Below are 72,089 nucleotides of genomic sequence, written 5' to 3'. Positions count from 1 at the left end.
GGATACACACTGCATTGTATGTGTGTGGGTTAGCCGCTAACTGCCATAACTAGCATCTGGCTCAATCTGAACTTGGGCCTCAGTCAGTGACTCCTGAATTCTGTTAGACTCCTTTCCCCCAGGCGAGCTGGTGTTGGTGTTCCTGAATGAGGTGGTGCGACTGCAGTGTCCAGAGGCCTCGAGTCTGGCCCACCGCCACTGGGAGCGACCCAACGGCCGCCTCTCCCCGGAGCTCTACCTACAGCTGGAGGACGGAAGCCTGCACTTTCTGGCCACGCCCACAACCCTGGGCCACTACCTGTGTCTCTCCACAGAAAACGGCTTCCAGCAGAACCTGGCCATCTACCAGGTAAAGCAGAAAAGCAGCCCCACCACTCAGGCCACTGCCCCTGGCGTGATGCCCACCCTCCCCCAGAGCCCAGCTCTCCCCACAATCACCCAGGCCCTCCCCCGAACCACCCAGGCCAGCTCGGGAGGATGGCTCACACCGCCCTTGATGTGGCCCAAGCAGACCGAGCCGGAGCCCACCGCGCCGGCAAGTGAGACTCAGGCCACCACAAGGCGGACCAGCAGGAACTTTACCTTCTGGGTGGAGCAGTCGGAGGAGACTGAGGTGAAGTCGCTGGGAGGGGACAAGCTGCAGCTGGCACTGGGGCAAACCTACCTGAAGGAGCTGGTTGTGGTATCTGTACTGCTAGCATGCTGCATTAGCATCCTGCTAACCATTGCGCTGTACGGCATGAGGCAGCGCTGCCGCAGTAGGACGGCTCCCCAAACCAACGCCCCAGGGAGGGACTTGGAAAGGGGTGGCCGTCAGGAGCGGGAGGCCCTCCGGGGGGGTCAGTCACCGCACAGCAAAGGCAAGCGGAACGGGCAGGCGGCTCACAATGGCCAAGCCAACGGGGTTGTGCGTAACGGCACGCCAAAGGGCTCCAACGGGCATCTGCCCAACAACCCTATCTAAGCACAGTCGACCGTATTCACACCCTAACTATTGACAGTCTCATATCCACTCTTCCTGAGAGCAATGAAGCTTTTACATGGTCGCTCTGAGCCATGGGATTTTACATCAACACGGCTAACTGCAGCACTCTGAATTGTGTGGACTGTCATGGCGGGGAGAAAGACTGTTTGGCCTGATAGACTGTGGTAACTCAACTAAAAGGACACTGTTTTATTCTGGTACGATACCAGCCTGTGTGAATCAAATGGGCAGACTGATAAACATGACTCTCACTGCTCTTATGTAATATTGTGTATCATATTGTGCTGTATATACTTTGGATTTGAGGATCAATCGACTAGACTGTTTTTGTGTATTTAATGAAAGAGCCAAGAATGCCGATGTATCGAATGTACACGAAGGACTGTCACTGCCACCAAAAAAAACTGAATTGGTTCCTAAACAGATTTCTCTTCCACTAACTATTAACTAATGTGTCCACTCAAATCCCAGGCAGTGTGGATGCATATCGCGAAGAACACAAAAACAGCCTTTTCTGTTCGATCAGTGTTTTTTTTTTTGTATCATCAGGTCTACATTGCTAAACTACTTTGTTACTCTGCAGCTTCAGCGACGGTTACGGAGCACGTTGTATGGTACAAGGCTTTTTTTCCCACTCTTATTTATTTTTTCCCAGTTTATTTTTGTCATTCTATTGAATGTGCTGCCAATGACTTCAAGTGTTTCCAACTTGCTTTTCTTTTTCCCTCTCACCCAAACGCACATTTTTGGGAAATCCTGCGGTCTGTGAAGCCATGAGAACATGATGTTGATTTGACACTGTAGGCTGATCTCTTCCAGAACAAACAAGATTATTCTGGTGTTTAGAGACTTTTAGTTTTGTTCATGTGTTGTCAGTGTATTAACTGGACAGAAATCTGAAAATCACTTTTAAACCTGTGAAATTGCCAAAATTTGCATTTTGGATGAAAACAAACATGTTTTTTTGCTAGACAGCTATTCAGAGACTGAAAACAGATGAAAGATGTTTCATTTTAAGCTGCTTTAGATTATGATGATGATGAAGACTAATAGTTAAACAAATATGGTACTGATCAAACTACTTTTTTTAAATAAGTTGTCTTTATTTTTATACAATCGTATCTTACCGTTCTAATGTTGCAAATAAACAGTTCAATTTGTGCAAAACCAAAATCTGTCATTAGTGTTGAATTGAGGCCTACTGCAGAAAAGCTCATTATTTTAAAGCATTTGAACGCCTCACAGTATTATGTTATTAATGTAAGCTTCGTTGAGTAGGATTTAACAGAAAATGGCTCCAGGCTGTTCTCCATATAAATTGGCCATTGTGCTGTGTTGTGAAACACATTTTTTTTCTCACAAAGATATACTTGTGTCCCGTAAGTCTTCATAGTCAAAAGACCGACTGTGTATCAATCTGTGGACCTGTGTAAACGCTGCCTCAGTATCACATGCAAGAAGGTACTTAATGGGCTTGATAGATGGATGCGTGTTATGGCTTGCTATGAACTGATAAGATGACTGGACTCAACATGATCAGATTGATTTATCAGTAACTTGATGTAACAGACTTGTAATCTGTCAACTGAACTGGCTCCATATCCTGTAGGTAGATAATTTACAATGTTTTTAAAATGTCTCTTTAAAAAGTGCTCCCATTTGTCCACTGGGTGGCGACCACTACACGGAAACAGCCACTCAACTGACACCAGTTTAGCATTAGTCTTGCCATCTATCACAAAGTGATTCAAACTAGATGTATAGTAGGTAATCTCCAGTAATCTGCACTGACATTAACCATGTATTTTATCATGGAACACCATCAATAGATAGTCTAAGGATGCCAGGTAATAACTGTCTCTCACACACAAGATATCCTTAACTCTGTATACGGTTGTATTTTCACAGGGACACGAGACTGCTGTGAGCACTGGGGTGTTACAATCTATTGTCTAACATAATACCTGAAAATTGGTTGTGTAGATTTAGAGAGGAGAGACGATTCACTGTGACCTAAGTAGTTTCAAAAGGTTAATGATCAATTCTTCTATTTATTTGCAGCAAAGCATCGGCCCATCCAAGGCCACTAAGCAAGATGACTTTAGTCTAACCTGCAACAGGCATGCCTGCTGCTAGGCTCAAGGTGACAGAGGGTATCATCCCGATTTAGTGAGTGGAAAAATGTACGAGGTGTTGACCGAAGAAAGGCGAAACCATACCGTCTGGATTCTGTGTGGGGGGGCAAGTAGAGATTCTAAAATGGACTGTCCCAAAGAGGAGTATGAGCAGACGGGCTGTCCTCGGGGACTGTTCCCCCTGAAAATTCTGGAATATTTCTGGAGAGATGCATAGGGGACAAGCTCCGTGGATAAGAGCATAAACACCTAAAAGATATTACATTGTTTGCAGAATGTGCAGTAGAGGCCACAAACCACAAGTTCTCGATCCCAAACACTCGACTCTGGATCTTTACAGAGGAATCCGGTGACTCTTTTTATGCCAGGACCTGAAACAACTATTGGGAAGAACTAGTTCTCCTAAAACTTAAAGCATATATTTTGTTCATAAAACAATCTGGTTGTCTTGTGATCATTACAGCAAAAATAACTAACTAGTTCATTATGTCACAGTTTGTATTTTGATGGTTAAACATGGGACATGACATGAGGCTCGAGATGGTGAAGTCAGTTGGTAGGATATATTCAAATGTCAAACCAGCCAATTATCAAAGTATGAAATGAAGAGTCACAAACTGGGCAAATTGTGTGGAGACAGCTTCCAGTGCTGAATGGCTTCGACTGGACATCTGAATATCTAAATAACGTTAAACAAAAGGATCACAATGGAAATAACACTAGGCTTTGTGTTTCATTCATTATAATTCTAATGGATGTATTGTACACATGCCAGGACCTCTGCGGCTACGCTACATGTTTTTTATTTTGGGGGGGGGGGGGGGTGAGTTCACATTACACCTTTTTGGATTCATCATATGGCCATATCCATGCCAGACTTGAGTAACACACTTCATTCATTTAAATGAATGGAAACATTTAAAGTGTTCCTGTCATTCCATGAATGAGTTAAATGCACTACATAACCAAAAGAATGTGGACACCTGTTCGTCAAATGTCTCATTCCAAAATAATGGCCATTCATTTGGAGTTGGTCCCCCATTTGCTACTCTACCAGCCTCCACACTTCTGGGAAGGCTTTCCAATAGACGCTGGAACATTGCTGCGGAGACTTGCTTCCATTTAGCCACGAGCATTAGTGAGGTCGGGCATTGATGTTGGGCAACTAGGCCTGGCTCGCAGTCGGTGTTCGAATTCATCCCAATGGTGTTCGATGTGGTTGAAGACAGGGCTCTGTGCAGGCCAGTCAAGTTCTTCCACACCGATCTCGACAAACCATTTCTGTATGGACCTCGCTTTGTGCACGATGGCATTGTCATGCTGAAACAGGAAAAGGCCTTCCCCAAACTGTTGCCACAAAGTTGGAAGCACAGACTCGTCTAAAATGTAAACGAATGCTGTCGTGTTAAGATTGCCCTTCACTGGAACTAGCCCGAACCATGAAAAACATCCCCAGCCCATTCTTCCTCCTCCACCAAACTTTACAGTGGGCACTAAGCATTCGAGCAGGTAGCGTTGTCCTGGCGTCCGCCAAACCCAGATTCGTCCATCGGACCACCAGATGGTGAAGCGTGATTCATCATTCCAGAGAATTAGTTTCCACTGCTCCAGAGTCCAATGGCGGCGAGCTTTACACGACGCTTGGCATTGCGCATGGTGATCTTAAGCTTGTGTGCGGCTGCTCAGCCATGGAAACCCATTTCATGAAGCTCCCGACGAACAGTTATTGTGCTGACGTTGCAACCAGAGGCAGTTTGGAACTCGGTAGTGAGTGTTGCGGCCAAGAACAGCACTCTGCGGTCCCATTCTGTGAAAATGTAGCTGGACTCTTACAGTACCTGTATACATGGATGAATGCTTCACGGCAGATTGGAACCACTAACTAATTAAGGTGTCCTGTGTCTTTTCTGATCTTTGTCGATAACACGTCCTAAATTCAGGGCAGCAATGTTGTTGAGAGCAGTAGCAACACTTTTGCAGTTCTCCATGGCAGACCAATCCGATCTCATTTCTCGGCATATCCAGCCCATCCATTATTTCAGCCAATCATTGCTAGCAAGGAGATTTCTGTCCTTTTCCATGGCTAAACCAACTAGGCTCGTAGTTTTAAAATGTATTTGTATTTATAGATGACACACAATTGTTATTAAGGCACATGAAAGAAGGCATTTGTGCCCCAAAACGCATATGGATTTTTTTTTTAAATGCCTCTTCTGTGACGTATGACAATTGCCGAGCTTCTTTAAACGGTTCACATTTGTGTCAGTAAAAAAAAGTATGAAAATGCACACGTTTGTTCACACAGGGTATACTTCAAAAACGATGTTCAATGTTCAACTTTTCATCTTAGCAAAAAATGTGCTGATCAGCACATTTCATCTTATGCACCTAGCGAGCTAGGCCTATAAATCACTATCTTAGAGATCCTAATTCTGTGGTGACTATACTGTCAGGTTCATGTATGGGCATCCATAATTAGGCTTTTGAGTAGTAAATGTTGCAAGATCATCACTGTCATCATCAGTCTCCCTTTGATTTTTACAAGCCAATAAAGTAAAAATTGTCTGTTTTGAATTTTTTTGGCCAGGAAAATGCGGTTAACAGCCGTACTGTTTGGCTGCTAAGGCTGCCTTCCCTAAAGACTACCGCTACGGCACAAGTCGGCCTTGGACAATAGCATCCAAGAGATTGAACCCACCAGGCAAGAAGAGAAGAAATGCGTTCATAGAGCCCATAGATTATGAGGACTGGTCTGTTTTCACAGGGGACACAGTAAGTGGTCATGAGACAAAAGGACATTGAAGACCTTTAGGATGTATGATACAGAACACTGATATCGCAGCTATGTGGCTAATTCTTTTGCAGAGATACTAGACACCAAGACACAAAGAAACTGTTAACCATGGAGTTCCTTGCTATAAAATCAACACATGAAGGGTAATGATAATGAGATGAATGTAATGTAGGACTGAGAGGAGAGTCCCTGTCTAGTTTTATTCAGCCATTAGCCTAACATTTTTTATTTAACCTTTATTTAACTAGGCAAGTCAGTTAAGAACAAGTTCTTATTTTCAATAAGTGGGTTAACTGCCTGTTCAGGGGCAGAACAACAGATTTGTGCCTGCATTGGAAGTCCTACCTGATCTTTGTGGTTGAATCTGTGTTTGAAATTCACTGCTTGACTGAGGCCTGTTAAACACAGAGTCCATTCAACTTATGTGACTTTTAAAGCACATTTCTACTCCGGAATCTATTCAGGTTTGCTATAACAAAATGGTTGAATACTTATTGACTCAAACATTTCAAAAACATACTTCCACTTTGACATTATGCGGTATTGTGGGTAGGCCAGTAAAAAACAAATCTTAATTTGATACAATTTTAAATTCAGTCTGTAAAACAAAAAAATGTGAAATAAGTCGAGGGGGTGTGAATACTTTCTGAAGGCACTGTAGGTGAGTTGGGTCAGCTACATGCTTGTATACTACACACACACACACCCTTCCTTCTGAATTGACACCCCTAATTTTGGAATCCCTTTTTTTGATTGGTGTCTGCCATCCCAGACGGACACCAGTCCGGAGGACACACTGGAGAAGACTTACCCGCCCTCCCTCAAGACTGAAGGAGGAGGCGATGGAGAAGACTTACCCGCCCTCCCTCAAGACTCTGAAGGAGGAGGCGATGGAGAAGACTTACCCGCCCTCCCTCAAGACTCTGAAGGAGGAGGCGATGGAGAAGACTTACCCGCCCACCCTCAAGACTCTGAAGGAGGAGGTGATGGAGAAGACTTACCCGCCCTCCCTCAAGACCCTGAAGGAGGAGGCGATGGAGAAGACTTACCCGCCCTCCCTCAAGACCCTGAAGGAGGAGGCGATGGAGAAGACTTACCCGCCCACCCTCAAGACCCTCCCTCAAGACAATGCGATGGAGAAGCTGGGCATCGAAGAGCCCAAGAGGAACCGGAAGACTTACTGGTACTGAGGGGCGAGACCCTCTGGTGTCTGGGCCACACACACAGGTTGGGGAATTGCATCCATGGTCTCCCTCCCTCTTCTTATTTCCACATTGGTCACTGCGGGGGGTGGGGGGGGATAACTGACTGCTCTTTATGGACCTACTGTAGGCCTATAGATCTGTGTGTTAAAGGCATGTTACCAATTCCACATCGTTCAGTCTAGATGGATATCAGTGGAAACAGGTTGAGGGAGTACAGTAAGGTGATGGGAACCATCATGTGTGCACAGACATGAAACTGGATTACTGGTCCCATTTCAGGCAGAAATTCAGCAGAATTCAATATATTCATGATGCTTTCAGAGTTTGTCTTCCATGTTTTGATTTGTATTCATGTCATGAATACGTGTCTAAGCAATACACAATCCTGTTCTTGATTTGACTTGACGTTTTCCTAGATAATGGGACATCGAAAATGAACAACAGAAATAAGCCTCGTGTTTCTGTGCTACAAATTGAGGATGTACAACGCTGTCAATGCTACATCTGCACTTGTCGTAGAATTGGCTCATTTAGTTATCCATTCAGATGTTGAACAAGTGGTCTTGTCAAAGCATCCCTAGGTAAATCTACGGCTAAGACTTAGATGAACATGTGTAAAGCTGCAATGACGTCTCGTTGTTACCAAAACTGCACAATCAGCAACTAACTAAATCTTTTTAAACAGGGGTTTACTTTGCAGGGCAGAACTTGGCATTTGAGAGACAGATTGACTGATAGAGAGCTCGGAATTTGACAGACCGGTCTGAAATCAGAGTTAACAAAGATGTCAAGGCTCTAATGGTCGGAGCCAAAGCAAACGCAGTGGCAGTGAGGAAAAAAATAAGCTGCCAGCCTCTTGTAAAAGGGTCTGGGAGGCTGAAGCAGAAAATACCTGTCATTACACATCTTGGGAAAGCTCACAGCCACTTTGGCCATTTATTATATGTTAAAAATAGATATACTTCTGGGGCCAGGGTGTAATAATGCCCTTTAGCCATGTTAAGCTTTAAGACAAATATCTGTGTCTCTCTTTCCAATCCGTCTGGAGGAAAGAGGCAAAGGACCAAGTAATGAAGATACTCCAGAAGTAAATCCCGAGCTAGGGAGTGGCTTGGAGCGAGAAGTCTTCTCAATAGGCCCACCCTTGCCTCATTTGACTAGCAGGACTCTCCAACCCTGTTCCTGGAGAACTACTGTTCTGTAGGTTCACTCCAACCCCAATCTAGCACACCTGATTCAAATAATTAGCTGGTTTACAAGTTGAATTAGTTTAGTTACAACTGGGGTTGGATTGAAAACCTACAGCAGGGTAGCTCTCCAAGGAACAGGGTCGGAGAGCCCTGGACGAGGGTGTGTCGTTTTATATACGTCACCTCTATGGGATGTTGGATATGTGTGACGTTATTCAAACTCTTACCACAAGGTGGTGCACAAAACACTCCAAGTTTTAGATGATGGCCAAGAAGGGGAAAGCCCCCATAAAAAACAATAGTGATGTACTGAACTGTTGAAAATCCATGATTAACAATTGATTCCTTACTTGTTATTTTATAGAAGAGTAATGATATTCTGTCGGTCAATAGTGGAAAACCTACTGTTTTCCTTAGTCAACTGAAAAGCAGTCTTCATAAGTCCATTTCCATCCACAGTTTATGTGAATAAAGTCATACCATATAAAACAAGTCAGGACAGTTGTGATGGAAACAGGACGTTTCGGTACAATTTTATAAATGCCAACATATAATTTGTTGGTTTGATATGGTGGGATCTTTTTTGTGTTGGTAAAATTAATTATGCGATAAATGGCGGTGGAAATATGGATATAATAACCATCATATCAAAGATCATATGGAAGTATACTTGGGCGTCAGGCGATGACATAGTGTGTGGTGCTCCCAATAAGACTCAGAAACCATGCCGTTTATTAGGCTACATAGGAAATAAGTTATGATGCACTTCACAGGGTTGTGAAAGTGCAAGGTGATCTTGGTGCTGCTTTTCAATACATATCGAGGGTCTTATTCTGGTGACATGATGAACGATGCTTGACTGCCGTTTGACAAATAAAAATATGCTTGCTCTTTAATAACCTCATAATGAAGACCAACCTACCTGAATTGTATCTGCAAGCTATTGGCTAGAGCGTAGATGTCAAGACCAGAGTAGGCAGATTCGCAATTTAACTCAACTATCGGTTGAGTTGAAAATGTTATGGAAAACACATTGAACATTAGATTTTTAGGTTCATTAATTTTTTTTTTTTATGTACATTGTGTGCATTGCATCATCACACACAGATTTCCATTTGGTGGAAACACCATTGGTGGGAAAATATTTGCATATTTTCCAGATCTCACATTATAATTTGCATTGTACTCCCTCCCTTTTTGTCAAGTGGCTTTCTGTGTGTCTTCTTGGTTATTAAACTTGTCCATTTTCGGGTTGGCATGTGTGTGTGTGTGTCTTTGATTAAATGCCAAGCTTGTCTTTGCACGATGAACAAAGGAATACAGCACATGCAGACTGCACACACGCACACTTTTTTGTGCCACAGTTTGCTATGCTATCGGGTGGTCTGCCATGAACCCTCTTCTGTTTGACTCTCAGGATAAACCAGACGTGTGTGTGGCTATAAACCCTCATAACCCTAATGTATATTATTCCTCCAAACACCACCGCTGACATGTTATAGCCACTGGTTTCCATTTCCTCCCAGGGAAAAGTGCTTCCTAGGTTTCCAACTGCAGGAGAAACAATTATCGCCGCTAGCCGGCGAGACGAGAAATGATGTGTCACATGTCATATAAATACTTTATTACCTCATTCATGGTCATCCATATCCTCCCTTGGCCAATGAAATGCCATCATCTTCTGGGAGTATGACGAGCCAGAGTTTTGGCCAGAGCAGTCAGCTTCTTACTGTAAGTGAGACAAGCACAGTTATTTGCCCAGGTTTCTTCCCCAGTTATCCAGTTTTCCACCGCTATTTGCATCCAAGGAAAAAGAACAGCGAGTCAGCTAAACGTCTGGCTTTGTGGTTTCTTTAAAAGGGAAGGAATGAACGGGGAAAATGACTTAACAGCTGGCCTCGTCTCACTGTCGTGTGAGTGCGTTATGGATCGCAGCGTAGGAATATGGAGAGTCAGAGGAGGCCTATAGCAGACAGAACTCTTGCTCGCAATTGTATGCCTGTGTGTTGTGAGATCGCTGTCCCTCTTTCTGAATTTAATTGAAGAAGCTATATTGGCATGGATACTGCAAGAACTTACATTACCAAAGCAAATGTATTGGGAGGGACATATTGTACAGATGATGACAGAAACATTTCCCTATCTGCAATACTCAATATTTAATTGTCATTACAAATGAAAATACACTTCCCAACAACCCATCTTTGAGCTTGCACAGTAATGAGAAAAGTGACCTATAAAAATGCCACCCTGCATTTTCCTTTATGTGGTAAATAAGCAGGAACTGTAACAGTTAAATAAGACCGCCGAGAGTGACTCAGATGGGCTAAATTACAGACTTCGAATATACACAACTCGGTTCCTTCTAATTTAGGTGACATACTTTGGTAACCCTGCCTGTCCATGGAAAACAAATGCATCCCACCTGTAGGCATGGATTAAGTCAAATGTTTGTTTACCTACTGATTGTGGGTTATTTGTTTCAAGGAGTTCCAGCATATTTCTGAAGCAATGTTGAACCACATTTGAAATCACGCCCATGAGTCACTTAATGACCTGTGTGCTACCAGATGATGGTTTCTGTGTGTCTGTAGCACAGGAAGTTGGTGGGACCTTAATTGGGGAGCACGGGCTCGTCGTAATGGCTGGATCGGAATAGGTGGAATGGTATCAAACACATGGTTTCCATGTGTTTGATACCATTCCATTCGCTGTGTTCCAGCCATTATTATGAGCCGTCCTCCCCTCAGCAGCCTCCACTGGCTATGGTTACTTGCATGTCAGAAAATGTTTATATTATAACTGAGGAATGCATCTGGTTTTGTTTGGTCGGATCCATTTAACGTGGCTTCCCTCACCAAAGGGTATTCGATTATTATTGGTCACAAATTGAAACTGAATTAATTCACAGTGGCAGTTTTTTCTGGGCACCTTCATTGGGCCTCTTGTAAGCTAAGAAACTGTCCTTATTTCTTAACATAATAATTCTCAAAGCTTTTTCACTCTGAGACGTGGCACAAACAGTCTTGTGCTTTAGGACCACCAATCACCCTCGTTCAATCTGTATTTAGTCGTCCACCTGGATGCCTGAATAAACCAGCCAGGTCCTCAAAAGGAAAACGCCTCTGTCCTTATAACATCGGGCACACAGCCATGCAATCTCTATAGACAAACATTGGCAGTAGAATGGCCTTACTGAAGAGCTCAGTGACTTTCAACGTGGCACCATCATAGGACGAGTCAGATCGTTCCAACAAGTCAGATCGTCAAATTTCTGCCCTGTGAGAGCTGCCCCGGTCAACTGTAAGTGCTGTGAAGTGGAAACGTCTAGGAGAAACAACGGCTCTGCTGCGAAGTGGTAGGCCACACAAGCTCACAGAATGGGACCGCCGAGTGCTTAAGCATGCAGCGCGTAAAAAATTATTGCATCACATGTGCAGTGCACTATTCCAACACATGTACAGCTGATTCTCAAGATCTTGCACACTAATGAGATGCTATTGAGCCCACACTACTACACTGTCTGAGCCAAGGACTACATGCTTTCTGGTAAGTTTTGATTACAATACTGGGTGGGGTGAATATATTTTATATGACATACATGATAGGCTAACTAGTAAATTGTAGCCTACAGAGAAGTGTGTTTAAATAATTTGTAATAACTTGTTAACAATGTTAACAATTTCTGCTAGTAAGTTTTTGCTACCATGTGGGTTTTAGCTTGCTTGAGCCTGCTAACTGAGGAGTGTTAATTCACCTGTTTCCATACGTTTCATTTTAAAACATTTATTTTACAAAGGAGTTGTTTAATCTAACTGCTTAACTATTCATCTGTACATGGAATTGTATTTTGTTGTTTTTTTTACAACAAAAAAATCTAATCTTTTCAGGAAAATGCCATGGGCACTATCTGATGTGTGGAGACATTTCACTGCAGCTAATGTAGAAGGAAAAGCTGTGTACATTTGCAAATACTGTGCCAAATCATTTGTGAAGAATGCAACAAAGATGCAGAATCATACAAGTACAGTCGTGGCCAAAAGTTTTGAGAATGACACAAATATTAATTTCCACAAAGTTTGCTGCTTCCGTGTCTTTAGATATATTTGTCAGATGTTACTATGGAATACTGAAGTATAATTACAAGCATTTCGTAAGGGTCAAAGGCTTTTATTGACAATTACATGAAGTTGATGCAAATAGTCAATATTTGCAGTGTTGACCCTTCAAGACCTCTGCAATCCGCCCTGGCATGCTGTCAATTAACTTCTGGGCCACATCATGACTGATGGCAGCCCATTCTTGCATAATCAATGCCTGGAGTTTGTCAGAATTTGTGGGTTTTTGTTTGTCCACTCGCCTCTTGAGGATTGACCACAAGTTCTCAATGGGATTAAGGTCTGGGGAGTTTCCTGGCCATGGACCCAAAATATCGATGTTTTGTTCCCCAAGCCACTTAGTTATCACTTTTGCCTTATGGCAAGGTGCTCCATCATGCTGGAAAAGGCATTGTTCGTCACCAAACTGTTTCTGGATGGGGCGGCAGGGTAGCCTAGTGGTTAGGGTGTTGGACTAGTAACCGAAAGGTTGCAAGTTCAAATCCCCGAGCTGACAAGGTCTGTCGTTCTGCCCCTGAACAGGCAGTTAACCCACTGTTCCTAGGCTGTCATTGAAAATAAGAATTTGTTCTTAACTGACTTGCCTAGTTAAATAAAGAAAAAAAAAAAAAAAGGAGAAGTTGCTCTCAGAGGATGTGTTGGTACCTTTTGCAGAATATCAGTCTGTACCCGGTGTTTTTCCTGAAGAGAAGAGGCTTCTTTGCTGCCCTTCTTGACCTCAGGCCATCCTCCAAAAGTCTTTGCCTCACTGTGTGTGCCAATGCACTCACACTTGCCTGCTGCCATTCCTGAGCAAGCTCTGTACTGGTGGTGCCCCATCCCGCAGCTGAATCAACTTTAGGAGACAGTCCTGGCGCTTGCAGGACTTTCTTGGGCACCCTGAAGCCTTCTTCACAACAATTGAACCGCTCTCCTTGAAGTTCTTGATGATCCGATAAATGGTTGATTTAGGTGCAATCTTACTGGCAGCAGTATCCTTGCCTGTGAAGCCCTTTTTGTGCAAAGCAATTATGACGGCACGTGTTTCCTTGCAGGTAACCATGGTCGACAGAGGAAGAACAATGATTTCAAGCACCACCCTCCCTTTGAAGCTTCCAGTCTGTTATTCGAACTCAATCAGCATGACAGAGTGATCTCCAGCCTGGTCCTCGTCAACACTCACACCTGTGTTAACGAGAGAATCACTGACATGATGTCAGCTGGTCCTTTTGTGAAAGGGCTGAAATGCAGTGGAAATGTTTTTTGGGGGATTCAGTTCATTTGCATGGCAAAGAGGGACTTTGCAATTAATTGCAATTCACCTGATCACTCTTCATAACATTCTGGAGTATATGCAAATTTCCATCATACAAACTGAGGCAGCAAACTTTGTGAAAATTAATATTTGCGTCATTCTCAAAACTTTTGGCCATGACTGTACATAAAGTTGCCTCAGCGCTCACAACAAGCAACCTCTGACAAAAGTCCCTCTACTTTTATTCAAGGTGAAAATGATGAATTAGACACCTTGTCGATAGCAACAGCTCATGGTCCTCTTGGAATCAGAGTTTTTTGACTCAATGGAGGAAGGTAGTCAGAGAAATGCTGATGAATGTCTTGCTTGAGCTGTGAATTGGAAGAGATTTCTGAATGTTCTTCGCCCAGCATACACCCCTCCAACCAGACATGCTTTATCTACTAATTTGCTGGATGCAGAGTTCAACAGAGTTCAAGTGAAGTCAAGCAAATCATAGAGAAAGCAGACTGTATTGCAATCATCTCTGATGGGTGGTCGAATGTTGGTGGGCAAGGAATAATTAACTACATCTCCACCCCGCAATCAGTATTCTACAAGAGCATAGACACAAGGGACAACAGACACACCGGTCTCTACATTGCAGATGAGCTGAAGGCAGTCATCAATGACCTTGGACCACAGATGGTATTTGCACTGGTGACAGACAATGCCTTGAACATGATGGCTGCTTGGTCTAAAGTGGAGGAGTCCTGCCTTCACCTCACACCCATTGGCTGTACTGCGCATGCATTGAATCTGCTCCTCAAGGACATCATGGCACTGTAAACAATGGATACACTCTACAAGAGAGCCAAGGAAATGGTTAGGTATGTGAAGGGTCATCAAGTTATTGCAGCAATCTACCTCACCAAGCAAAGTGAGAAGAATCAGATCACCACATTGAAGCTGCTCAGCAACACCCATTGGGGTGGTGTTGTCATCATGTTTGACAGTCTTCTGGAGGGAAAGGAGTCTCTCCAAGAAATGGCCATATCACAGTCTGCCGATATGGACAGTCCCATCAAGAGGATCCTCCTGGATGATGTATTTTGGCAGAGAGTGGTAAGCAGCCTGAAACTCCTGAAACCTATAGCAGTAGCCTTTGCATGGATTGAGAGAGACTATACCATCCTGTCTGATGTTCAGACTCTGCTTGCAGATGTAAGAGAAGAAATCTGTACAGCCCTGCCCATTTCCATGTTGCTCCAAGCAGAGAAAACTGCAGTTCTGAAATACATCAAAAAGCGTAAAGACTTCTGCCTGAAGCTCATACATGCCGCAGTGTACATGTTGGACCCCAAGTATGCTGGCAAGAGCATCCTGTCTGGTGCAGAGATCAACTAGGCCTATGGTGTCATCACTACCATGTCTCGCCACCTTGGCCCGGATAAGGGCAAGGTACTTGGCAGTCTGGCTAGGTACACCTCCAAGCAAGGGCTTTGGGATGGAGATGCAATATGGCAGTCGTGCCAATATATCTCATTAGCCACCTGGTGGGAGGGACTTTGTGGATCTGAGGCTCTTTCCCCTGTTGCCTCCATCATCCTCCAAATCCCACCAACACCAGCCGCCTCAGAGCGCAACTGGTCCTTGTTTGTGAACATACACACCAATGCACTCAACAGGCTGACCAATACAAGGGTTGAAAAATTGGTGGCCATTCGACGAGCAGTTGTCCACATACTTTTGGTTATGTAGTGTCCATCAAAATGTATATTGTTACAAAGTACCACCCAAACAAATGATCTGAATAAATGACAAAATACTGGTGTCAAATAAAATACACAATATCTTGTATTTAAAATACAGAAAATACAAAAGTCGATTCCCATGTGGACCAAATTCACTGCATTATCCTTTCTCTGGAAGTGCATCCCTGTTTCAACTTTCTCTCAAGTTCCTCCACTCATCCACCAACACCTGTAATGGCCTCACAGGATACTGTCATAAGACAGGATCCTGTTACAAATCACATGGATTTTTTTGGCCTCTCAAATACAAATGATAAAATACTAAAAAGTAATGGAGATATGCATTTCAAATATATGCAACTAAAATATTACATATCTCTGACGGGAGGTAGGGAGGAGAGGTTCTATGTTTAGTTGCCTGTTCTGCACTAGCTATATTGCTTCACAGTTCGTTTTGTTGTTTTGTTTAGTTCTGTTCAGTGTTCTCTTTATTAAAGAGTTATGTTCGCTTACCACGCTGCACCTTAGTCTCCTCTTTATGACGACGTGACAACAGGCTCCAATGTGGGAATCTCAGGCATGGGAGAACTACAGTACCTGTGTATTTCGGACTTGCATCATTGGCACAATAAAGTTATTATATTCTACAATCCATAGGCTTCATTAATGCCATTCAGACTTGAAGTTGATACAACAACTATGATAGCTGAGGTTCATAAATTGGTATGAATATTAGTTCAGAACCTAACGTTTTAGGGTCCATACACAGATCGGCTACATACTGTAGATAGCTACAAATAGTTAGCTAGCTATGTTACTTCAGCTGCATTGCAAGGCAAGCTTGCACAATTGTACATTCAATTTGCAGTAAATGCTTTAGCTAGCTAGATTCTTTACATCCACTGTTTCACAAGACGACAGCCTGGTTTGCTGGATTTGTCAGGAGTCCCTAAAACATTAAACAACACGAATTACAAATTCATTCTCCTAACATTAGCTAGCTGGCTAATGTTAGCTCGTCAGATATTTACAAAAATAGCTATTTAACAAGTTAACATTATGACATAAAAATATTCCTTTGTCTCTACCTTTACTAACATATTCCTCTCAATTGTAAATGTTTTGCTTGACTCGTTATGACGTTATAACAACTTACATCTGGCTCCACCGTAATGTTTTGTCAGCCATCTTTGTTGAAGCACGCCATGAAGGCAAGGGTGGCTCGCATCAAAATTCATCATTGGAACCACTCGATATGATTGTTCATATAAAAACCTTGGGACCCAAATGCATAATGAGTGCTCTAACTCCCCCTTGTGGTGGTCTGGAGCAATGAAGCCGTGACGCTGGGTACCTCTAAGTCCCGCAGTGCAAGCTCCCAACTTTTAAAGGAGGAACCATTGTAGCTAGGTGAATCACCCAGCAGGTAACATTGATACCATCATTTTCTGGTTGTAAACAGCTTTTCTGGTTGAGAAGACATATTAAACGATTACAACCAATGGGTTAATTACAAGTAGGTAAATACTTATGGTGGGTGAGGAGGACCAAGGAAATGGTGGAGATGAAGCAGAAGGAGCCTATGTCTACCCAATAGGAGTGGATGTCGAGGTCCAACCGTTTATTGCCGCTTTGATCATACGGGGATTTGCAGACTAAGTCATGAGCATAAATAACTTGTCTGGCTATTGTTCTTCACCCACTGGATGAACCAAGCATTCCTGCAGTCGCAGCCCACTGTACACGCACTGGTTGAATCAATATTGTTTCCCATGTCATTTCTATTGAAATTACATCGAACCAACGTGGAATAGACGTTGAATTGACATCTGTGCCCAGTAGGAGGTAAAAGAGTTATCTTGCTTGTGTGGGGAAATCTAAAGACAGTAGTTGGCCATAGGTTAGGTGGAGCTGTGTTAGCATTGGAATTGGACGAAACAGCTCTGTAAGGAAGGCCTGATATAACTTCATAACTGATGTCAAGGTACACCGACTGAAGGGTCTTAATACCAAAACCTGCAATGAAAAATTATAATGATCTCCAAACTTCAAGAAAACATGTTTTTTTTGGTCAGCAGATGCTCCTATCCAGAGGAATTTACAGGAGCAATTAGGGTTAAGTACCTTGCTCACTGGCATATCGACAGATTTTTCACCTAGTCAGCTCTGGGATTCGAACCAGCAACTTTTCAGTTAATGGCCCAGGGCTCTTAAAGAACATGAATGTTGGGACCAACTATATCCAGACCTTGGGTAATACATTCAAGGAGGGTTTGCAGAAACTAGAGACATTGGACTTAAATCAATCTGAACAGAATACTTTAAAAGATTATGATCACTAAAGAATTTAAATTGATCTGGAAATCACATTTTCCATTTGAAACCTAGGACCTTTGAGGGACTTGGCCAACCTTCAAATCAAATTTTATTGGTCACATACACATGGTTTGCAGATGTTATTGCGAGTGTAGTGAAATGCTTATACTTCTAGATCCGACAGTGCAGCATTATCTAACAGGTAATATCTAACAATTCCACAACAAAACCTAATACACACAATCTAGTAAAGGAATGGGATAAGAAAAAATATATGGATGAGCAGTGACAGAGCGGCTAAGATCCAATAGATAGTAAAGAATAGATAGTGAAGGATACAGTATACATTATTTGAGATGAGTAATGCGAGATATGTAAACATTCTTAAAGTGGCATTATTAAAGTGACTAGTGTTCCATTTATTAAAGTGGCCAATGATATCAAGTCTGGTGGTGGCTGTTTAACAATCTGATGGCCTTGAGATAGATTGAAAAACAGATTCTCTCTGTCCCAGCTTTGATGCACCTGTATTGACCTGGTCTTCCGGATGGAAGCGGAGTGAACAGGCAGTGGCTCGGGTGGTTATTGTCCTTGATCTTTTTTGCCTTCCTGTGACATCTGTTGGTGTAGGTGTCCTGGAGGGCAGGTAGTTTGGCCCCAGTGATGCGTTGTGCAGACCAGAATACCCTCTGGAGAGCCTTGTGGTTGTGGGCGGTTCAGTTGCCATACTAAGCGTTGATACAACTCAACAGGATTGTACCTATAAATGTTTGTGAGGGTTTTCGCCTCCTGAGGTTGAAGAGGTGCTGTTGCGCCTTCTTCACCACAACGTCTGTGTGGGTAAACCATTTCAGTTTGTCGGTGCTATGGACACTGAGGAACTTAAAAACGTTCCATCTTCCCCACTGCGGTCCCGTCAATGTGAATAGGGGGGTGCTCCCTTTGCTGTTTCCTGAAGTCCACAATCATCTCTTTTGTTTTGCTGACATTGAGTGAGAGGTTATTTTCCTGACACCACACTCCGAGGGCCATCACCTCATCCCTGTAGGCTGTTTCGTCATTGTTGGTAATCAAGCCTACCACTATTGTGTCGTCTGCAAACTTGATGATTGAGTTGGAGGCGTGCGTGGCCACGCAGTCATGGGTGAACAGGGAGTACAGGAGGAGGCTGATTACACACCTTTGTGGGGCTCCAGTGTTAAGGAACAGCGGAGTGGAGGTGTTGTTTCCTACCTTCACCACCTGGGGGCGGCCCATCAGGAAGTCCAGGTTCCAGTTGCGCAGGGCAGGGTCGAGGCCCAGGGTCTCAAGCTTAACGATGAGTTTGGAGGGTACTAAGTCTATTTGCGGTGTGATGTTTCAGTAGGGTAAACCACATTTGAGGTATGTATTACTCAAAAACAACAACATATTTTGGCAGGCCGTAACCATTGATTAAAAGCGGGCTTCCAATAGGCTTGCCCATGCACAGAGTTCACCACCTCATTAAAGGAGTACAATATTTCCAAGCTAAACAAATAATGATAGGGAGAGACTCTCCTGTGTACACACACAATTAATAACTGGGGGGGCAGTCCTCCTGGGTCAGCAGTAAAGGATTCAGTTCTGCTGAATGCTGAGCTGTAGTCAATGAACAGCATTCTTACGTAGGTATCCCTCTTGTCCAGATAGGATTGTGCAGTGTGATGGCGATTGCATCATCTGGGAACCTATTGAGGCGGTAAGCAAATTGAAGTGGGTCTAGGGTGACAGGTAGGGTGGAGGTGATAGGATTATTGACTAGTCTCTCAAAGCACTTCATGATGACAGAAGTGAGTGCTACGGGGCGTTAGTTTAGATACCTTAGCTTTCTTGGGAACAGGAACCATGGTGGCCATCTTGAAGCATGTGGGGACAGCAGACTGGGATAGGGAGAGATTGAATATGTCCGTAAACACACCAGCCAGCTGGTCTGCGCATGCTCTGAGGACGCGGCTAGGGATGCCGTCTGGGCCAGCAGCCTTGCGAGGGTTAACACGTTTACATGTTTTACTCACGTCGGCCACGGAGAAGGAGAGCCCACAGTCTTTGGTAGCGGGCCGCGTCGGTGGCACTGTAATGTCCTCAAAGCGCTCAAAGAAGTTGTTTAATTTGTCTGGGAGCAAGACGTCGACGTCAGCGACGGGGCTGGTTTTCTTTTTGTAATTTGGGATTGTCTGTAAACCCTGCCACATACATCTTGTCTTACAATACTCCATCTGTCATCAAATCAATATTATATGCTACGTTCACAGGACTAGAAGCTTACAAAACGTTGATATATACGGTAATGCTTTCTTCTATGAAACAGATAAACCAATCACTCCACCGTTCTCTAACATGTCATCTCTAGATTACCTGATGATTGACAATCATGGTCCCCGGAGAGTACCTTGTAGTTTACTGCTTATTTTTGTAGGTAACCTAGTGGTTAATCAGCTGTGGTTGGCAAAGGATGGGGGAAAAGTGTGACTCCACTCAGGATAATGCTGGGTTGGGCAGGTTGTGTGATTAAAAGTGAGAGAGGCTGAAATTTAACCACGGAAATGGAACCTTCTTCTGAGCTAAAATACATAGCCAGCAAAACAGCCTAAAATATTTTGCAATGTTTCTTAGTGGACAATTCCAGGTATTCTCTCCCTGTTTCAGTCTGTTTTCTTCTGTTTGAAGCATAATGAACAGGACCTAGCCCTTTCTGCTTTGCCATTTCCCGCCTAAACAGTCCCAGCAATGTCTCATCAGTGTCAAATTCCTCTGGGTCTCGCCACTTCTGCCAAGGCAGAGGACATCTACAAAGCACCATTCACTCACAGTTTAACCCCAAGGATGAGATGCCTCACTATGTGTGCTTGCTTTGCATACTGCTCTTTGGGGTTAAGAAGACAATGTTGTCATTGATACACTTTCAGAAATCATTAGCAGAAGAGGAACTTTGTGAAGTTCAAAAGTCTTCGTCAACTTTTGTGTACAGAAACATTGCGTGTACTCACTCTGATTGAAATAATCCTACATTCACATAAATTAAATATTCACATCTGGAATTTCGAAATGATTGGTATAGTGTTCATTGACCAGAATAAACCAATTGAAATGGATTATAAACTTATTGTAAATGCATTATTCATGGTTACCTGCAGGCGTACGTTATATTCAATAAATACTTTTTCATAGACTGCATCATCCCATCGCCTTCTTTGCATGCTCTCTGCGACTCTAGTCTATTCTCTCTCGTTGCTTACCTGCAGCATCAGCAATTTGCCCGAATGCTGCACTGACTGACGCACTCTCCCCCTTCGTCTCTCTTCTCTACCCACCGCATTTCTCTTATATTCCCCCTTGCAATAAAACCATGTCTGATCCTTTCCATTAAACGTCATCAATCGTCACGAATAAGCCTACATTGAGACGTCGCTCAAACAGTTCAACTGCATTGCCATGTATGTCATCCCATCCCACTTTTACCCCATCCCTTTACACGGACACATTCTCCTCCATCCTCTTAGTTGAATGACAAAAGTGGGCAGTTCAAGATTTCATATTTGCCCTCACTGTCTCAAACTCGCTCTTTTCTTCCTCTCCTTTGCAGCCGGTCGGACGTACGCGTCCCATACCTGCATAGAGTTCCCAGTATTCTTGGGTACAGTATTGAACGTCGCAATATCCCGCGCGCACTGCACCAAGTGAGGGAGCCGATGCCGAAAAGACTTCCTATCCTTTCAACCCCAAAAATATTAGAAAATCCAGGATTGGACAACCATTAATCGAAATGTTTGTCGAAATAATGCGGTAGGTGTTGTTTTATTGATAATTTAGCCTAACAAGTTTGGACCGATGGCGTTTAAATGAGGGCAGAAAGTTATAGTTGGCTTTGTCATATATATATATATAGCCTGCACTTATGTGTGACATGCAATTTTATTTTTTTCCTCTCATTGCTTTCCTTCCCCGGTGGTCCTGAATTTAGCCTACTCTTATTTACATGAGCTATAAATTGGGCTACAAGCAGGATTAGACCGTTTAGGGGTCGTATTTCTTTTAAACTCACCTGCGCCCTCAGAATGTTTTTTTCTTAAGAATAATGTTCCACGTTTCTTATTCTACAGTGAAAATCGGATGCGTAATTTGAACATCTTTTCATCAGATTGAGAATAAATCCAGTAGCATAACTTTTCATTTCACAATGTCTCTGCATTGTCCTTTGACGGATGCATCTTTAACTTTGCAGCTTAAAGTTTAATACTACAGAGCTTTGCAAGATGTTCCACATCAATACGCACTTTCATCAGCAGTATTATTTAGTAAGAGACACCTTCCGCCCATGGTTGGCTTAACCATTAAGTGTCTATTGACGCACCCGTGCGTCAATCTAAGTAACATCATTTTAAACAATCCCCATAAAAATCCATCAGTTTAAACGAGAGATGTGTTTTTTTGTGTACATGAGCTGCGTCTTAATGACCACATCCACATATGTCAGCCTTCTGCATCTGTGGTGGAAGAGGTGGCCAAGCTACAGTGGTGTTTGTCAAACCATGAGATGTCCAAAAATCAATCTTCTCACAAATAAAATGTGTAGCATCCAAAAGGGTTCGGCCTACAAACTAAAGTGCCCACTCTATGGAAAGATGAGAATCTCAGGAATACTATGGTGTTCATACAAATTCATGTAAATATGAGTGTAGTTTTGTGCAAACAAAAGTAAGGGGTTAAATATTTGTTCAAAAAAAAGCAAAAATATTTCCTGACACTTATAAACCTTATTCCTTTTTTTACTGTATTTTTTTGGCCATTTATGAATGTATTATTCAATATGTTTCTAGTGGCAATAGTAGTAAATGCCAAATAAAATATTTTATCAAATCATACAATAAAAAAAATAGATATATACCTAAAGGGGTACTAAAATTAAAAATCAATGGCTTAGACTTTTAGGTCTTAGCTCTTTTTGTAATGTAGAAACCTAAACACCATTAAACTCTCTCTCTATTCTATCCATCCATTTAAGCACAAAATAACTTTCCTTCACCACTTTCGTTTTTTGGTGTCCTCTAGCTCAGTACCACTCCTAGTACTTCTCAGTTTCGACAGGGTCATAAATAACACCTCTCTCACTGTCTTTAGTCTTTACTTGTCCTTTCTCCGACTCTGTCTATTCCCACTGGGCACACACTGGTTGAATCAACTTTGTTTCCACGTAACTTCAATGAAATTGAAGGAATAGACGTTGAATTGACGTCTGTGCCCAGTGGGTTTTCTCCTCCCTGCGAGCTCTCTATTCCCCCCTCTCTGTCCCCCTCTCTGTCCCCCGCTCTAATGTAGTCTCTTAGTGGACATGTTGCCTTTGGCATCACAGGCTATAAGCGTCAGTCTTTGGTGCAGCCAAAAACGTGATTTTGCTGTGTTTTATATATATATATTTCCACACTCTGAGGTTGGAATAATACTGTGAAATTGTGAAAAGGATGATAATGCCCTTTTAGTATAAGATCTGTTTGAAAAGACAGCCTGAAATTGTAGCATTTTTTGGTAGGATGGAGTTTTGGCCGGCCTGGTGACATCATCAATAGAACAATAAGGTGGAGAGTTCCAAACCTCTCTGCCAATAAAAGCTAGTTTTCAGTTTTCCACTCCCCACTCAGACCACTCCCAGACAGTCTTAGCAAAATTATTTTTGTTTCTTTTTGAGAATTTTTATAGAAAACAATCACAGTACGGTACTTTATACTTACCCAGAAATAAAAATGGCTGCTTTGGACATTAAAGCCTAATAAGTAGCAACTGTGGTGGGACGAAACTGTGGTGATATTTCATTTTAACATGAACTATTTTCTAAAGAGAGTCGTTGTTTATTCACATGATGAGTTGACCCCTGCTGCACTGCTTAGGCACTTTAATCTAGTGGCACCAATAGGATTCTAGCTAATAACTACCAAACTATTATCAATATTGACCTTCAGGGCTAATTTTAACCAACCTATGATGCCAGATATGGTTTCAAATGGCTGGTGACACGGTAGGCATATATTACTTGTTACTATCGCTAGCTTGTGTACTTTGTTGCTACAAAGGTTGTTGTCTATATCCCATATTACAGTAGAACACCTACCCCCCAAGATATTTTTGAGAGATACGGTCTTGAAAAACAAATGTTATTGCCACTATTGGTTGTGAATGTGAACTTCTGAAGAGTTCATCAACCACTGGTAGGTTGTACAACTATGTTGAAACCAGAGTTGGGGTCAATTCAATTTCAATGCTTTTTTAGTTTATTTGAAGATACTTTCTGATGGACTCTGGGTGCAATCAAATTACATTTTCAACCAACCGTTTCACACTCAAGAAGCTGAAATTTCAATAGTGGGGTGGTTGTGTGATTCACACACTTTTTGATGGCTAAATGAAAGGATGGATGGATAAACTTAATAGATATATTAGCATTTACAATCTCTATGGAATCTCCAGTCCAGCCCAAAGAATTTAGAATAATCCTGATGAGAGATTTCCAAGTCAATGTCATCAATCTCCCATTGACATCAATTCATGATTTACATGGAAGTTCGAATTACAGCACACACACATTTCTCAAGTTACGATGCGGCCGTAAGTTGGGGGAGTTGGGAGAGTAATTTTCCCCAAGGGACTTTTTTTTATATTAAAAGATACGAGTGATTTATGAATTTGAGGAAGCAGGTTTGAGGAACAAGCAAAAAAAAAAGTGTCTAAGGTCTACATGGTTGTTAAGGGGATATTTCACCCAAATTACATTGTTTCTTTTCAATCCAAAGTGTGGATTTTCATTTCAGAGTAAGGAAACAAATGTCATGTGGGTGAAGTATCCATTTAACAGACAAGGTTGTTGGGGAGATTCAGAGGTAGTACTTAAAAAAGGGAACTTGAACTAGCCTTCTGTGTTCATTGAACAAGGGGAAGTTAGACAAATGAACTAGGGTTACGTGGGTTAGACCAGTGATGAAGAGACTAAGAGCCGAGAGAATTAAAAACAAGCAGCCAACATTCTCTTGTGTGTATCTGGGCCAGAACATTTCTTTTGCAATTTTCTATAAAACAACATGTGGATGTTGTGCCCTTGCTAGACCGTGCAGAGACTGCTAAAATCCTCTGCTTCCCCTGTGACACAGTCTCCTCATCCAGGGAAATCAGGACATCATGCACCTTTCTTGTCTTTCATCCCACCCCGCAGGAGGCGAGAGCAGGACGCTCTGAGTGCACTCTGTTTCTCTGGCTTTCACCACACAGCCTCGGGGACTGTGGGCTTCTTTAGTTCAACTCAGTAATGGACACGGTATATAGGGGGGGGGGGGGGGGCATAAGCAGAAAAGTGAGGTGTCCATATAAGTGAATGGGCCTGAACAAGTGCTGATGGAAGTGGAGAGCAGGAGGTAAGGAGGGAGAGTAAGATTATTTCTAAACAAAAATGCTCCATTAAGCAACCTTGAAATGAAGGAAAACGTAACCTCACTAAATATGGTTTCAAGAGTCAGTGCTTTCTTACCCAGAGCTTGTAGCAGTTTGTGTGATTTAACCTTGATATGGCTCTTGTACAGTACAGTACAGTACAAGTGTTTGACATCATAATAAAGTGCAGCATGGGTTGCGATAACCTATTTTCGAAGTCCCCACCATACCTCCTCGACAGCTTCATAAGCGGTCTGCTTGCATTGTGCCTGTCTTTGTGTCTGCATAAAGCCTCCATCATGGTCCAAACCATGTGTTCTACAATAATGGACCTTTGGCTTTCAAATTTTCAGCGCGGCTCAAGCAATTCTCTTCAACTGTCAACACATTCAAATGAAAAAAGGACGCGTACATGGAGCCACGTTGGTTGGGAATTTTGGGAAGGTGCGCATTCGGACTGTGCATCCCCCCGCGGACGATAGCGTAGCTATGTCACAATGGGACGCAGTACTATCACGTCTCAGCGTCTGTGGATGTAAGAGCTGGTTGAAAGAGCCCTATTTTGTACTGTGTGTACCATGTACTTGAGGATATTGCACAGGCAGCTTTTTCTGGACATGGCAGTGCTGTTGGTGGCGTCTCTGGGCCACGCTTGAGTTCTATTCCCTGTTTTCTTAATTAAAAAGAACAGAAAAGCTGACTGCACAATAACTGGCCAAGGACGTTCCTTCTGAAAGATGTGGCCAAGAGGCACCCAACAAACCAGGCCTGTCTGCCATTTTATTCACCGTCATCAGTCTGTCGCCATCAGGATGAACACAAACCTGTGTTTACGGATACTCGGTAACAATGGTTCAGTTTGAGAGGCCCTTGGTTAGTGTTCTCTTCATGTGGTCATTGCTTTTCTTCAAGTCCTGTTTTAAGTGATTCCTAGTAGTTTTTGGCTTCTTTTTCCATGAAATAAAGAAAACGGGCCAGTATCTCTTGTCCTGTAATTTTCCAATGTGGACGTTTGTAAGAGAATGGGTATAAAGTGAAACACAGTGTGCAGCTGTCCACTCGCGCGCCGCTCGCCTTTTGTCCAACGTTTTCCAGTCAAGAATATTAATGGCTGCCTGTCTGTGGAGCTAACCCAGCTGGCACGAATACAAACAACATTTATTCAACCACAAGGCAGTGTCGGTTTATAAGACACTTGTGTCTGTTTGTCTGCTCTGTGTTTGGATTCCTTTGACTGGATTTGATATACAGTAACAGCAATGATGAGAATAAGGGTGGAATTTAAAAAAAGCATAGATTAATGATCTGTGTGCTGCAATTGACTCAATTGCGAGCGACTTCAGAGTTGAAGCGTGAGGCTAAATTTATCTGCTGTTTTGGTCCTGTAGCTACCACTTTGTAGCTGCGTGAAGCACACCCGTACCTGCACAGACACTACAGTTGAAGTCAGATGTTTACATACACTTAGGTTGGAGTCAATTTTCAACCACTCCACAAATTTCTTGTTAACAAACTATAGTTTTGGCAAGTCGGTTAGAACATCTACTTTGTGCACGACACAAGTAATTTTTCTAACAATTGTTTACAGACAGATTATTTCACTTATAATTCACTGTATCACAATTTCAGTGGGTCAAAAGTTTACATACAATAAGTTGACTGTGCCTTCAAACAGCTTGGGAAATTCCAGAAAATGATGTCATGGCTTTAGAAGCTTCTGATTGGCTAATTGTGTAAGGGGGCGCATACTGGCGGCAGAGAAGTCAGACGCAGGATAGAAAACTGTGTTTCCAGCGGTGCAGTTTATTAAACAAAAACTCACCGGGAAAACATAACAAATATAACAAATGGGTACAATACCCTACGCACGCCAGGACAAACGTGCACAAAAACTTACAAATAACATTCACCGACAAACACATGAGGGGGAACAGAGGGTTAAATACACAAAATGTAATCGATGGGATTGAAACCAGGTGTGATACAAGACAAGACAAAACCAAAGGAAAATAAAAAGAGGATCAGCGATGGCTAGAAAGTTGGTGACTTTGACCGCCGAACGCTGCCCGAACAAGGAGAGGGACCAACTTCGGCGGAAGTCGTGACAAATTGACATCATTTGAGTCAATTGGAGGTGTACCTGTGGATGTATTTCAAGGCCCACCTTCAAACTCAATGCCTCCTTGCTTGACATCATTGGAAAATCAAAAGAAATCAGCCAAGACCTCAGAAAAAGAATTGTAAACCTCCACGAGTCTGGTTCATCTTTGGGAGCAATTTCCAAATGCCTGAAGGTACCAGGTTCATCTGTACAAACAATAGTACGCAAGTATAAACACCATGGGACCACGCAGCTGTCATACTGCTCAGGAAGGAGACGCGTTCTTTCTCCTAGAGATGAACGTACTTTGGTGCGAAAAGTGCAAATCAATCCCAGAACAACAGCAAAGGACCTTGTGAAGATGGTGGAGGAAACAGGGACGAATGTACACAGTAAAACAAGTCCTATATCGACATAACCTGAAAGGCCGCTCAGCAAGTAAGAAGCCACTGCTCCAAAATCGCCACAAAAAGCCTGACTACGTTTTGCAACTGCACATGGGGAGAAAGATCATACTTTTTGGAGAAATGTCCTCTGATCTGATGAAACAAAAATAGAACTGTTTGGCCATAATGACCATCGTTATGTTTGGAGGAAAAAGGGGGAGGCTTGCAAGCCGAAGAACACCATCCCAACCGTGAAGCACGATAGTGGCAGCATCATGTTGTGATGGTACTTTGCTGCAGGGGGGACTGGTGCACTTCACAAAATAGTTGGCAACATGAGGATGGAAAATGATGTGTATATATTGAAGCAACATCTCAAGACATCAGTCAGGAGGTTAAAGCTTGGTCGCAAATGGGTCTTCCAAATGGACAATGACCCCAAGCATACTTCCAAAGTTGTGGCAAAATGGCTTAAGGACAACAAAGTCAAGGTATTGGAGTGGCCATCACAAGGCCCTGACCTCAATCCCATATAATTGTTTTGGGCAGAACTGAAAAAGCGTGTGCGAGCAAGAAGGCCTACAAACCTGACTCAATTACACCAACTCAGACAGGGGGAATGGGCCAAAATTCACCCAACACATTGTGGGAAGCTTGTAGAGGGCTACCCGAAACATTTGACCGAAGTTAAACAATTTAAAGGCAATGCTACCAAATACGAATTGAGTGTATGTAAACTTCTGACCAACTGGGAATGTGCTGAAAGAAATAAAAGCTGAAATTAATCACTCTACTATTATTCTGACATTTCACATTCTTAAAGTAAAGTGATCCTAACTGACCTAAGACAGGGAATTGTTATTAGGATTAACTGTCAGGAATTGTGAAAAACTGAGTTTAAATGTATTTGGCTAAGGTGTAAGTGGCTGTTCCACTGGATGTCAGAAGGTGAATTCACCAATTTGTAAGTCGCTCTGGATAAGAGCGTCTGCTAAATGACTTAAATGTAATGTGTATGTAAACTTCCGACTTCAACTGTATGCGTGACCGTGTGAGAGCAAAGTCTTGCATCGTTCTCATCTCAATTTCTGCGGTGCTGCTCATGCCAACGTCTTAATGCAGAGACTACCGTGAAGTCATATAGAATCATATTTATTTACACTGTAGTTCAACTGTCTCTGTCCATGTAATTACTTTATGAAGACACAGTTTTAGACACATGCTTTGAAGTGGTCCCGAAATGCTCATAGTCAAAGGGACATATTGGAACATGACTTTCAGTTACACTTAACTCATCAGAATGAGCAGTAGTAGTTTATTACATTTTACATGTAGGTTGTACTTGGCAGCTAAAAGCTGAATTGCACACAACACATACAAGTAAACAAATCTCAAAGCACATGAAAAGCAAAACAAGCATCAATTAAGATTAAAATGAATGACGCGAGTATAGGTCTGGACTACAATATTCTTAGTACTTAAAGCCTCAAACAGATCGAGCAACAACCGCATATACATACAGTGGGGACAACAAGTATTTGATACACTGCCTATGTTGCAGGTTTTCCTACTTACAAAGCATGTAGAGGTCTATAATTATTATCATAGGTACACTTCAACTGTGAGAGACAGAATCTAAAAAAAATCCAGAAAATCACATTGTATGATTTTTAAGTAATTAATATGATTTTTAAGTAATTAATATGCATTTTATTGCATGACATAAGTATTTGATCACCTACCAACCAGTAAGAATTCCGGCTCTCACAGACCTGTTAGTTTTTCTTTAAGAAGCCTTCCTGTTCTCCACTCATTACCTTTATTAACTGCACCTGTTTGAACTCGTTACCCGTATAAAAGACACCTGTCCACACACTCAAACCTCTCCACAATGGCCAAGACCAGAGAGCTGTGTAAGGACATCAGGGGTAAAATTGTAGACCTGCACAAGGCTGGGATGGGCTACAGGACAATAGGTAAGCAGCTTGGTGAGAAGGCAACAACTGTTGGCGCAATTATTAGAAAATGGAAGAAGTTCAAGATGATGGTCAATCACCCTCGGTCTGGGGCTCCATGCAAGATCTCACCTCGTGGGGCATCAATGATCATGAGGAAGGTGAGGGATCAGCCCAGAACTACACGGCAGGACCTGGTCAATGACCTGAAGAGAGCTGGGACCACAGTCTCAAAGAAAATCATTAGTAACACACTACGCCGTCATGGATTAAAATCATGCAGCGCACGCAAGGTCCCCCTGCTCAAGCTAGCACATGTCCAGGCCCGTCTGAAGTTTGCCAATGACCATCTGGATGATCCAGAGGAGGAATGGGAGAAGGTCATGTGGTCTGATGAGACAGAAATAGAGCTTTTTGGTCTAAACTCCACTCGCCGTGTTTGGAGGAAGAAGAAGGATGAGTACACCATCCCAACCGTGAAGCATGGAGGTGGAAACATCATTCTTTGGGGATGCTTTTCTGCAAAGGGGACAGGACGACTGCACCGTATTGAGGGGAGGATGGATGGGGCCATGTATTGCGAGATCTTGGCCAACAACATCCTTCCCTCAGTAAGAGCATTGAAGATGGTTCGTGGCTGGGTCTTTCAGTATGACAACGACCCGAAACACACAGCCAGGGCAACTAAGGAGTGGCTCCATAAGAAGCATCTCAAGATCCTGGAGTGGCCTAGCCAGTCTCCAGACCTGAACCCAATAGAAAATCTTTGGAGGGAGCTGAAAGTCCGTATTGCCCAGCGACATCCCCAAAACCTGAAGGATCTGGAGAAGGTCTGTATGGTGGAGTGGGCCAAAATCCCCGTTGCAGTGTGTTTAAACCTGGTCAAGAACTACAGGAAACGTATGATCTCTGTAATTGCGAACAAAGGTTTCTGTACCAAATATTAAGTTCTGCTTTTCTGATGTATCAAATACTTATGTCATGCAATAAATTGAAAATGAATTACTGGATTTTTGTTTTAGATTCCATCTCTCACAGTTTAAGTGTACCTATGATAAAAAAAATGACAGACGTCTACATGCTTTGTAAGTAGGAAACACTGCCGGTTTTGCAGGTTATCAAATACTTGTTCTCCCCACTGTATGTAGCTACAACGCGCACCAGAGTAACTACTGTACAAGCCCTTTAACACAGACAGCTCAGAGTAGGCAATGTGGTTTCTCCTGCACTTATTTCTTCAGTACCATTACTTGTATCATGATGTAAGGCAGGGTTCCCCAACTGGCGGCCCGCGGGCCAGGTTTTATTTGTCCCCCCAAGTTTTCTGAACAAAAAACAACAAATTATTAAGACCAATTTGGGTGGAATTTTCATTGTTGGACATAAGACTGTAAAAAAAAAAAACGGAAATCAGCTCCAAGTGATTTTAATTTAAGATATGTTGCCAAGTATTCCCATGCATAACAGAGAGACGCATGATTGTATACAAATGTTAGCAAGGTTTGAAATGATTATGTTTTAGTCAAACATATGTTTGGGCTTCTTGTGTTCAATTTGCAGTCTATAAATTATTTGTAATTATGTTCTGGCCCCCCGACCATCCACTCCAGAAATAAAATCGACCCGCGGCTGAATCTAGTTGATGATCCCTGATGTATGGTGACCTTAGGTATCCAGAGAAGTGTACATGTATAACATACAGTGCATTTGGAAAGTATTCAGACCCCTTGACCTTTTCCACATTTTGTTATGTTACAGCCTTATTCTAAAATGTATTAAATAAATGTTTTCCCTCTAATCTACACACAATACCCCATAATGACAAAATGAACAGGTATTTAGAAAATTTAGCAAATGTATTAAAAATAAAAAGAGAAATACCTTATTTACATAAGTATTCAGACCCTTTTATGAGACTTGAGCTCAGGTGCATCCTGTTTCCATTGATCATCCTTGAGATGTTTCTACTATAATGGTTCAGGCTAAGACCCAGATGCAGACACAGGAGGCGGATAGTATGAGTCTCAGAGTTGATTAAAGTACAAGGGCAGGCAAAAGGTAAGTCAAGCAGGCACAGGACGGCAGGCAATAAGTAGGTCAAGGCAGGCAAAGAGTTGCAATCCATATCAGAGTCAGGCAGGTTCAGGATGGCAGGATCAGGCTCAGGACAGGCAGAAAGGCCAGAACTGGGAGCATCATGCTGTTGGGATGTTTTTCATTGGCAGGGACTGGGAGACTAGTCAGGATCAAGGGAAAGATGAACGGAGCAAAGTACAGAGAGATCTTTGATGAAAACCTCCTCCAGAGTGCTCAGAACCTCAGACTGGGGCGAAAGTTCCCCTTCCAACAGGACAACGACCCTAAGCACCGATCCAAGACAATGCAGGAGTGGCTTCGGGACAAGTTTTCTGAATGTCCTTGAGTGGCCCAGTCAGAGCCCGGACTTAAACACGATCAAACATCTCTGGAAAGACCTGAAAATAACTGTGCAGCAATGCACCCCATCCAACCTGACAGAGCTTGAGAGGATCTGCAGAGAAGAATGGAAGAAACTCCCCAAATACAGGTGTGCCAAGCTTGTAGCATCATACCCAAAAACTTGAGGCTGTAATCGCTGCCAAAGATGCTTCAACAAAGTACTGACTAAAGGGTCTGGATACTTATGTAAACGTCATTTTTCTGTTTTGCTTTGTCATTATGGTGTGTAAATTGAGGAGGGAAAAAAAAACATTTAATACATTTTAGAATAAGGCTGTAACTTAATAAAATGTGAAAAATATCAAGGGATCTGAATACTTTCCGAATGCACTGTATGTACTAGGTCGCCGTTGGTCAAGTGAATGAACGTGGCTCTGTTTTGAGGGTGTCTGGGGCTCATTTAGTAGGCTAGTAGTAAGCTCTGTGAAACTGAGTTGGAGGTGGATTGGTGCTTGACTATTAGAATTTCAGTCACATAGAATATGACAAAAAAAAGCCTGAGTCAAGCCAGCTGGATAGGAGTGAACTCCCCCAACACACACACACACACACACACACACACACACACACACACACACACACACACACACACACACACACACACAGAGAGAGAGTATGTGTGTATTTTGATGAGAAGACCTTCATTTAATAATTTGAGCAGGGCTGTGTTTTTGGGGCAGCTCACAGACTCTGCTTGTCTCTAAAACAGTGTCTGCAGTCAAAGTGACTTAATTGTCTACTGTGTTTGTTAATAGTCTACTATGTTTGGGGGCAGGATGGGGTTTGGGAAACTCTGAGCTAACCTAAAGTAGCCAGGCATAAAAGAAACGCCTGAAACAAGATCCCCCACACTCTGGTCTTGACGATAATAATTTTAAAAAACTGTCGGGCGAGGTTATCTTCTGCGCTGTTCAACCAATCCAGTAAATGTGGAGGAGGAGTTAAGATAGAATGTTACCTTGATACCGTCCATTTGTTGGCAACTCCACTAAGGCTACCAGTCAAAACATTCAGGGAGATTCCTCCGTCCTCCTCTCCTCCCTGACCAGGAAACCCGATAAGTGGTTGTTGAGTGGTCGAGGAGTCAGTTTGTTAGTAGGCGAACACAGGAGTGTCCTCCTCATCTCAGTAGCCTCCTCTCGCGAAGTGCGTCCTCTACGTCTTCTCCGCTGAACTTAAAAAAAACAACATCTGCCACGCCCTCTTTGAATAAGCTGTTGCACATGCACATATTTAAAAATGATCCGCTTTTTAAAAATATATACTTTTCTCTATAAAATCTCTAGCACAACTAGTTAAATGTATTTGTACTACTTCGTACATTTATTTTGGGTTATCACACCTTTTAACGTCAAGCGCTAGTGAAGAAGGTCTCATTTCAAAGAAGTGATTTGTTTTCCACATTTCCTCCCGTTCTCTCCTTGATTACTTTTGATCTTTTTTAAAAAGAGGGGAGGACGGAGGAGAGGTCGCAAGGAGTTGAGAAAAACCAATTGAGATTCTATTTTCATCATTGATGGAGGAAGATAGGTTTTTACGACCAGCTCAGCTAAACGGCAGCAAACTAGGCAACATATCGGGTTGATAGGCAATACATTTTTTATATATATATTTATTTGCTGTAAATGGTAATTCACCAATTTGTAAGTCGCTCTGGATAAGAGCGTCTGCCAAATGACTTAAATGTAATGTAATTTAGGTCTACAGAATTTTGTGAAAGTGCATCTAGGAAAAACGGGGATGGCATAATGATGTTATAATGAGTGAAATCATCATTTTATAGGTGATTAAACTGGTGGTCAAGGCACACAAAATTGAAATGTTTTAATTTATGTGAGGCAAAAGGTAAAATCCTACCCTTTTGGAGAAGGATCTGGAAAGTACGCAAAAGTATGAAGTAAAGTTTGTTGCCCTGTCCTTTTTGAAAAGGACCAGAAAAGTATTTTGAAAAACATTAAAAGAAGGCAAAAAGTAGGCTTCTTCTGCTGTCTTTTGTGTGAGGTAAAAGTAAAAGCTTTGTTCAGTTAACGTTCCTGAAACATACTCACTCAAAAATGCTTCTTCCCTTATTTGTGTGATGTAGACGTTTATGGTCCCCCACTTTTCCATCGTGGCTGACTCTGTGAGTTCGTGTGAGGTCAGTGAGAGCGGCCTGCCATGCCTGCTGAGCTAATAACAGGGCCAGACTGGCGAAGGAGCACTGGCAGGCAGCCCTGGGCTATGCAGACATGTAATTTGCTCGTGGAGGTGATGAACCGCTTCCGGTCAGATGTGGATTTACCCCTTTTTGGGGGCTGAGCTGCCTCTGTGTCCTGTATTAGGCTTTCAAAGCCCCTGATCTTTTTATTTGATTTAATTGTGACCGTTTAGTCTTTACTTTATTCCCATAAATGGTAAATATTCTGTCCTCCCCCACACATTTTTCTCATCATGTGTGCTTTCCCCTAATCTCTTCATCAACTCCACTTTCAATCTCATCATCCTCTGTTTCACCACAGATCCCTCTCTCTGCTCCTTCTCGCTCTCAGCTCTCCACATCGATCTGTTTGACCCTGTTTATCTCCTTCAATCTACTTGTTTACCCTCTGGCATTGATCTAACATTTTAATACTCATCATTCATTGCATTTTGACCCCTCTGTCCTTATGTACACTCAAATCATAGAGGGTAAATAATGTAGGAGTAAAATAAGCTTTAAAAAGAATATTGTAACCAATTGGCGGAGTAGAGATTGTTTCTTCGATGCGGTACAAACAAGGTGCATTTGCCATAGGGTGTATATGGAATATGTCCCATTTTTCCCCCTATCTCACTCTCACTACCTCTCCTCCACAGACCAGTAAGGTTCCTCCCCTTTCTGTGCACAGTTTGCTACCTGACCATGGCTTTCCCCGCCCAAACAGGATACTCAGAAGGTACAAATCTTCTAAATGTCTATTTTGACGGACTATCATTATATGGGATTGCCATGCATTGCATGAAAGCATTTATTTTGAGATCAGATTGTTATTTTAAAGAGTTTTTTCCTCCTTTATGTACTTCCCCAGAGTCAAATGAACTTGTGGGGACCATTTCTATGTCTCTGCGTGCAGTTTGAAAGAAGTTGCTAACTAGCGTTAGCCTGATTGCTAACTAGCAGTATGCTAACTGTTCCTGTAGACTTACAGTCATTGTGCTAATGCTAGTTAGCATTGGCATGCAAAACTACCTCTAACTTCCTTCATACTGGACGCAGAGACATAAAAATAACCTTAGCAGCTCTGTGGTCCTCATGAACTAGAATTTAAAGCCTCAGTTGCTGTGTAGTAATTGCTGCATAATTGTTGCTGTTATGCTTGAGTTTGGAGATAGTTAAGATAAACATAAATTGTGTATAATTTATATTTCTATATATTCAACACGTACCTGATTAAAGTATTTGGTTTTCCACCATTCCGAGATCATGGATTCACGGAACTCATCCGTGGAATATAAAAATTGCTGCAAAATCTTGAAGATTGTCCCCAAAATGCATTATTCACCACCACCACTAGAGGTCAATAGCCGGCCACTTACTCAGTAGCATCATTTACTGACTGTGCCTCTCCTTCCTGACATAGACGACAAGCGTCAACTCCAGGTCACCATCTCCAAGACAACCCCCATCTCCACTGCACACCTGGGGGGCTCCATCACAATCACCTGCCTGGTGTCCCTGTCACCTGGGCCCCTCTCATCCTCCTCGCCCCCGATCCCACCCCGGGTCAAGTGGAGCGTGTTGCATGAGGGGGAGCAGGAGGAGACAGAGATCCTGGTGGCGCGGGGTCAAAGGGTGAAGGTCAATGAGGCCTACAGAGAACGAGCCTCCCTGGTCAACTTTGCACACTCGCCTGAGGACCTCTCCCTCTGGTTGGGGGAGCTGCGCTCAAGCGACACGGGGCACTACCGCTGCGAGGTGCAGCAAGGCCTGGACGATGCCAGTGATTTCACACAGATAAAAGTCAAAGGTAACAGAGGTTGTAGGAGTCGTTGTGAATTTTTTTGAGTTTTTTTATTTGTCTGGCAGTTTTTACCACATATTGTGTATTTAAGCCTCTCCATATTTCTCTGTGTGACTATGTTTGTGTTTGTGCACACGCGTGTGCATATAGGTGTGGTCTTCCACTACAGACACGCCTCTGGCCGATATGCGTTTTCGTTCAGTGAGGCCCAGAGGTCGTGCGAGGGCATTGGGGCACACATCGCCACTCCCGACCAGCTTCTGGCAGCTTATTACGATGGCTATGAGCAGTGTGACGCCGGCTGGCTCGCTGACCAATCTGTCAGGTAAACCCCAGTATCCACAACATGACCTATAATACAAAGACACATTTCTTAAAGTTGCTCGACTTTGTTTTGACGAGAAAGTGCTCCGGTGCCAAGATTATAGAATGACGACCCACAGCAGTGAGCTTATTCACACGTCTAATAGGCTACCGGGGCTTTGAATTTGGCCCACTGTGTGGTATGTGATACTATTTCACGCAGAAGCTGTTGCCCTTTTCTGGCAGAATGTGTGTTGACCTGATGGCAGCTGAATCCTCCTCCTGCTCACTCTATTCCTGGTGTTAAATATGTTAGATTTCCTCATGTGTATTGTACTGGCTTACATGTGTAAAATAGGGACTGCATTTGGTCCATGTTTCCAACACACAAAAAAATCCTGCTAACAGATTATACAACAACGACTGAGGCCCCTCGCCCGTCAGAGTTAGTCTTTACAATGCTTTCTATTCACAGGAAATACTAATATTCTCAGTTCTTGCACCTATTCTGCAGATATCCAATCCAAGTTCCCCGGGAAGGTTGCTATGGTGACATGGATGGCCGCCCGGGATTGAGGAACTATGGGACACTGGAATCAGAGGAGCTGTTTGATGTGTATTGTTATGTGGAGCATATTGATGGTAAAAAACAACAACTTGTGAATAGCTTATCGTAAAAAGTCAGTGTGAATAGCTCCCTGTAAAAAAAGGATGTAAATGTGATTCTACAGAGCAATAACGTATGTTTTTAAGTCTGTGACGTTGCGTCAAAAATCATAAAATACAAACTATTAAGGACACCTGCTCTTTCCATGACATAGACTGACCAGGTGAATCAAGGTGAAACCTATGATCCCCTTATTGATATCTTTTGATAAATCCACTTGAATCAGTGTAGATGAAGGGGAGGAGTCAGGTTAAATAAGGATTTTAAAGCCTTGAGGCAATTGAGGCATGGATTGTGTATGTGTGCCATTCTGAGGGTGAATGGACAAGACTAAAGATTTAAGTGCACCTGAATGGAAAATCGTAGTAGGTGCCAGGCACACCAGTTTGAGTGTGTCAAGAACTGCAATGCTGCTGGGTTTTTCATGCTGAACAGTTTCCCCTGTGCATCAAGATATGGTCCACCACCCAAAGGACATCCAGCTGACTTGACACAACTGTGGGAATCATTGGAGTCAACATGAGCCAGCATCCCTGTGGAACGTGTTCAACTCCTTGTAGAGTCCATGCCCTGACGAATTGAGTCTGTTCTGAGGGCAAAAGGATGGTGCAACTCAATATTAGGAAGGTGCTCTTAATGTTTTGTACACTCAGTGTCGTCTTCTATGTAAATTTGTCAATTCAGATGCTTTGTCATTTAACATTACATTTACATTTACATTTAAGTCATTTAGCAGACGCTCTTATCCAGAGCGACTTACAAATTGGTGAATTCACCTTCTGACATCAGTGGAACAGCCACTTTACAATAGTGCATCTAAATCATTTAAGGGGGGTGAGAAGGATTGCTTTATCCTATCCTAGGTATTCCTTGAAGAGGTGGGGTTTCAGGTGTCTCCGGAAGGTGGTGATTGACTCCGCTGTCCTGGCGTCGTGAGGGAGTTTGTTCCACCATTGGGGGGCCAGAGCAGCGAACAGTTTTCACTGGGCTGAGCGGGAACTGTACTTCCTCAGTGGTAGGGAGGCGAGCAGGCCAGAGGTGGATGAACGCAGTGCCCTTGTTTGGGTGTCTGATCAGAGCCTGGAGGTACTGCGGTGCCGTTCCCCTCACAGCTCCGTAGGCAAGCACCATGGTCTTGTAGCGGATGCGAGCTTCAACTGGAAGCCAGTGGAGAGAGCGGAGGAGCGGGGTGACGTGAGAGAACTTGGGAAGGTTGAACACCAGACGGGCTGCAGCGTTCTGGATGAGTTGTAGGGGTTTAATGGCACAGGCAGGGAGCCCAGCCAACAGCGAGTTGCAGTAATCCAGACGGGAGATGACAAGTGCCTGGATTAGGACCTGCGCCGCTTCCTGTGTGAGGCAGGGGCGTACTCTGCGGATGTTGTAGAGCATGAACCTACAGGAACGGGCAACCGCCTTGATGTTAGTTGAGAACGACAGGGTGTTGTCCAGGATCACGCCAAGGTTCTTAGCGCTCTGGGAGGAGGAAACAATGGAGTTGTCAACCGTGATGGCGAGATCATGGAACGGGCAGTCCTTCCCGGGAGGAAGAGCAGCTCCGTCTTGCCGAGGTTCAGCTTGAGGTGGTGATCCGTCATCCACACTGATATGTCTGCCAGACATGCAGAGATGCGATTCGCCACCTGGTCATCAGAAGGGGGAAAGGAGAAGATTAATTGTGTGTCGTCTGCATAGCAATGATAGGAGAGACCATGTGAGGTTATGACAGAGCCAAGTGATTTGGTGTATAGCGAGAATAGGAGAGGGCCTAGAACAGAGCCCTGGGGGACACCAGTGGTGAGAGCGCGTGGCGAGGAGACAGATTCTCGCCACGCCACCTGGTAGGAGCGACCTGTCAGGTAGGACGCAATCCAAGCGTGGGCCGCACCGGAGATGCCCAACTCGGAGAGGGTGGAGAGGAGGATCTGATGGTTCACAGTGTCGAAGGCAGCCGATAGGTCTAGAAGGATGAGAGCAGAGGAGAGAGAGTTAGCTTTAGCAGTGCGGAGCGCCTCCGTGATACAGAGAAGAGCAGTCTCAGTTGAATGACTAGTCTTGAAACCTGACTGATTTGGATCAAGAAGGTCATTCTGAGAGAGATAGCGGGAGAGCTGGCCAAGGACGGCACGTTCAAGAGTTTTGGAGAGAAAAGAAAGAAGGGATACTGGTCTGTAGTTGTTGACATCGGAGGGATCGAGTGTAGGTTTTTTCAGAAGGGGTGCAACTCTCGCTCTCTTGAAGACGGAAGGGACGTAGCCAGCGGTCAGGGATGAGTTGATGAGCGAGGTGAGGTAAGGGAGAAGGTCTCCGGAAATGGTCTGGAGAAGAGAGGAGGGGATAGGGTCAAGCGGGCAGGTTGTTGGGCGGCCGGCCGTCACAAGAAGCGAGATTTCATCTGGAGAGAGAGGGGAGAAAGAGGTCAGAGCACAGGGTAGGGCAGTGTGAGCAGAACCATCGGTGTCGTTTGACTTAGCAAACGAGGATCGGATGTCGTCGACCTTCTTTTCAAAATGGTTGACGAAGTCATCTGCAGAGAGGGAGGAGGGGGGGGAGGGGGAGGAGGATTCAGGAGGGAGGAGAAGGTGGCAAAGAGCTTCCTAGGGTTAGAGGCAGATGCTTGGAATTTAGAGTGGAAGAAAGTGGCTTTAGCAGCAGAGACAGAGGAGGAAAATGTAGAGAGGAGGGAGTGAAAGGATGCCAGGTCCGCAGGGGGAGGCGAGTTTTCCTCCATTTCCGCTCGGCTGCCCGGAGCACTGTTCTGTGAGCTCGCAATGAGTCGTCGAGCCACGGAGCGGGAGGGGAGGACCGAGCCGGCCTGGAGGATAGGGGACATAGAGAGTCAAAGGATGCAGAAAGGGAAGAGAGGAGGGTTGAGGAGGCAGAATCAGGAGATAGGTTGGAGAAGGTATGAGCAGAGGGAAGAGATGATAGGATGGAAGAGGAGAGAGTAGCGGGGGAGAGAGAGCGAAGGTTGGGACGGCGCGATACCATCCGAGTAGGGGCAGTGTGGGAAGTGTTGGATGAGAGCGAGAGGGAAAAGGATACAAGGTAGTGGTCGGAGACTTGGAGGGGAGTTGCAATGAGGTTAGTGGAAGAACAGCATCTGGTAAAGATGAGGTCGAGCGTATTGCCTGCCTTGTGAGTAGGGGGGAAGGTGAGAGGGTGAGGTCAAAAGAGGAGAGGAGTGGAAAGAAGGAGGCAGAGAGGAATGAGTCAAAGGTAGACGTGGGGAGGTTAAAGTCGCCCAGGACTGTGAGAGGTGAGCCGTCCTCAGGAAAGGAGCTTATCAAGGCATCAAGCTCATTGATGAACTCTCCGAGGGAACCTGGAGGGCGATAAATGATAAGGATGTTAAGCTTGAAAGGGCTGGTAACTGTGACAGCATGGAATTCAAAGGAGGCGATAGACAGATGGGTGAGGGGAGAAAGAGAGAATGACCACTTGGGAGAGATGAGGATCCCGGTGCCACCACCCCGCTGACCAGAAGCTCTCGGGGTGTGCGAGAACACGTGGGCGGACGAAGAGAGAGCAGTAGGAGTAGCAGTGTTGTCTGTGGTGATCCATGTTTCCGTCAGTGCCAAGAAGTCGAGGGACTGGAGGGAGGCATAGGCTGAGATGAACTCTGCCTTGTTGGCCGCAGATCGGCAGTTCCAGAGGCTACCGGAGACCTGGAACTCCACGTGGGTCGTGCGCGCTGGGACCACCAGATTAGGGTGGCCGCGGCCACGCGGTGTGGAGCGTTTGTATGGTCTGTGCAGAGAGGAGAGAACAGGGATAGATAGACACATAGTTGACAGGCTACAGAAGAGGCTACGCTAATGCAAAGGAGATTGGAATGACAAGTGGACTACACTTATCGAATGTTCAGAACGTTAAGCTTACGTAGCAAGAATCTTATTGACTAAAATGATTGAAATGATACAGTACTGCTGGAGTAGGCTAGCTGGCAGTGGCTACGTTGTTGACACTACACTAATCAAGTCGTTCCGTCGAGTGTAATAGTTTCTACAGTGCTGCTATTCGGGGGCTAGCTGGCTAGCTAGCAGTGTTGATTACGTAATGTTACGTTAAAAGAACGACAATAGCTGGCTAGCTAACCTAGAAAATCGCTCCAGACTACACAATTGTCTTAGATACAAAGACGGCTATGTAGCTAGCTAGCTACGATCAAACAAATCAAACCGTTGTACTGTAATGAAGTGAAATGAAAATGTGATACTAACTGTGGAGCGAGGCGGAATGTTGACCGGGTTGTTGAAGTTCAATTCGGAAGACGTTGGCTAGCTGTTGGCTAGCTAGCTAGCAGTGACTCCTACGTTAAGGACGACAAATAGCTGGCTAGCTAACCTCGGTAAATTAAGATAATCACTCTAAGTCTACACACTCTAAACTACACAATTACCTTGGATACGAAGACAGCAAAGACAACTATGTAGCTAGCTAACACTACACTAATCGAGTCGTTGAGTGTAATAGTTTCTACAGTGCTAGTGGACGTTAGCTAGCTGCTGTGCTAGTGGACGTTAGCTAGCTGCTGGGCAGAAAGCAGTGTAGACTACGTTAGGACGACGAAATACGATAATTACGCAATTATCTTTGATACAAAGACGGCTATGTAGCTAGCTAAGAAGAAATTGCTAAGATTAGACAAATCAAACCGTTGTACTATAATGAAATGAAATGAAAAGTTATACTACCTGCGGACCGAAGTGTAGATGCGACCGCTCGCTCCAACCCGGAACCGGAAATCGTTATATATTATCATGTGTTCTGAAATTGTCAAATTACTGTGTTAGGTGTCCTTAAAGGGATAGTTCACCCAAATTACAAAATGACATATTGGTTCCTTACCCTGCAAACAGTCTATGAACAAGGTAAGACAGCAACCCATGCTTTTATTTAGTTTCCCTGGTACTGTTTCCACATGCTAACATTTTAGCATTCAGCATTTGTGGCACCATTCAAGTCATAGGACCGATATTAGCATTTTTCACGCATCATGTTCAAATCATCTATAAATTACTTTGTGAGCTTCACAATTTTAGATACATTTGTATTATTTGGACATGATGTGCAAAAAATGCTAATATCAGTCCCATTTCTTGAATGGGATTTGTGCCACAAATGCTAAAATGTTAGCATGTGGTAACAGTCCCAGGGAAACTAAACTAAAGCATGGATTGCTGTCATACCTTGAAAATAGACTACTTACAGTGCAAGGAAACCTATATATAATTTATAATATATAACTATCCCTTTAAGTTACAGGCATGGAGGGCTTTTAGCTAGTGGACAGAGTACTCACTTTAGATGAGTCAGGTCATTAGTATTTAAACAGCATACACTTTAGACATTGACAGTACTTTCCTTTCAAGGACAGTTACAATACCTTTTTTTAATGTGTAACATATTCAAAGTCAATTTCCCAACCAAGGTCTCATTCTCCCATGTGTTCAGCCTTTTGTGTTTTTCCAGATACTGCAGGGAAATGAAGGATCTAGGACATGCGTCTGGAATCTAATTCCCATTAGGAGTCTAACACGTGACCCTTTTTGTGTAGGGGAGGTGTTCCATGGCTCTGCCCCTCAGCAGCTGTCATTGGACGAGGCTCGGGCTTACTGTGAGAAGGAAGGGGCAGGGCTGGCTACCACAGGGCAGCTGTACGTGGCGTGGAGCAAGGGTTTGGACAGCTGCAACCCTGGCTGGCTGTCGGATGGCAGTGTGCGGTACCCCATCGTCATCCCTAGGGAGCGCTGTGGAGGGCCTCAGGCAGGGGTCAAGACCCTGTATCGCTACAGCAACCAGACAGGCTTCCCTGAATCATCCAGCCGCCATGATGTTTACTGTTTCAGAGGTCTGGGTATTGTACTGGACTAATTCATTCTAAAACAGATCATATACAGTGCATTGTGAAAGTATTCGGCCCCCTTGAACTTTGCGACCTTTTGCCACATTTCAGGCTTCAAACATAAAGATATAAAACTGTATTTTTTTGTGAAGAATCAACAACAAGTGGGACACAATCATGAAGTGGAACGACATTTATTGGATATTTCAAACTTTTTTAACAAATCAAAAACGGAAAAATTGGGCGTGCAAAATTATTCAGCCCCCTTAAGTTAATACTTTGTAGCGCCACCTTTTGCTGCGATTACAGCTGTAAGTCGCTTGGGGTATGTCTCTATCAGTTTTGCACATCGAGAGACTGAAGTTTTTTCCCATTCCTCCTTGCAAAACAGCTCGAGCTCAGTGAGGTTGGATGGAGAGCATTTGTGAACAGCAGTTTTCAGTTCTTTCCACAGATTCTCGATTGGATTCAGGTCTGGACTTTGACTTGGCCATTCTAACACCTGGATATGTTTATTTTTGAACCATTCCATTGTAGATTTTGCTTTATGTTTTGGATCATTGTCTTGTTGGAAGACAAATCTCCGTCCCAGTCTCAGGTCTTTTGCAGACTCCATCAGGTTGATTACACACAGGTGGATTGTATTTATCATCATTAGTCATTTAGGTCAACATTGGATCATTCAGAGATCCTCACTGAACTTCTGGAGAGAGTTTGCTGCACTGAAAGTAAAGGGGCTGAATAATTTTGCACGCCAAATTTTCCGTTTTTGATTTGTTAAAAAAGTTTGAAATATCCAATAAATGTCGTTCCACTTCATGATTGTGTCCCACTTGTTGTTGATTCTTCACAAAAAAATACAGTTTTATATCTTTATGTTTGAAGCCTGAAATATGGCAAAAGGTCGCAAAGTTCACGGGGGCCGAATACTTTTGCAATGCACTGTAGGTTTTAGTATTGCCAGAGATTGTTTCGGATTGCATGCTTCCGGCGATTCTGTTGTGACGTTATGCAGAGAAGGTGTTTGTCATATGAACAGAGATAAAATCTCCCTGACTCTCCTATCTAACCCCTGTTCTTCTCAGGTGTTGGGAATCCTCACACTGATGCCCCCATGGACTACATGGCCACTGAGCCAGAGGACATCGGACAAGATGTTGTCGTTCTTATGGAGCCTGCTGAGGAGCTCTATCTGAGCCAGGATAGCAAGCAAGTGGAGCGAGAGGCCCAGAGTGTCCTGGGATCCCTCCCCGTCTTCCAGTCGGCTCCTGCTCAGGAGGATCTGCAGGGGACTCCCCCTACTGCCATGTCAAGCACAGAGGTCCCCCTCACCCATACAGCCTCTTCCCAGGACCTTCTCCAGCCCTTTGATGAGACTTCACTTTCTGTAGAGGAAAACTACCACTCCCAGCATGCTACTTCACTACCCAACACCTCCAGTGAGCTAGATTCCCTCCAAGAAGGAGACTATTACTCCCAGCATTCTACTTCACTACCCAGCACCTCCAGTGAGCCAGAATCTCTCCACGAAAGAGACTATCACTCCCAGAATTCTAGTTCCATACCCAGCATCTCCACTAATCCAGACTCCCTCCATGAAGGAGATTATCACTCCCAGAATTCTATTTCCATACCCAGCACCTCCAGTGTGCCAGACTCCCTCAATAAAGGAGACTATCACTCCCAGAATTATATTTCCATACCCAGCACCTCCAGTGAGCCAGACTCCCTCCACGAAAGAGAGTATCACTCCCAGAATTCTAGTTCACTACCCAGCACCTCCAGTAAGCCAGACTCCCTCCACGAAGGAGTCTATCACTCCCAGAATTCTACTTCACTACCCAGCACTTCCAGTGAGCCAGTCTCCCTCCACGAAGGAGACTATCACTCCCAGAATTCTACTTCACTACCTAACACCTCCAGTGAGCCAGACTCCCTCCACGAAGGAGACTATCACTCCCAGAATTCTACTTCACTACCCAGCATCTCCAGTGAGCCAGACTCCCTCCACGAAGGAGACTATCACTCCCAGAATTCTACTTCACTACCCAGCACCTCCAGTGAGCCAGACTCCCTCCACGAAGGAGACGATCACTCCCAGAATTCTACTTCACTACCCAGCACCTCCAGTGAGCCAGTCTCCCTCCACGAAGGAGACTATCACTCCCAGAATTCTACTTCACTACCCAGCACCTCCAGTGAGCCAGACTCCCTCCACGAAGGAGACGATCACTCCCAGAATTCTACTTCACTACCCAGCACCTCCAGTGAGCCAGTCTCCCTCCACGAAGGAGACTATCACTCCCAGAATTCTACTTCACTACCTAACACCTCCAGTGAGCCAGACTCCCTCCACGAAGGAGACTATCACTCCCAGAATTCTACTTCACTACCCAGCACCTCCAGTGAGCCAGACTCCCTCCACGAAGGAGACTATCACTCCCAGAATTCTACTTCACTACCCAGCACCTCCAGTGAGCCAGACTCCCTCCACGAAGGAGACTATCACTCACACAATTCTACTTCACTACCCAACACCTCCAGTGAGCCAGACTCCCTCCACGAAGGAGACTATCACTCACACAATTCTAATTCACTACCCAACACCTCCAGTGAGCCAGACTCCCTCCACGAAGGAGACTATCACTCACAAAATTCTACTTCACTACCCAGAACCTCTAGTGTTCTAGACTCTCTCCACGAAGGCAATTCCAGTCTCTACCAGCTAGTGCTGGAAACAACCCCAGAATTCCCTGAGCCATCCTACGAGCCACACAGACATTATCAGCCGATGCCAGAGATGAATCCGGAGGAAACTGACTACCAACAGTCAGGATCTTCCAAGCACTTCCAGCCAATGCCAGAGACCAATCACGAGTTGGATCAAGTGGAAGCCAACTACAGCACAACAGGAGGTAACCAGAGTCATCGGGAGAATACAAAAGAGACTACCACAATGGCCTTTGAACCCATAGAGAATGCTACCGAGGCACGTGACCATGCCGCAGAGAGAAGACACAAAGAGGTGATCGTGGGAGAGCCTGAGGAGACATCCATCTCTACCAAGTCCCCGGGAGAGCTTGATCCCCGCCCAGCATGGTCTACCCTCTCCCCCCACGCAAAGGCAACCTCAGTGTGGTCGCCCCTGGATGGATCTGGAGATGTGTCCCAAGGTATGGCCAATGTGGCAGCCAATTCCTAATATACTTAGGCCTATAGCTTTATGATACATGAAGTTACTCCTAACTCTATTTAATTTGTCATTGAAGAGCCGTGTAGAACTTGATTATCATGCAACAAAAAATGTACTTTTATTTATTTATTTATTGTACTTTCTTTACAGAGATAGAACTAGTTGTCCACCAGGGAATCCACACAGACAGATTCCCCACCTCCTCCTCCTCCTCCTCCTCCTCCTTCACCACTCACATGTCTGCCTCCCCTGGAGCCACCAGCATTCCCAGTGAGGAGCAGACAGGAGTTACGCATTCAAGCAGCATCTTATCTGGACTGGATCATTCAGAGGAGCTAGGACTGGATGTGTACTCCACAGTAGGCTATCCAAAAGTAACCTCGCAGGGAACTTCCTCCGCTAGGCTGGAGGGCAGCACCAGTCTAAATTTTGAGGGTATTGTCATTCCAGAGAGATTGGTACCTTCTAGAGAAGTGGAGCTGGCACCAGGGGAGTCTGATGAGGAGCACCTGGGGTCTGGAGAGGGCATAGTCACTACCGAGTCTCCAGACCTCTCCACCACCTCCCAGCTTCCCGTCGAGTTTACCACTCTGGGCTATCAAACAACGACCATGTCCAGAATAGAGATGGATCCCACAACCACAGACCCTGACGAAGACGGAAGTGGACATGAGCCAAGCACTGATGAACCATCCCTGGGAGAAAAAGTGACCGTCTTCCCCCTTGAGTCGCAAACATCCAGCTGGGATCTGCACCGCACCACCTCTGCACCCCAAGAGTCTCAGGAAGACCTTGAATACAGTGGGGAACCCCTTTCCACCTCTTCCCAGACAGATCTTCCAGACTCCTCAGAAGAACCTGATCTGTTTGGGTCAGACTCCTTGTCCATCTCAAGTACGGATCCCACCTCAGCCACCATGTCCACATCCACCATGTACACCTCCACAGAGTGGGCCACACGGACCTGGAGCCCCACCACCTCCACGACACAAGGTCCCCCAGAAACATCTGAGCCGGAGAGGGTGACGGCTCTTATGCCCCCCGTGGATCAGGGCCGGTTGGATCTGGAATTCGGCCTCACCCAGCCACCCACCCTGCTCATGTTGCCCAATGAGAGGGCTGCCGTGGGCAGTGCCAGGAAGATTTCAGGTAACACTAGAGCCACCCTAACCAGCCTAACCGCCCTCCTCTTGCTGCTCGGCACCATGATGCACTAAACCCTGGCCACTCCCACCCCAAGCTGCCTTGCTCTACTTTCTGCAAACCACCAGCCTCCCAACGGCTCCTCTTCGTCTGTCTCACTGTTTGTCTCAGCAGCCCACTCACCCTCCTTCCCTTCCCTCCCAGATAAAGAGCACCCTGCTTCTCGTCATTGACAGATATATGGGACAACTCCCTTTTACCATTTGTCCAACAAACCAGTCTTGCTGTGCATCATGTTTTTTTTCACTCAAAGATTGACTTCTATGAAGTACTGTATTGCCCGGACACACCATTTCTGTGAAAGAGAATTGCAATGCTTGTTTGTCTCCTCCTATTCTTCCTGCAAGACTGATGTCCAACTTGCAACTTCACGGTCTTGAATGTTTCAGCATTCAGACAGTCAATCTCCTCTTACCAGGGGCCCGTATTAATTTGAGCACAATTCCAAATGGAGAAAAGAAAACCCCAGTGTTATTCAACCGGACAAACATTTGTCCTTGCATTGTAGCGCCACTAACTCTGAATGTAACAGCACTGACTCCCAAATGCAACACCGCTGACATTTTATTGGTAAAGATTACAGATAATATTGATTTCATAGAGGGATAGCATCCCGGTTACAAAACATCAGCACCTTTTTTTTAAACTAACTCAGCAGCTATTGAGTTAGTCTATAGTAGATTGTATAGCACAGAATGTCACTTTTATAACCACAATAATGGAATGTTTCTTGTCTATCTAAATGACATCTATCAGAATATTTGTAATGTTAATTGAGGTACAAATGTCTGTAATGCCACCAATCTCCCAGTGTAACAGGACGTATCATTTGAAGAATGACAATGACCTCCTAGATGGCAGTCTGATCATAGTTTTTCCCCCCAAAAATGTTACTAAACATTTGTAATGAGTAAGAGTTACTTAATGGAAAAGGGGAAACTATTGAGGCTGGTTTATTGTTTGACGCTAAAGTGACATCAGTGTGACATGATTAGTTCCGTGTCATCTCATCTAAAATGGGTCTTTGCAGATTGTGATTGTGTAGATGGAGAGTCAGAAGCAGCATCTCACAAGCACAGCTAACAGTATTGGTTGTTCTTTAAACATGTGTGCTTTCTCCTCTAAGGAATTAACTCATACAGGATGGGACCATTCATAAAACCACTAAACCAACAGACCATAAACCAGCCTGTTGGATAACTTGAACTGAATTGTATAAAATGCTACATTTGCTGTCTCATTTTAGGTAATGTGCTTTTTACACAGAGGCGTAACCATTAAAGTGAAAATCTAAATTAGCGGACATGACCTTTAAGTTTTGGTTTAATCGCTGGTGCTTTACCCTCCTGACAGATTAGGTAGAAGTTGCCCTAACCACTAACACAGCATCTTGTATTTTTTTCATTCGCCCAATGGTTAAAATCGGGGGTTGGGGTAATCTGTTCCTACAATTGTAGTTGAGGACCATTTCTACCTCAAGCTTTCTCGACACAGGTGAAGCCAGATACAGAGCCTTCGGAAAGAATTCAGACCGGGTTGACATTTTCCACATTTGGGTAGGTTAATGCCTTCTTCTAAAATGTGTTAAATTGTTTTTTTCTCCCCTAATCAATCTACACCCAATACCCCATAATGACAAAGCAAAAACACGATTTTAGAAAAGTTGCAAATTTATAAAAAATTCAAAACTGAAATATTACATGTATTATTATTCAGACCCTTGACTCAGTACTTTGTTGAAGCACCTTTGGCAGTGATTACAGTCTCTGGACTTCTTGGGTATGATGCTACAAGCTTGGCTCACCTGTATTTGGGGAGTTTCTCCCATTCTTCTCTGCAGATACTCTCAAGCTCTGTCAGCTTGGATGGGAAGCGTTGCTGTACAGTCAGTTATTTTCAGGTCTCTCCAGAGATGTTCGATCGGGTTCAAAACCAGGCTCTGGGCCTCCCGGGTGGCGCAGTGCTAGCTGTGCCACCAGAGACTCTGGGTGCGAGCCCAGGCTCTGTCGCAGCCAGCCGTGACAGTGAGGTCCATGGGGCGAAGCACAATTGGACTAGCATCGTCCGGGTTAGGGAGGGTTTGGCCGGTAGGGATATCCTTGTCTCCTCGCACACTAGCGACTCCTGTGGCGGTCCGGGCGCAGTGCATGCTGACCAGGTCGCTAGGTGTACAGGGTTTCCTCCGACACATTGGTGCGGCTGGATTCCGGGTTGAGTGCGCGCAGTGCGGCTTGGTTGGGTTGTGTTTTGGAAGACGCATGAGTCTCGACCTTCGTCTCTCCTGAGCCCGTATGGGAGTTGTAGCGATGAGAAAAGACAGTAAGAGACTTGTCCCGCAGATACTCATGCGTTTTCTTGGCTGTGTGCTTAGGGTCGTTGTCCTGTTGGAAGGTGAATCTTTGCTCCAGTCTGAATTTCTGAGCGCTCTGGAGCAGGTTTTCATCAAGAAACTCTCTATACTTTGCTCCGTACATCTTTGCCTCGATCCTGACTAGTCTCCCAGTCCCTGCTGCTGAAAAACATCCCCACAGCATGACGCTGCCACCACCATGCTTCACCATAGGGATGGTGCCAGGTTTACTCCAGAAGTGATGCTTGAAATTCAGTCCAAATAGTTCAATCTTGGTTTCATTAGACCAGATAATCTTGTTTATCATGGTCTGAGAGTCTTTAGGTGCCTTTTGGCAAACTCCAAGCAGGCTGTCAATTGCCTTTCACTGAGGAGTGGCTTCCATCTGGCCACTATACCATGAAGGTCAGATTAGCGGAGTGCTGCAGAGATGGTTGTCTTTCTGGAAGATTTTCCTATCTCCACAGAATAACTCTGGAGCTCTGTCAGAGTGACCATCGGGTTCTTGGTCACCTCCATGACCAAGGCCTTTCTCCCCCAATTGTTCATTTTGGCCGGGCAGCCAGCTCTAGGAAGAGTATTGGTGGTTCCAAACTTCTTCCATGTTCTTGGGGACCTTCAATGCTGCAGACATTTGTTGTTACCCTTCCCCATATCTGTGTTTCAACACAATCCTGTCTCGGAGCTCCACGGACATTTCCTTCGACCTCCTGGCTTGTTTATTTTGCTCTGACATGTACTGTCAACTGTGGGACCTTACACAGACAGGCGTGTGCCTTTCCAAATCATGTCCAATCAATTAAATTTACCACAGGTGGACTCCAATCAAGTTGTAGAAACATCTCAAGGATGATCAATGGAAACAGGATGCAATTTCGAGTCTCATAGCAAAGGGTCTGAATACTTACGTAAATAAGGTATTTCTAAAAACGGTTTTCACTTTGTCATTATGGGGTATTGTGTGTAGATTGCTGCGGATACATTTTTTAAATCCATTTTAGAATAAGGCTGTAACATAACAAAATGTGGAAAAAGTCAAGGGGCCTGAAGGCACTGTACAGGCTTTGTGAGTGTTGTATCAACTCAATATGAGAACGTTGGTGCCACCTACTGGCTGGTTGCATGTTAAGCTAAATAAAATCAAATTTCCTTGGTCACATTCACATATTTAGCAGATGTTATTGCGGGTGTAGCAAAATGCTTGTGTTCCTAGCTCCAACAGTGCAGTAGTATCTAACAGTGCAGTAGTATCTAAAAACAATTCACAACAATACACAGAAATGTAAAAATTAAAGAATGGAATTAAGAAATATATAAATATTAGATCTAACAATGTCGAAGTGGCGCTGACTAAAATGCAGTATAACAGAAGACAGTATATACATATGAGATGAGTAAAGCAGTATGTAAACATTATTTTTAAAGTGAATAGTGTTCCATCATTACAATGGTCAGTGATTCCAAGTCTATGTATATAGGGCAGCAGCCTCTAAGGTGCAGGGTTGAGTAACCGGGTGGAAGCCGGCTAGTGATGGCTATTTAACAGTCTGATATAAGCTGTTTTTCAGTCTCTCGGTCCCAGCTTTGATGCACCTGTACTGACCTCGCCTTCTGGATGATAACGGAGTGAACAGGCCATGGCTCGGGTGGTGGATGTCCTTGATTACCTTTTGGCCTTCCTGTGGCATGCTGTAAGTGTCCTGGAGTGCAGGTAGTTTGCTCCCAGTGATGCGTTGTGCAGACCGCACCACCCTCTGTAGAGCCCTGCAGTTGCGGGCGGTGCAGTTGCCGTACCAGGCGGTGATACAGCCCGACAGCGTGCTGTCAATTGTGCATCTGTAAAAGTTTGGGAGGGTTTTAGGGGTCAATAATTTCTTCAACCTCCTGAGGTGCTGTTGTGCCTTCTTCACCACACTGTGTGGGTGGACCATTTCAGATCGTCATTGATTTGTACGCCGAGGAACCTTTTCCTTCTGTTGTTTCCTGCAGTACACGATCAGCTCCTTTGTTTTGTTTTCCTGGCACCACTCTCCCAAGACCCTCACCTCCTCCCTGTAGACCCTCACCTCCTCCCGCGTCAGGTCTACTACTGTTGTATCGTCTGCAAACTTGATGATTGAGTTGGAGGCGTGCGTGGCCACGCAGTCATGGATTAACGGAGTACAGGATGGCTGAGCACGCACCCTTGTGGGGCCCCTGTGTTGAGGATCAGCAAAGTGGAGGTGTTGTTTCCCCTTTCACCACCTGGGGGCAGTCCGCCAGGAAGTTCAGAACCCAGTTGCACAGGGAGGGGTTCAGACCCAGGGCCCCGAATTTAATGATGAGCTTGGAGGGTACTAAAGGAAAGGAGAACAGGGAGGTATTCTTGTCTGATACATGCGTGCGCTCCATCCAGTCTGACACAAGAGGCGAAGTGATACTTTCAATTAGATTATATTTGGTGTTCTTGTATTGGTCTGATGTCTAAGTCTCACTCTCTCACTTCTGGTTCCAGCCCAGGTTACATTTACAGTAGATTGCAGAAATACCACTATAAGGTATGAGGCATCCATAATGTGTCTTAGTTCATTTGTACAATTGTCAGCAAACGTAACACCGTACGTTGGTAATATGTTCCAGACCAAAATATAACTACATCTACACAGAGATACATGCAAAAGTTTAACCAATGGAAAACATCATGACAGGTTCATTTTAGGCAATCAATTGCAGTTAAAGACAGTACTACAAATTCCCTTGCCCTCTATATCACATCACCATCTCTGCATTTCTAATTAGTACAACACTGAAATCAGCATAATTGTAGATGTGATAGAAATGACTCATCCTCGCCAGAAGAGGGCGAAATTACCCTGAGGGTTAACAAGTACTTGACCTGGAGAATAGTGTGGGAATCATTCAAGGTTACAGGGGATATCTTCAGCGAACATGACAAGGACTGTGGTCAAACTGAGTTAATGGAACATCATTCGGGCAGGAGATAAAGCACCTTATTCAGGCAGCATTATAGACCTCGCTTTTTCTTTCCATAATCTCTAAACTCCTCTGTCTTCAACTCTTTTATCATCATATTCATATTTTAACCACCTTTGTTTTCTTTCTCCTCTTGGCCGCTGCAGCCGTCACTGCCTTCTACACACTAGGCTATAATTGTATGATATTATCATCCTATTATTCGTACAACTCTTGCTGTGTTTCAGATGCCTGTCTGGAGGACCCCTGCGCCAACGGCGGCACCTGCGTTGAGATGGACGGGAGCACCAAATGCCTCTGTTTGCCCAGCTATGGAGGTGACCTCTGTCAGACAGGTGAGCTCCTCATTCGGCTGTTACAGTATCTCCGTAACTGTAACAGTGCTTGTTGTAATCCCCCAGTAATGCATCACCACATTCAGTAAACAAATACTTTGGGGTTTGTATGTACTGAAGCAGAATAAGTCAGCCACGTTCCAGTCATATTCACAAATAAAAGAAGCCAAAGGAAGTGAGAGGTCCTTCATTGGTTTGTTATGATAAGGTAAGTCTATTGATAACTGACTCAAAATCAATCAAAAGGGAATTCTTACACACTGTGGCTTTAGGAGCCTGTCAAACTCAAAGACCCGCCTTGTTCAAAGAGGACAAAACCTTTCTTTTGGAACAATTGTCCCCCTTCAGTTCTCTCTGACGTAGGCTTTTCTCTGAGACCTGCTTGCTATGCCGCTGTGTTCCTGTCACACACATTTAGGGATGAGAAAATAGAAATGGAAAGAAGGTGAGATGAGAAGTGTTCTTTAGATGGATGAACCTCATGGATCCATCTGCTCCGTGAATCAGGGAAAATGTACGACAAGGGTTCAATCAAAAGGCCATTTTCCTGACTTTCGCGGCGATCACATTCATGTCGACACCTTGAATGTCGGCTCAAGCGTAAACAATCTCCTTCAAAAGTGAAGTGCGTTGCACTTGTCGACAATGCGTCTTAGATTGAATCCCGGCCACGGTCTTTAAGGTAGTTTCGTTTGGATCGCCTCATTGTTTCTCAAAACCAACCGTTCTCTTTCTTTCCCTCTCAATCATTCAAATGAATTAATAAAATCTCTCCCTCCCTCCATCCTGTTCTGTCTCTTAGATCTGGAGCAGTGTGAGGTGGGCTGGCAGAAGTTCCACGGGAACTGCTACAAGCACTTCAACCAGCGGCTGAGCTGGGAGGTGGCGGAGCAGCACTGTCGCATGGTGGGGGGCCACCTGGCGTCAATCATGACACCTGAAGAGAAGGACTTCATTAACAGTGCGCTGGGAGTAGTGACAGCAAGCCACCAAACTTCATACACCACCTTTCCCCTTCCATTGATAGGCTACTTCATTTGTTTGCATAGTGTACCAGTTTACTGCACATGAATACATTGGAAAGACAATAGCTAGCTCTCAAGGTTTTATGTGTGCTATTTATTAGCATAGGAAGGACAAATGTCATGCCATTAACCCTGCTGGGCGGAAGTGCTACATGCTAATGGTAATCTGGGTGAGGTAGTTCACCAAAATGACAAAATAAGTTAGATGCACACTTACTTTTAACCAGAGTGACAAACTGTACTCAGCCACTGTCACCAACTGATATTAACAAAAAAACTATGGAAGTGCTGTGGGCAGCTTTAGCGTGTTCTAAACTACAGGCCATATTACCTCCAATTAACTTCAAACCCAGTCATTTGGCAATGCAAACCCTGGCAGAGTTGTTGATATTAGCAGTGGAAGCACAAAGACAATGACCTACTGTATAACTTGTTAGAGAAGCGATAGGACTACTGCTTGAAAAGCAAATAAAATGTGTTATTCTATCCTCAGATAACTTTAAGGAGTATCAGTGGACTGGACTAAACGACAAGACCATCGAGGGGGATTTCCACTGGTCCGATGGCAACCCACTGGTGAGTCCAGACAGATTAGTTTGACAGAGAAAAAGTACTGGGTCAAAACCTGTCCACAGGATGACATGCAGCTACAAAGACTAAAGGAAAAGACTTGTCTTCACAGCTCTATGAGAACTGGTACAGGGGCCAGCCTGACAGTTACTTCCTGTCTGGAGAGGACTGTGTGGTGATGGTATGGCATGATTCTGGGCACTGGAGTGACGTGCCCTGCAACTACCACCTGGCCTACACCTGCAAGAAAGGCACCTGTGAGTAATGGACATGATGTTGCTACAAACAAGCACCAATCGACCAGTTCCTTTAACTACTGTACCTGTAACTACCTCTATGCAATAGATTACATTGACGTAACTTAGAGGTCTATAGAAGTAGTCGTAGATGTTTAATGCACACATTCAATACAGTCCCAAACTATTGTCCTGCCCGAAACTGTATTGAATGTGTACAACAGACAAATAGTCTTTCAACTTTTCATGAATTTGTTTTCGATTTAAAATACATTATCACCTATAGTCTTCGTAACTCCTCCCACAGCTTCATGTGGCCCTCCCCCCAAAGTCCGAAACGCACCCGCGTTTGGCAAAATTCGCCAGAGGTACGAGACGGGCGCCGTTGTGCGCTACCACTGTGCCCAGGGCTTCCAGCAGAGACGAAACCCTCTGGTCGTGTGCCTGCCGGGTGGCAAGTGGGAGGAACCTCAGATCCTCTGCATCCCTGGTATGAACAGTACTATGACCCACCCACTTATCTCTAATTCGTGACCATGTTCCATTGCAGTTCTGATATGGCTAAATATGACTCAAGAACAGTTATTGAGATGCAGTTCATCTCTCGTACAGGCTGTCAGCAAGAATGAAGTACTGAAAGAATCATGATTTAGTACACGAATGTCACTGATTCATTCGATGAATTAAGGAGATGCTTAAGAGTGGAGATGGGGATTTTAACCAGAACGTTAGTTGTTGTTCTGTAGTGGGGAGTTGCTGAATCTGCTTTAGCTCTGGAAAATAAGATCTGTCATTGGGATTCAATCAAAAGTCGCATTGTCGACAAGCACACTGCACTTGAAAGGTAGTTTACGCTTGAGCCAACATTCACAGCGTTTACTGTGAGTGCAGTCTACACGACAGTCAGGGAATTGCCTGTAGAAAGTGCAATGTTGACAGTGTTGTGCCCTTGTCGAAATGTGCCTTTCACTGAGTCCCATCCTAAGTCAAGGCAATGCCATAGCAGCAGGCAAAGCCAACCCAGAAAACTAGTGTCTAAATCAGACGGTGTTCTCACTCCAGAGATGATGTGGGAAGAACAAGATAGATGTATGAATGTGGTGAACAAATGACACTACATATTTATCCAACAGATTTGTCAGAAGTCTTTATTTCAACTTTGTGCTGGGGGTTTCCTTTCAGGGGCAGGAAGCACAGCACAGACAGTAGGAGTAACATCACTAACCACAGGAAGCCAGGAGCTGGCTGAAGAGGAATCACAAACAACAAAGGAAACGCTTCAATACTGGGACATCAAGTGGAACTTTTAAATGTCATACCATGTCCCAGTACACTTCAAGAGTTTCCTTTCCTCATTGACCAGAGATCTGAAATGGCCTAACAGGTCAAGGCAATAGATTGATCTTGAAGGATAGGAGACAGGGAAAGAGTACTGGGACACTGGGCCAGTCAAGCATAACCTCTTACATTCCTACTGTCCTCCCAAAAGCACATCGATCTGAATCTGTTGTTGGGATAGCCTGGGCTTGAAGGTCTCTTGTAGCCCTACATAGGATGCAATGAATTGCAATAGTGTCCTAGAACGCTATGATACAGAACCCAGAACATATTCTGTGAAAATCCTATTAATAATCAGTAACTCCTTGTCCGTTCATCCAGATTGTATAATGTGTGGATCTGTATGGAAGCTTTTCTCCAAACCGGCACATAACCCCAGGCGAGGTAGACAGACAGTGGTAGGATATGCAGTAGCTCGTCTTGAGCACTGTCTATCACAGGTGAAGTCTGGTGCCGGTTTGGTTCAGACAGTTTCTTTAAAGATATCCACACATTGGACAATCCAGAAGGATGAACAAGGAGGTATGAATAGTAGATGTGAATTCTGTAAAAGGATTACTGGAAACAGGTAAACCTATGGACTTTTTGCCAGATATGTTCCGGACTCCACATTGTAGCTATCGAGGATGCCATTGCATTCAATGTGCGGGGTCATCTGTAAGCCCAGGTCTCTTGTTGGTTTTAAACAGGCCTCAGCAGGCTAATGGTGTTCAGCGATCTCATCTCCGCAATTTATCATGTCAGTTCTCAATCATTGTTTATTGACTATTATTGGCAAATCAACTTTATAAATCCACCCATAATATTTTCAACAACAGCTGGTCTGTTTTGCAATTCCATTCATATTCCATCAGCTGAGGACTACCTGGGGTCTGTTCAGTAGGGTGCAAACGTTACAGGACGTTCAGATAGAAATGTATCGTGTAGAATAGATATGATTGCCCAGCCTGGCCTCAGAACCGTACAAAATATAATTGTGTAGTTCTGAGCACCTCCAAGAGGTATGATCCCTACAGTCTAGCAATCCAAAGGTTGCATGTTCGAGCCGCGTCGGGGATATCTGTAGCATTTTAACTAACCTTTCCCCTAACCCTTATTCTTACGTTAACCCAATTCACCTGCTATGCAAATTCACCTAACCTTTGTCATTTTAGTCCTCCTAACCTTTGTAGTTAGTTCCCGTAACCGCCAACTTAAATTGTCCGCGTAATTGTCCTTTGTTGTTACAGTGCAACAAGCAATGTGGTCTCAGACAAAGACTTTGCAATGCTATATGTCCTCCAAGACGTATGATACTGTACGTCCTCCAATTTACATGATATTGTACGACCACTATTTTGTCCAACGTAGCGTAATGTATCATCCTGAATTGAGTGTCACAGATTTCCGTACAGATTCACACCAATTGTCCTGAAACCACATTGGATTGCCTGTAGACACGGGACTCGGGAACGTCTGTAGTTCTGTTAGTAATATTTCTGCCTGCAATGATTTCAACTTTTGCAGGACAGGTGAGTCCTTGTAGGGTTGTCTGGTTGAGTGTCGGCTCTGTGGTCCAACGTAACCTGTCCCACACCACTACCCCTATGTCCTTTATGAGTCCCCGTCATAAAACAAAAAGGACTGCATAGGTGTACGCAATATGATGGCAACTTCACCAAGCCTACCAGAGGGCTCGGTGTGGCTATTACCACATTGCTGATACCAATACAAATATTTCAGATGCACGAGGTGACTTAACAAAGTCTTCGGAATGGAAGGAATGGTTGGTTTGGAATTGGGGCAGCAACAAAAAAATCCCTGTGCTCTTAGGAACCCATATCAACTCTTGAACTCAACATTTATGTCCATCTCAACCATCTCACAACCATACGCCTTCTTAGACTTTTGTCATCAACAGACTTTATATGAAACATGGTGCTGACACCCTTGCGTGTGATACCTGCATGAAGTACGTTAAGAAATGTTCATCCTTAAAGAATCAAAATGGCAGGTTTGTGCAGCAGGATGTTAGAAAAATAAAACAACTCTAAACAAGCTTGTTTATAAAAGTCAATACCATTATCGAAGTAGAATTTACATTTCTCACGGTGGTCATAACTCTTTTGGGGTGAAAGAGGCGAGAGTGAGTGAGTAGCATGCAAAAGATTTGACCATGGATACGATGCCACTACTGTACTCATCAATGATATTAATTTTGTCTCAAAGTATGTTTTAATTACTGTCCACTCTTCCCTCTGATAGATGCCCGACATTTTACTGACACAGTTCTATGAAAAGCTTTGTGTTGTAATAAAGTTTTTTTATAGAATAAAGCAAGGATTTAATGAGTATTAACCACACAGCCATTATCGGAAATTGTATTTGTTTGTTCTTTATTTGCTTCGGTTTTTATAAGCATCTTTTACGGTAATACTGTTCCTTTATAAACCAACTAAAATAAAATTTGAACGTTTCTGTGACTTTTTGTGTGCCTATTTAGTTGGGGTGGAGGATCAACAGTTGAGTTGGAGTCAGAGGTCAAGGTGCACATTTTTTATTTATTTTTTATTTAACAGTCCAGGTGATGATGAAGACCGTATCTAGAGATTGTATTTACAACAAAGAAACAAAAGCGGGTCAAAATACCCTTAAACTCATGTCTCTACATACTGTCAATGGCCCTGGCAGAGCTAAAGTAACAGCATGTTACCTAGACAAGCAGCGCTCCCAGTATGAGGAGCAATCGGCATCCCAAAAAGATCTGCTCTACCCAGTGGCGAATTTAGCATGTACAGTGCATTCGAGAAAGTATTCAGACCCCTTGACTTTTTCCAAATTCTGTTACATCACAACCTTATTCTAAAATGGATCACATTTGTTTTACTCCCCATCAATCGACACACAATACCCCATAATGACAAAATGTGGATGCTTGTGTAAATCAAGTATTTCTGTTTTTTATTTTTGAACACATATGCAAAAAATGTCTAAAACCTGTTTTTGCTTTGTCATTATGGGGTATTGTGTACTCCCTGTTCACCCATGACTGCGTGGCCTCGCACCCAATATTTATATATTGTTAATTCCATTTATTTAGATTTGTGTGTATTGTTGTGAAATTGTTAGATATAACTGTTAGATATTACAGCACTATTGGACCTAGAAACAGGCATTTTGCTACACCCCGCAATAACATCTCAGTTTGATTTGATTTATTGTGTGTAAATTGATGAGGAACATGTTTTACTTAATCAATTTTAGAATAAGGCTGTAACGTAACAATATGTGGAAAAAGTTATGGGGTCTGAATACTTTCCAAATGCACCTTAAATCTTGGTGGGGCAACAAGATTTAAAGTGCCAGCAAAGCCGCAACACGAAACAATACATGAATTGTACTATGACAGTAACAAATGGTCCACACAAACTGTTAGGTCCTACATAGAGCTTTCCTCTCAGCACCACGGAGTGAACCCTTACCACCGCTACACCTGGCTATCAGCGGAGCCTTGTCTGGCAGCGAGACAGTTCCTTCATCCTCATTTACTGCCTTTTCAAAAACCATAGCTGATATGGCTGACTTGCTTAATAAACAAATGTGGACTACTACTGACTTCTTGTGGATTTGTGTAAGTCAATAAGAACTTGTTTGTTGAAAACAAATATTTCAATGAGAAGAGACTGTCACTGGTAAACATGGTTACAGACCCAACAACATTATATAGTATATCCTCCTTGTCAAGAAAAGCACATGAGCTAATTATAATACACAAAGTAAGCAAAACAATGAAATCATTCCAACATTGCCTAAAATGATGAATAAGATACAAATGAGATAGACCTCTATAAGCAATTGGCCTGTAACAATTGAGATGTACAAACTAAGGCATAAGGGAACAATGAGCGGATAAGAGGCAATCCGTAATTTCGATTAAGACACTAATGAGTGGCTAAGATGGACGTAGTCCATATAACTATATGTTCAGCACTTTTGAAATGTACAGCGACAGAATTCAGAACATGGGCCGTTCTTACAGTATTCTCCCTGTACTCCAAGTCAAAACCGTAGGATAAATAAAGGGGATATATAAGCAGACAAAGAAAGCTCTTACAATATTCAATGATGACATTTCTCTCAAACAGCCTATAGGCTACATGTGCACCGCCAAGTCAGAACAGTAGGCTAAGTTCTGAGGGGGAAAGGGACCAAATTATTTATCAAGGCGAGACCCAGATGCAGACACAGGAGGCAGATGGTTGGAGTCTTACAATGTTTATTAATCCAAAGGGGTAGGCAAGAGAATGGTCGTGGACAGGCAAGAAGGTCAAAACCAGATCGGAGTCCAATAGGTACCGAAGGGCAGGCAGAATCAAGGTCAGGGCAGGCAGGATGAACAGGCAGGCAGGAAAGTATGCACATGATGCACATGGGCTACTAACAGTTTACCACACCACATACACTTAGTATTACTTTATTAGCTACAGCATACATATCTCCCTGGCATATTACATCATTTATGCAGAAGCATACAAGACATTGGACTCACCATTGTTGTGCTGTGATCACTTGAACAGGGAGGTGGCGTGGCGGTCCTAATTGTGGGCAAATTTTGTCATCCAAGTTTGTCATCAAAGTCTGGCATTCTCTGGATCGATGGTGCTTTCAAGACAACTGGGGAAAAAACGAGGTTGAATCCCGACGTCAGAGCTCTTCAGGTCGGAGCTCTAGAAAGAGGACCGAGTTCCCAACTTGGAATTCAGAGTTGGATGTACGTTCAAAGTGTATTTTCCCAGGCAGAGATTCCAGATGTTTTGAAAGCAGCAGAAGTCATGCTGGTTTGACAGCATGACCACTGTATTAAACATTTTCTGGCCCATGGTGTTATGTGTCAATGTTTATCCTTTTAAGCTTGGACAAGAGACTCTTTCTGACAGATGTTTTAAATCCTTAAACCCAGACTTGGATCACACACCCTTTCCACCGAAAAGCAGACAGACGAAGCAAAATAGTGAATCCTTTGCAACGCTGAAAGTTAGCCCCTCATTCCTTCCAAACCACTTATTGATGAATTTGCGATTTACGACATGTTGTGTAATGTTTATGTCCAGTGGCCGATGAGCAGCGTTAAGTTTTGTATATAATTTCTCTTCATATGACAAGCATTAAAAGGGATTTGCCAAGGTTGTCGATGTGATTCATGATGATGACCGCTTGTCCAGCCTGCTAGTTAAGATTTTGAAAGTATGATGTCGACATTTGTATTTGTGTTTATTATGGATCCCCATTAGCTGCTACCAAGGCTACTCTTCCTGGGGTTCAGCAATATTCAGGCAGTTATACATTTTTTTTAAAACATTACAATACATTCACAACAGATTTCACAACATATTAAGTGTCATCCAATCATAAAAGCTTTAACAAGAGCAAGCTATTGTGTTTCATTTGAAAACAGCTAAACATTTTCTAAAAACAGAATACTTCAGGTCATCCCATTTAGTGTCATCTCCCGGACATGATCAGTCCAATCAAAGCTACGGTGGATAAAACGTGATTTTTATCTGTGGCCAATGAACTTGAGCCTTCTTGGATGGGCACTTCTAATGTAAATCTATGGCTGCACCTAAGGGGGCTTGAACTGCCTAGCTTTCCCTGTAGATTTTGCGGTGACTTAGTGTCCACATGAGTGACAGAACATTGAGCCAATCACGACGCAACTAGAGATGATTACCAACGCCTACGCTCTATTTTTTTTTCGCTGGCTGCCCCAGCATCACAGAAAGTACAGAGCTAGGCTGAAAACCCTGCATTTCAGAGCTGCCTTACTCAAGAAAGCGACTATCTCCCAATTATGCAGCTTTATTCACTCAATTAGTGTGTTTTTACAATGTTTGCAAACTGATATGTGACATGAATTAATGCCAAAATAACATGCAAATCAGGCAAATTAACAAAAACATTATTTCACCATGAACATGTGTTATGGGATTTTTATGAATAATGACTAAATTATGTATACATTTAGCTTAGAATTATAACTAAACAGAATACTACTCTGTTACTGTATGAATGTATGAATCATATTATAATCATAATACTGAACATAAGGTGTGTAATTTTAGTCAAGAATTAGAACAAGGACTTTCTGTTCCTTGTTAGAAACGAATGGAGCTATCGTCAGACAGGCTGGAATACTATGTTCCTCACAGGACATTCTGTCTCCACCCAGGGAGGGGAGAGACCTTGGGCTTGTAGTAGATTGTTAACAGGTGGCAGACAATGTGAGAAGGCTTGTGAACTATATCGCCATTGTATCTGAGAGGAGGAGGGACGTTTACCAAGAAATGTGAGGTATATAAACTAATGTACATGGTATTATGACCAGAGCTCTCGGGAATAAACGCTATTGATTAATATTGAGACTGATCTTTGTCTATTTCATGCAAATAAGAACCTTACAAATTCTTAGAAACGGACAGTGTTTTGCTTTGTTAGAATTGAATTGGTTAATGAACATATAGGAATTAAATTCCTCGAACAACATGTGAATAATCTGCTTGGACTGGTTGACCAAGAGTAAGACAGAGCTGGTCCCTAACTCTGTAAGTTAGCTGTCTCCTGGGCACATGTACACACAACACGGTCCTCATATACTGATTTCTCACATAGATGCACATTTTAAATCAGGTTAGGTTAAAGAGCAGTTAACTAGGCCTTAAAGCATATCAATATTAGCGGGCTAGTTATTGGTTTCACATGAAAAACATGTCGTGATGTCGTTTTTGTCGTGATGATGTGCACTGGGTGAACTTTGAACAATGGATGTGAATTTGTGATTGCATTTCCTTCAACAAATACATACCTAGTGCATAACCTTTCCCCATATTTCCTAGAGAGCACATGTCGCCATAGGCCATGAATAGTCTACAAACAACCAGGGGTAGCCCTTGCCACCTGCTGGCTCACATGTGGCCAGGGGGAGAGGATAGTCACCATTTTGTTATGGCAACCTTCCAGGCTCCTCCAACAAACACATTATTAGGATGCAAAGTGCCAGGGGAAGCCCTCGCCACAGACGGTCAGAGGAAAGAGAATTTATTCACCAGTTTGTTCTGTTAAAGTTCCAGGTTCTCCCAATTTCTCCTCCAAATCTCTTTCAGGCTTCCCCTTTAACACAAAGAAACAAACAAAGGCTTCTGGCCTCCTCCCTCCCCGGGAATGACCATCATACTGATTGTCCACACCTGCGTAATTATCAAAGCTTCCTGGTGGAGCACATCCCCTAAACCGGTTGCTGCTGCCCCCTGGAAATGAAATGTGGAAATGTATGAGATGAGGGTAGTGTGTTGCCGAACTGTGTGCTCACACTAAAATGACATAAGTGTGAGAGAGAGAGACTGTGCCTTGTTACATTTGTTTATCCAGATGTGATGAATGCCATCAAATGCAGTGTAAAATATTGTTAATTTCTCAGCATATTTTAAAAACAAACACACTACAAACATGTCAGTGTTCACTTACACTTGTTCTTCATTGTAAGAACTTGGTTAATACCACTGAAAGGAAAAATATTTGATGTATTTGCTAATGTCACAGTAATATTCCACATTTACCAGAGGCTTCATCTTGCAATAAGGGTAGTTAAACTTGGTCAGCATTAAATTGTAACATTAAACAGCCATATAAAATTTGTCAAAAAACTATTATGGTGCGTATTGCTTTTTTCTTTTTACATTTACTGATCATTTCAAAAATAATATTTCAAATCTATCTTAAATAATGTGATAGAGGGGTTTGTTCTCTGCCCACTTCCATTTCATGGATAAAGAATCTTCCATGAAAGATAGACAACTTAACAATGAAAGTTAAATCAGTGTCCATGTCATTTGGATCAAAATAAAACATAATATCGGAGTCTCTTAAATAACATTAATAGGCGTTTCTTTTCAAATAAAATCTTCTAACTCACTCCAAAATCTTCTGACATAAGAACGGTCCCAAAATAAATGGTCAAGAGTCTCTGGGTCACAACCACAAAATACACATTTGTTATCAATAACTATTTTAAATCTGTGTATAATAAAGGTGTTCACAGGGTAGATTCTATGAATGAGTCTGTATGATACTTCTTTCACCTTATTAGATATACAATAGTTACCAGACAACAACAAGACTTTGTTCCAGTTCACTTGTCCTAGGGCTGCATTCCAGTTCACGTGTCCTAGGGCTGCATTCCAGTTCACTTGTCCTAGGGCTGCATTCCAGTACACTTGTCATAGGGCTGGATTCCAGTACACTTGTCCTAGGGCTGCATTCCAGTACACTTGTCATAGGGCTGGATTCCAGTACACTTGTCCTAGGGCTGCATTCCAGTACACTTGTCATAGGGCTGGATTCCAGTACACTTGTCCTAGGGCTGCATTCCAGTACACTTGTCCCAGGGCTGCATTCCAGTACATTTTAGCAGAGGGAATAGTAACATATTGACATAGTTTCCTTATATACATGTTATTACATTTATTGTTTAAAATGTCAATTCCCTCTATTTGTATTGAGGCTACAAAATCCTCAATAGTTGCACTTGGAGTATTGTTATATTCTCCTAAAATAAGAATAGCACCTTTAGGGACAGCTCAAACAACAATGTAATACTCCTCAGGAGTGAATGTAACATTGTGTGTTCTAATAAATTCTGGATAATCATGTAGTTGTCCATCATTATTCAATAATTGTTTAGCCCAGATAATGTTGTTGTCAAATTAGTTCTGGAAAAACGAAGACTTGCTTTTGTATTTTATGTCTTTATTATTCCAGATTGTATTACCTATGTGTGCATGAGGTTCCAAGTTAGAAGTACTTAGCAAGCTCAATAGGGATTTTACCCATATCAAAGTTGCATTTGAGTAAGAATTCTAGACTACCAAATCTGTTGGAATATTAAATTAGAGATTAATTGCCAAATGAAATCCTTCTTTCTTAAATAGTTTTGAATCCATTTGATCTAAGAGATTATATTAAAGGTTTTAAAATCCAGAGCATTCAACCCTCCCCACTTTGGGTGCTACATATTACCACTTTTCTTAAATAATGAAGTTTATTCCTCCATAAGAAGTTAAATAATTTAGTATCAACCATTTTAGTTACTGACAGAGGAACATCAATGATTTTGTCAAGACCTTTCCATCATTGTTCATTAATGTGATTGGTCTCCAATTTTTTTACATCATAGAATCCTTGTTTGGTTTGGGTATTAGAGAAATGAGGCCTTGTGTCATAGAAACAGGCAGAACTCCTAAATCAATTGCCTCCTTAAAAACATGAAATATACATTTAATAATATCCTCCTGAAAATATTTATAGAATTCACCTGATAATGCCATCATTCCCTGGAGATTTGGTCTCTTTTAACTGGCTGATACATATTTTTTATTTCATTAATATAAATAAATTCATCACACGACTTCTGGAAGTCTTCATCTTTGACAGAGACTAGAAAGGCAGATACAGTGCCTTGCGAAAGTATTCGGCCCCCTTGAACTTTGCGACCTTTTGCCACATTTCAGGCTTCAAACATAAAGATATAAAACTGTATTTTTTTGTGAAGAATCAACAACAAGTGGAACACAATCATGAAGTGGAACGACATTTATTGGATACTTCAAACTTTTTTAACAAATCAAAAACGGAAAAATTGGGCGTGCAAAATTATTCAGCCCCTTTACTTTCAGTGCAGCAAACTCTCTCCAGAAGTTCAGTGAGGATCTCTGAATGATCCAATGTTGACCTAAATGACTAATGATGATAAATACAATCCACCTGTGTGTAATCAAGTCTCTGTATAAATGCACCTGCACTGTGATAGTCTCAGAGGTTCGATAAAAGTGCAGAGAGCATCATGAAGAACAAGGAACACACCAGGCAGGTCCAAGATACTGTTGTGAAGAAGTTTAAAGCCGGATTTGGATACAAAAAGATTTCCCAAGCTTTAAACATCCCAAGGAGCACTGTGCAAGCGATAATATTGAAATGGAAGGAGTATCAGACCACCGCAAATCTACCAAGACCTGGCCGTCCCTCTAAACTTTCAGCTCATACAAGTAGAAGACTGATCAGAGATGCAGCCAAGAGGCCCATGATCACTCTGGATGAACTGCAGATATCTAAAACTGAGGTGGGAGACTCTGTCCATAGGACAACAATCAGTCGTATATTGCACAAATCTGGCCTTTATGGAAGAGTGGCAAGAAGAAAGCCATTTCTTAAAGATATCCATAAAAAGTGTCGTTTAAAGTTTGCCACAAGCCACCTGGGAGACACACCAAACATGTGGAAGAAGGTGCTCTGGTCAGATGAAACCAAAATTGAACTTTTTGGCAACAATGCAAAACGTTATGTTTGGCGTAAAAGCAACACACTCATCACCCTGAACACACCATACCCACTGTCAAACATGGTGGTGGCAGCATCATGGTTTGGGCCTGCTTTTCTTCAGCAGGGACAGGGAAGATGGTTAAAATTGATGGGAAGATGGATGTTGCCAAATACAGGACCATTCTGGAAGAAAACCTGATGGAGTCTGCAAAAGACCTGAGACTGGGACGGAGATTTGTCTTCCAACAAGGCAATGATCCAAAACATAAAGTAAAATCTACAATGGAATGGTTCAAAAATAAACATATCCAGGTGTTAGAATGGCAGGTGTTAGAATCCAATCGAGAATCTGTGGAAAGAACTGAAAACTGCTGTTCACAAATGCTCTCCATCCAACCTCAATGAGCTCGAGCTGTTTTGCAAGGAGGAATGGGAAAAAAATTCAGTCTCTCGATGTGCAAAACTGATAGAGACATACCCCAAGCGACTTACATCTGTAATCGCAGCAAAAGGTGGCGCTACAAAGTATTAACTTAATTAAGGGGGCTGAATAATTTTGCACGCCCAATTTTTCAGTTTTTGATTTGTTAAAAAAGTTTGAAATATCCAATAAATGTCGTTCCACTTCATGATTGTGTCCCACTTGTTGTTGATTCTTCACAAAAAAATACAGTTTTATATCTTTATGTTTGAAGCCTGAAATGTGACAAAAGGTCGCAAAGTTCAAGGGGGCCGAATACTTTCGCAAGGCACTGTATGTCACTAGTAGGACAGGCATTACTGGTATGAAGGTTACTATAGAATTCTGAAACATATTTTGAAATATCTTTGGGGTTTTCATTTTCTTTGCCATCTATATTAAGCATAAGCTTAATAGATGTACATTCCGATTTTTTTCTCTCTAAATTGTAAAAGTATTTTGTGTTTTTTTTTCACCTTCCTCCAACCATCTCCTTCTTGACTGACCCTTTCCTTCTTCATCGAGGTCCTCCATAGAGATTAGATCAAGTTAAGGAAAGGAGGGAAAAGGAAATACTTTATCTTCCCTCAATCTTTTAAGGTCAGCAATTTCTTTACCTCTCTTCATGGCTGTTTGTCTTACTTCATTAATTCCCTAAATTTCCCATATGACTTAAATAGTTGGGCTTTCCTCCTATTGTCTTGTATAATATCTTAGGCATCCATCTTGAAAGTCCATCTTGATCATCTTCCAACAGTCTACTATTGAATTTCCAATAACTCCGATTCTTTTTTATTAACTTCAGATCCATTAATATTTAAAGATAAGAATATAACTTTATGTAAGTAAGAATCGATGGTTCAATGGATACCTTGACTACGTACAGTACTATCTAATGAATGATAAATCAACCAGAAGTCAATTCTTGACTGTCTGGACATGTCCTTGTTACTCCAAGTGAAGTCCTTTTTATCAGGATATTTAGATCTCCGAATATCGACTAATCCAAGACCAAGACATATGTTATTAAACTCAGGATTAACTATGCTGGATCTGTTAGGAGGGGGATATCTCTCAATCATCACATTAGAAATAGAATTAAAATCTCCACATAAGATCATTTTGATACCCTGAAATACACCTATAACTCTATTAATCTCTTCTTCAATTTTTAAAAGTAATATCCTGTTGTTTTGTTTGTTTTTGGATGCATAAATATTCACAAATAAAAACATTTCACTGTTAAAATGAACCAACGTCCAGAGTGGTGAGTCTTACTACTGATGACCTTCCCTTTAAAAGCACCTCTTAAAACTGCTACACCTGCAGAGTGGTGAGTCTTAGTACTGATGACCTTCCCTTTAAATGCACCTCTTAAAACTGCTACACCTGCAGAGTGGTGAGTCTTAGTACTGATGACCTTCCCTTTAAATGGACCTGTTAAAACTGCTACAGCTGCAGAGTGGTGAGTCTTAGTACTGATGACCTTCCCTTTAAATGGACCTGTTAAAACTGCTACAGCTGCAGAGTGGTTGTTGCCATATGATAACCCGATATCGTTACCCCACTGATTTTTTCCAAAAAGCTAGATCGGAATAACAAGCATGTCTATTGTTGAAAGTAAAAGTCTGCATTACAGGAATTATAGCCTTACGTTTGAGTAAATTATGAATACGCCTGACATTAATTGAACAAAGAGATGAAGACATAAACTTCAACCAACTACCTTGTTATGCTAATATATGCTTTTCCTAAGGATATGTAACTCAAAAGGATTTCCATCCCATTATTAACCACTCCAACAAAAAACAAACAATGTATTCTTGCTCCCACAAGGGGGAGACATTGTGTAGACTTTACAATAAGCAGTCATTCACCCATAGTTAGTGTTAGTTTACCAGTTCTCAGTTTACCAGTTTACCAGTTCTCAGGTCAGCTTTTTCTCATTCTGGTATTTGTGTAAAAAAATTGAATAAAAGGCTGCTTTTCACCTGGCAATTCGGCAGTTTTTTGGCCTACCAGTTCTGGCCTACCAGCTAACAAGCTTGTGTGTGCAGAGCAGCACTACAATGAAAAACACTTCTTACCTTTTTGTAGTTAATAAATCCAATGTGACACGTGATAACTAACCATAGTATCCTTATCTAGCATTGAAATAGTCAATCCATTATTCTCTAATTAAACATCTCCCTAATTTCTGAATGAATGTTTGTTACTTTGTCAGAAGGCTACAGTAGCCTATGCTTCAGAGGGGACGGGCAGGTCATAGCTTACACACACGTACACCCACTGGCAAAGACTTCCAGCTGGCAGGCTGGTGCTGGAATACGTTTCTGAGTGACAGAGTGACAGCTTTGCGTTGTTGCACTGTGGGACTGGAAAAAGTCTGGGGAAAAAATGTCTAGAATGTTAAAGAAGGTTATTAACCGGTTCCAATGCTTTTAAAATAACGGTTCTGTTCCGGTACAGCATAGATCACGTTCGGCTTTTAGTTCTGGTTCTGTTCCTTAAATAATGTTGTTATTTTCCGCTTTTCTGTTCCCTGAGCCGGTTCCAACCCGTGTTCAGGAGTATCATTAAAGCATGTTAACATGCCCCATCAACATTAGACAACTACACTGAAAGCCCTTCAATTGCTGAAATAAGTCAATCAAATGAATGATGAGTAGGGTCAGATTAACTGACACATGACACGGACATGGTAGCATAGCAGGAAGATTGGTGTACCGTAAAACAAAGAGGTTGGGAGGTCAAATCCTAGTTGAGGACTGTTGAATATGAATTATTGTGTAAATGAACATGCACAATCTAGTATATGTATGTTGAAAACACTGTATGTTAAAAGCACCGTGTGTGAGTATCTCTAACCTTGGCAACAGTGGATCAGTGGATCAGTGGAAATTCACCGCCACGCTGTGGAAATTACCACAAGGGACACGTGAAGTCAATCTCAAATAAATCATCCTTTCTTAGCAGAGCGCTGAAGAGGTTCCAACCAACTCAATGCACCACAGTACACATGTCAATCAGGAGCTCTGCCGGGGCAGTCCCAGCAGTTGTCTTGTACACGACTATACACAGACAAGTTCTATTTACATGATTTAGCATAATTAATTCATCATTACCATTTTGGTTCTTTCATGTGACTGACAAATACTGGTTCATAACATGTGACAGACCAATAGCTCATGCGGCTTCTTCTCCCTAAGCTGAGGCCTTGAAACAGAGATATCTTTGGATCTCAAAACAAAGGTCTGGGTATGCTGCCAAATTGCAGTTGCTGATCGTGAGGATTCGTTCTGTCAGTCACTTGCATGAACACAGAAAAGCACATGAGTAGAACACAGAAATGAGTTATTAGAAAAGCTCAAACATAAAAAATGTCCAGCACAATGGTTCAACAATCAGGGCCTTTATTGACTCGTATATTAACAAGGTGTAACACTGTAACAATGTGTAATAATACATCATTTTTTTTTGGGGGGGGGGATTTATTTGGGATCATCAGGCGACGTCCTGAAGCCTCAATGTCCAACAATACTCCCGGTTCAACACATTTTATTGGTCCTCTGCTCCAAAAACCAAAGCTCTTCACTCCACAATTCTCTTCCCGAGACACAGGAAATGAAACATCTAAAAAAACACTCCTGTTGACTCTTGTTCTACCTTTCCTAATGAATCTTTTACCATCTTTGTGACCTTAAATGGATCTCCCTAGAATACATCACTATTACCGAATCATACAAGAAACCGATGTCAATTTACAATTTTTGCTGTGTTTTTGTTGTTGCTGTCTTCCACTCACTCTCACTGAACTCACTCAACGTCCCATCTTCTTCTTCTTCACCTACTTCTTCTTCTTTTTTAAATGTTGGTATTGGAGGATCGCAACCAACTGAAAGGTGCATGCACCGCCACCTACTGTACTGAAGTGTGAGGCCATTCACTTCCTCCCTATTCATGTATTTCTCTCATCTAGCCTTATGTTTCCACCAGTGGAGGCTTCTGAGGGGAGGACGGCTCATAATAATGGCTGGAACGGCACAAACGGAATGGCATCAAACCATGTGTTTGATACCATTCCGCCTATTTCGCTCCAGCCATTACCACGAGCCCGTCCTCCCCAATTAAGGTGCCACCAACCTCCTGTGGTTTTGACATACTGTTCTGTACTGGGAATTCATTACACTTTGTGACACAAAAGGGAAGGGAAAGAAGATGGGGGGAAAAGGGAAGAGAAATTGTCCTGCCAACTAACCCTACACCATTAAAACCTCACCACTGTTCCACTACTCGGCCCTGATCGTACAACAGGCCGGCGGCCTGGTCAGGACAGGACACTATCATTAAAACCCACACGAACTCCGCCGCAGCAAAATCTCGTACATCCAAGTACTTCTCTGCAGCTGCCACCACAACATCACTTTTCTGTGATTTGCGTTCCATTTCTGTGGTGCAGTTGATAACCATGACTATGAACGCTAAGAATGTCACATCGACTCAAAAAGCTCTACCAGCCGCCATTACTCCTCTTGAAACTCCCTTCCGTTGATGACGTTCTCCTGCCGTCAGCATCAAATAGCAGTTCCGCTTCCGCCATGATTCCTCCATATCCAACCCGGTCCTCTACCTCTCAGGCCGGTAGAAAGCATGCTCTAACATTGAGGGGGAGACACAGCGTCCTGAAGTGCATCCATGTTCACCGATTGGTTGGAAATTGGAAAAGGTGTGATGGGTTATTGATAGGCGATTGAAGTGAGAGAGAAATTCAGGGTGTTAGGTTTGAGAGGGTTGGCCTTTTTTTGTGCAAGTTTAGTGAGCTATTCTTATGATATATTCAAAGACGCAAAATATGTGAGTTATTACCAGGTAGGCTACTACCTCAATGCATATAATTAGTAACCCCACAAATAATACCAAGAACCTATAGGTGTTATTAGGATATAGTCAACTACAGTGGTTAAAATGTATTGGAATTAAATGAGTTAGAAATTATTTACATTCTCCAACTCCATCTATTTTTGCCAATAATTGGGCAAAAGAGCACAATTGGGCTGCATGTGTAAACGCAGCCTTATTGACAAAAGATCTGAACTGATTGGTCAAAAGTACCGGAATTGCGCTGGCTGTGTAAACCAGCACAGCCATATTGGCGCAGTATTTGAGGGGTTGTGAATAGTTGCTGACGACTCAC

General features: G+C 43.1%; 2 protein-coding genes across 8 annotated transcripts in view; both read left to right on the top strand.

The window, feature by feature from the left end:
* The window catches only part of sema4ab (sema domain, immunoglobulin domain (Ig), transmembrane domain (TM) and short cytoplasmic domain, (semaphorin) 4Ab), a 55,746-nt gene extending 53,573 nt beyond the window's left edge, over nt 1–2,173 (top strand). For 4 of the 5 annotated variants that reach the window (XM_064983568.1, XM_064983567.1, XM_064983566.1 and 1 more), the window contains exon 15: nt 108–2,173. In XM_064983568.1, the coding sequence (XP_064839640.1) occupies nt 108–964 (857 nt within the window). In that variant the 3' untranslated portion in view covers nt 965–2,173. The remainder of the gene's footprint in view (nt 1–107) is intronic. The other variant, XM_064983570.1, reaches the window with a different exon arrangement.
* Nucleotides 2,174–21,144: 18,971 nt separating this feature from the next.
* Nucleotides 21,145–58,547, top strand: LOC135552135 (brevican core protein-like). Of its 3 annotated transcripts, XM_064983563.1 has the most exons (15): nt 21,145–21,165; nt 21,315–21,514; nt 34,900–34,979; nt 35,664–36,050; nt 36,195–36,369; nt 36,862–36,989; nt 42,575–42,874; nt 43,948–46,035; nt 46,206–47,204; nt 52,809–52,916; nt 53,719–53,877; nt 54,435–54,517; nt 54,624–54,768; nt 55,055–55,237; nt 55,930–58,547. In XM_064983563.1, exons 2-15 carry the CDS (start codon nt 21,495–21,497, stop codon nt 56,055–56,057), a joined length of 4,983 nt encoding a protein of 1,660 aa, XP_064839635.1. In that variant the 5' UTR covers nt 21,145–21,165; nt 21,315–21,494; the 3' UTR covers nt 56,058–58,547. The 3 variants fall into 3 exon arrangements, with proteins under 3 accessions (XP_064839635.1, XP_064839636.1, XP_064839634.1); XM_064983564.1 differs by lacking the exon at nt 21,145–21,165 and having other exon boundaries at nt 21,218–21,514; nt 42,575–42,868; XM_064983562.1 differs by lacking the exon at nt 21,145–21,165 and having other exon boundaries at nt 21,218–21,514.
* The last annotated feature ends 13,542 nt before the right edge of the window (nt 58,548–72,089 follow it).

Source organism: Oncorhynchus masou, chromosome 13, assembly GCF_036934945.1.
Source record: "Oncorhynchus masou masou isolate Uvic2021 chromosome 13, UVic_Omas_1.1, whole genome shotgun sequence".
NCBI lineage: Eukaryota > Metazoa > Chordata > Actinopteri > Salmoniformes > Salmonidae > Oncorhynchus > Oncorhynchus masou.
The sequence above is the reverse complement of the archived record's forward strand: the minus strand, read 5'-3'. Positions and strand labels throughout refer to the sequence as shown.

Bases quoted from the DNA above. Each gene is read 5' to 3' on its own strand.
- LOC135552135 (XM_064983563.1), top strand. From the start codon at position 21,495: ATGTTTGTCGAAATAATGCG. The intron at 36,051-36,194 runs GTAACAGAGGTT...GTGTGCATATAG, and splicing joins CACACAGATAAAAGTCAAAG to GTGTGGTCTTCCACTACAGA. The intron at 55,238-55,929 runs GTATGAACAGTA...GTTTCCTTTCAG, and splicing joins TCAGATCCTCTGCATCCCTG to GGGCAGGAAGCACAGCACAG.